The 59,039-nt window shown below is 37.8% G+C and overlaps 1 protein-coding gene across 5 annotated transcripts; it reads left to right on the forward strand.

The window, feature by feature from the left end:
• The first annotated feature begins 4,064 nt into the window (after window positions 1–4,064).
• Window positions 4,065–34,780, forward strand: LOC101700100 (zinc finger protein 670-like). 5 transcript variants are annotated; one of them, XM_087199603.1, is made up of 5 exons: window positions 4,066–4,233; window positions 12,879–13,005; window positions 13,386–13,446; window positions 14,939–15,138; window positions 30,579–34,245. In XM_087199603.1, exons 1-5 carry the CDS (start codon window positions 4,231–4,233, stop codon window positions 30,728–30,730), a joined length of 543 nt encoding a protein of 180 aa, XP_087055729.1. In that variant the 5' UTR covers window positions 4,066–4,230; the 3' UTR covers window positions 30,731–34,245. The 5 variants fall into 5 exon arrangements, with proteins under 5 accessions (XP_012924998.3, XP_087055729.1, XP_087055730.1 ...); XM_087199604.1 differs by lacking the exon at window positions 30,579–34,245 and adding an exon at window positions 34,268–34,780 and having other exon boundaries at window positions 4,067–4,233; XM_013069544.3 differs by lacking the exon at window positions 30,579–34,245 and having other exon boundaries at window positions 4,065–4,233; window positions 14,939–17,994.
• The last annotated feature ends 24,259 nt before the right edge of the window (window positions 34,781–59,039 follow it).

Consider the following 59,039-nt stretch of genomic DNA (forward strand, 5'->3'; position numbering starts at 1 on the left):
TGTCTGCCAATATTAGATTGTCTGGGGTCAGAAACAATACCGAAGTCCAGTACTATTGAACAGGGCACTAACCCAAACAGCCTGTGAGTTTTAGTCAGTAATAAATGGAAGAGGTAGGATATTGGGACAGACTAAAAAGGCTAAAGCCAGCTATGCTGAGAAGACATCTTTGAAAAGTAGTCACTAAATGAAGGGTTCTTGTTACTAGTAGTGAAACAACATATTCTAAGCAATTTACAAGACTCAATACAGAAAACAAATTTTAAAAAAAGAATAATGAGAAAACATGGAAGCAAAATACACCTGAAAATCCTAACTCCCCCAAAACAAATCCAGGGGTCATTAAGGTCAAGAAATCACAAGCTACCCAGCTGAAATTTCTGAAATGGTAGCACCAGAAGCAAAAAAGCAGATAAATATGTCTCTTGACAAAGTCAAACCAGAAATAATTACATAGGTAACTAACAACATGATGAAGAAAATGAATGGAATAATGAGTGAATCTAGATTAGAGAGAAATAATAAAAAACTTAGAGAAGCTTAGGAAAGACATGGAAACCATGAATGCCAAACAAAGAAATAGATTCCATAAAACAGAATCAAACAGAAATGCAAAAGATTTACAAATAGTATTGAACGTTCAGGCAGCAGATTCAGTCAATGTGAAGACAGATTATCAGATAGAATATCAGATCTCCAGACAGGGTTGTAACTGGCAATCACCAAATGAAAGATTTCTTAAAAGTAGCAAGGGACCACCAAAAACTAATCCAACAGCTGCTAGACAATATAAAGGAGACTAATATAAATTTAATTGGAATCAATGAAAAATCAGAACCTAACAAAAAGGGCAAAAAAATGTTTACAGAAGTAATAGCAGAAAACTTTCCCAGCATGAAAAAAGAATTTGACATAGAGATAAGTGAGATATATAGAACTCTGAATAGAAATGGTCAGAAAAAACTACACCAAGGTATATACTAGTCAAAATTCCAGAAATGTAACACAAGAACAGGATATTAGAAGGTGTTAAAGAAGAGGAACAAATCACTTATAAGTAACATTCATGAGAATCACAGAAGAACTCTCAACACAATCCCTAAAGTCAAGGAGAGGTTGTAGTGAACTATTTCAAGCCCTGAAAGAAAACAACTTCCATCCCAGATTGAAGCACACTACAAAATTTTCTCACAAAATTAATGGACTAGTACTGCCATGATAATAAACACCCGGAGAAATTTATAACCACAAACCCAGCATGCCAAAAAATTCTAAAGGATATTCTACAAAAACAACATGAAGACAACAATGCCTAGGATACCAATAGAATAAATTCACCAGGCCTAGAAACCAATTAAATTTGAAAAAAAGAAGAGAAACCAACAGGAAAATAATATAATGACAAGGCTAATACCTATCAGTTATAACTATCGATGGAAATGGTCTCAGTTCACCAAACAAAATAAACAAATAGAATGAATCAAGAAATAAGATCCAACACCATGCTGTCTAAATGAAACATAATTAAGTCAAAAAGAGATTCATAGTCTGACAGTCTATGGAAAACAATACTCCAGATAGCAGGAACCCAGAAAAAAAGCAGGAATAGTTATTCTAATTGCAGACAAAGTGGATTTCAAGACAAGACTTATCAGAAAGGACTGGGATTTAGCTCAGTGGTGCCTGCTTCAAAAGTGCAATGTCCTGAGATCCATACCTGGTACCAAAATAAATAAATACATAAATACATAAAAGCTTTTTTAAAATGAAGAGGCAAAGATGAACACTACCTACTTGCTAAAGAAACATCCAAAAAGAAATTATAACAATCATAATTATATAGGCACCAAATACCAATACACCCAACTGTGAAAAAACAAACACTAAAAATGTGAAAAATCAAGACAAGTACTAATAAAATAATGATGGGGGACCTCAACACCCCACTGTCACAAATAGATCAACTCAATATAAAATCAACAAAGAAATATCTGAGTTGAAGCAAACTTTTGAACAAATGGACTTAATAATGTTAGGTCTCCCACCAGGCAGAACAGTAAAAGCATCTCACAGCCACACCCCAAGCTATTCATAGCTACAAGAAATGTACAACAGGAAGCCAGAACACAAGTTCTAGGAAAATATGCCCATTACCCACAGCAACACCTATAAGCCCGGATGCCCACCATCCAAAAGAGACATCGTGTACTTCAACAGACTGGCCCCTTCTCAAATCTCAAAACTTTCCACTCTCCTCCAATGACCTCCTCTCTCCTACCCAAACTACCCTAAAAAAGTTTCCCCTCACCCTACACTCAAGGCCAACAGTCCTCTTGTCTTTGGCTCAATATAAACTACACGTGTTGCTTCAACTTTGCCTGACTCGGTGGGGTGGTATCGGTTGCCCTCAGTATACCCTCAAAAATACATATGTACAGAGTGTTCCACCCAACAGCAGAATACACATTCTTCTCAGAAGTACATGGGAGAGCCTCCAAAATAGACCAAGTACTAGCTCACAGAATATTTTTATGTAAATGCCAAGGAATTGAAATTGTAATATGCATATTATCAGATCAGAGTCCAATGAAATTGAAAATAAATGGCAAATGAAACAAAAAAATACATAAACACATGGAAATGAAAACAATACCCTCTTCAATGACCAATGGGTCATGGGAGAAATTAAAGAAGAAATTAGACAGTTTCCACTGAAATCTGTACAAACAAGAAATCGGTTTAGAATATTCATAGAAAAAACACATTTATATAGTTTTCTGAAGAAAGAATTGAGGTATTTGGAAGTTTAGTGAGAACAGAAACCTAACCTGAATGTGAAATGTACTTGGACTTTGTTGTTTATGTTATTACATGAAAAATACCTGACATACAGAACTTAAGAAGAAAAGTTGTATTTGTCTTATTATTTAAAAGACTTCAGTTTGGGTTTGATTGCTTCTAATGCAGAAAGATCATGGTATGTACAAATAAAGAAAAAGAGAAGGCAAGAAACAGAAAGAGAAAAGGGTGAGGGAAAGGGGCCAGGGGCCAAGTTTGGTCCCTGAGCTCACACTATCATGACTCAGCCAGGCTCACCTAGACGTGAGCTTTCCTAATACCCCACACAGCTCTCAAGCCAAACAAGTTATTACTAAGGATTTATCACCTGGCTCAATGCAACACATTTTTTTAGGAATATGAATGTTGAAAGGTGGGGATTTTCAACCTGTGATGGGCCACTGGGCATGGGGAGCTCACAGTCAAAAGTCCTTGTGAATCGCAGTCTCATCACCAGGAAGTGATCAAGTGTGGGGCTCTTTTTCAGCAATCTTTCGGGCCTTCATGCTTTTCTATATGTTTATCTTCAGGATTCAGGCATTTTTTATGACCCTGGATAAAATATGTAGTTTATCTGAGGAAGTCGGAATGTTTTTCTTTCATCTTTACTCTTCTGCAGAATACTGCTATCATACAACTCTAACTTCTTCATTTACCCAATTATTGTATTCCTCTTGGGGGCCATACATTCATTTTCTTGAGTGATAATGAGTAGACTGAGAGACTGTAAAAATCTTGGCAATGAATCCTACTGCCTCATTCCCAAAAGCATACCTCGCTCTATTCCATTCTTTTCCATGCTAGCCTGGATCTGTGATGTTTCCTGTATTGTTTTAATTTGGGGGGGACCAGGAATTGAACTCAGGCCCTTGTGCTTGTGAGGCAGGAGCGGCGCAAATGAGCTAAATCCCTGGCCCTGATGTTTTCTGGTATCAGGTGATTGATACTTTCATAGGACATTGACCCTGGAACCTTCTGAGGACACTTGTGATCCACTTTCAGGGAGAGTCCACTGAGTCCTTTAAGAAACCAGGGCAGCTCTCATGCGAGATGAGTCTGATATCGTGGGAGAGAAACTGGTTCAGAATTCCCCAGGTTATCATTTGATTATTATTTGAGCTCCACTCCAGCTGCTAGAGGATTGTTTCTCTCGTCACTCTCAGCTCTGGGGGCTGGCAATGGAGCAGGAGCCAATCAGCGATGAAGGCGCGGCTGTCCGAACTATCCAATCAGGTGGGCTGAGGGAGAGACTCGGCCTCTTCCTGTATCATGGCGCCAAAGTATATACCTTGAGAGAGTTGCTGAGACACCCCGGCCGACTAGACCACCTTTTTCTGTAATTACTGGCTGCGAGCTGCATTCACAGGATCGTGGGGAACCACAAGTCATGCAATGGTGATGTTGTGGAACAGAATCTGGGAATGGGATGAAATCGGGTGCGTTTTGAAAGAAAGTACCCAGAACCAGCCATGAGAATCTGCAGCCTCCCTGCTTAGCTTCAGACACCTAGGTCTTCCTAGTGTTTGTTTCTGCATCATCATCTGTCCCTTTCCCCTTTTATTCAGGGAGGGACAGTTTCAAGTCCCCAGCATACTGTAACTGTGACAATGCTAGCTCAGAATGATTTCTTGGGCAGCCCCAGGCAGAGCTGTCTCCACCTGTCTGAGGAGAGCAGGGGCTTTGGGGGAACCCGGGTTCTATACTCAGCAATGAAAAAAACTATTGCTTTAATTATTTGCGTGAGACCTCTGCTCACAATGATATTACTGCATGAACAGAGCTCGTGGTCTGCTCTCACACATAGAAGACAGAGGTTTTCAACCAAAAGAAAGATATCAGGAGAGATTTTACCTTAAATAAGAGTAGCTCCCTGATTTCCAGGAAGCGTTCCATTTTAGTCAAGTGGCCGCTCATTTGTGAGATAATCAGAGACAAGTGAGCACAGTAATAGCTGACGTATTTAGTGACCACGTAGTTGAATTGTTTAGTGGCCACCTATCACACATGGGTCCGTGGATTTAAACAGCCACTTTGAAGTCAGGCTGTAATCCATTTCCTCAGCACACAGGGTTTAAAGGAACCTGGGGTTTTAGACAAAAACTGGTTATTTTTTAAGTTCTTTGAATCTCAGGAGCTTAGTAGGAGTGGCTGCAACTCCTTTTAGTAGGGAGAGGGCTGCATTCCTTGTAATGCAGAAATTTCACCCTTGGTCCAAAATCCTAGGTAATAGTCTATTCTCATTTTATTTCCTTTTATATATGTATGTATGTTGTATGTAAGTTTTCTGAGACAAGGTCTCACTGTGTAGCCCAGGCTGGGCTTGAACCTATGGTAATCCTCCTGCCTCAGCCTCCCAAGTGATGTGATCACAGGTGTGCTCAAGTATGCCTGGCTTCTCATTTTAATTGTTATCAAATGGCTAATTACCTGACTATGTCTCACACCCTTTCACTAGCTAGGTGCCTTGTTTATTTTGTTTTGAGGTTTTTTTGGTACCAGGGATTGAACTCAGGTCCTTGTGCTTGCGCAGCAGATGACAAAACCGCTGAGCTAAATCCCCGGCCCAAGGTGCCTTATTTATGAGCTTACTAAGTGTAGTATTTTTTACCAGGAGACTTTCAATTAGGATTTCCAGAGAATGTAGAATGCTGAGAAAGTTGCAGGGGATGATAATGTATTACCAAGGGAGGGAAAAGTGTTCTTGCTAAGGACAACTTCATAAAGAGGCTGCACACTGAGCCCACACTAAGAAATGGATTGAACTGGGGGATCTACAGGGACATGCATGAGATCTAGGTATGATTGGATAGGGAAATGTGTGTCATCCTTGAAATAATTGCTGTAGTCTGGCCAGGGATTTAGCTCGGTGGTTCTGCCGCCTGCCTTGCAAGTGGAAGGACCTGAGTTTGATCCCCGGTACCAAAACAAAAAACAAAAAAACCCCACAAAAAATTGTAGTCTATGAACTGTTTCTAAACATTGTTTTAAAAATTAAAACACTGATTGAGATGGACTTTGTATAAAAAAGTACTGAAGTAGGGGTCAATTCCCATAATAAAGGTCTTTGAGCATAAGAATGAAGAATAAGAATAGAATAAAAGGGTTTTTTAAATAGGAAAGAGCAAAGGGGAGTAAAAAGGAAATGACAGAGCAGGGTATTTTGGAGGGAGGCAAAATTCAGCAACTGCAACAGGAAACTTCTGCAGAAGCCAGAGCGTGCTTAGTATGACCATAAAGGAAGGATTGTTTACAGGCTGGGTCTGAGAGTGTGAAAAGTCACTGGCATAAAGAAAGCAAGGGAACTTTGGAACAGGTAAATATTTCTTCTGTCACCACTGATCAGCTAACCTAGTCATTTTTGAGGGAAAATTAGAAATTAGGAATTGATCTTTTTCATTGCATAGGGACTGAACTTGGGAATTTTGCCACAAGGTTTTTTATTTTGGTTTTTTTTCGTTTGTTTGTTTGTTTTTTAAATTTTTGAGCCTAGGTCTTACTAAGTTTTCCAGGCTTGGGAGAAGTTCTGATACTATTTCCACCTCCTTGATTGTTGAAAGCACAGACAAGTGCCACCTTGCTAGTTAAAGATTGGGGTTCTAAATCACCATAATTTACCAAGATTTCAGTGCTTGGGTAAAATAAAATCACTGAGGCATTGTGTTGCACACCTCTAATTCCAGCCACTTAGTAGATAGGAAAACCTCTAAATCCAGCCTGAATAACTGAACAACATCCTTTTACAATGTGAAGTAAATATTGTGGGTATACATCCACTTCAAACTAACTGGTCTAAAGTGTGTGAGACCTCGAGTTTAGAACTGAAAAGGAAATTTTTTTTAGTACAGATCTTATATTTAATTTTAAATTTTACTCATTTTTCACACTAGTGTTCTATGGCACAATACAATATAATTCTTCCTCATTATGAATCGCAACAATGAGTCACTGCTTTCTGAGTAACAGACACTACAGCTGAACAGTCAGTGATTTACAATGAACTGTATTCAATAAGGTGCATGCTGTGTTTAGTGTTCTATTATAAATTTGGCTTTGTGTTCCATTAGATTTCCTAAACACAGCTCAAGTATGTGTGTTGAGTAAGTTAAAAGGATCCAGGGCTTAGCGATGATGTTGGCTTAACTGAGTAAGTTTTGTGCATTTTTACTACATTTTGTTTTCAATTACTTTTAGGTTGATCAAGATGTTTTCCTTTTCAAACTCAAGTAGAATCCATAGACTCATTCCTTCAGCTCTTCATGTACTTCTCCATAGAATATAACACTCACGAGATTGTTTCCTCTTTGGAATGCTGTATTAACCTCTTTCTCCTGAGCTATTGAATCAGGAGAGCAGTATAATACTGTTTGGAAAAGAGAATGATAATCTGTGTTTTTTTCTTTGTTTGCTTGAATTATTATTATCATTGTTATTATTGTTATTACTATTATTATTATTATTATTATAGAAGTGCCCTACTCTGATTATACTATTTGGCTTCTATCAGCAGGACAAGGGGATAGAATGGAAAACTTCAACTAGCAGACACAGGGCTGAGTAGTTAGCATTAGGGTTAGGGATAGGGTTAGCCCCACCTGCAGAGTTTGTCTGTAGTATACATCTAAAATGTTATTGTAGGTCCTATGAAACTGCTTAAATTTTATTATTTCAACTGAGTGGTGTGATTCAACCTCAGAATAAATTCAAACTTAGAGCAGTTACACTTTTTGAAAAGGAGAGGAACTTCTGAGGAGCTTAGGATTTATTATAGAACTGACTCCTTGCATTAGTTGTGTGGGTGTTCAGAAATAGTTTTAAAAATTGAATAGAATGTGTGAATCACTAGGAATGGAGCTGCTGGGGCCTATAATTAACTGGCGTGGTAAGGGAGGCAATGCACAGAAAAAAAATGGACAATTCATATTTGATGGTTTTGGATAAATTTTATCATGTAAAAGTAAGTTTTTGACGTCTTTGATTTATCATGATAAAAATTATTTACTGCTTTAAATCCTGGGTCAGCATGAAGTACTCTTGACTATGACAATCAGCAGTGTGTTGGAAAGCAGGTGTCTCACATACAGATTATTTTGTGGGTTTCTTCTGTCTGAGGATGTGAGTCTGATTGTCATAGGGCTCTTACTGGAAAATGTTTGCTTTGTCACCTGCAAAGATTTGATGGAATCAGAAAATAATTACTATGTATCTAGAATATCTGTGAAGGGCATGTTTAGCAAAAAAAAGACCTAGTGTTTTTGATGATTAATTGTGGTGTGAACCCTTGATGAGTAAGAAGCTCCTAGCCACTTGTGTTTCTCCGTGGAAAACTGGCTTGTAGAGCAAGAGGGATGGTTGACAATAATCAATAGGCTTGTACCCTAGATGGACTGAAAAGGAAGAAAATCTCTTATTTTTCTGTGGATGAGTTTTGGTATTTGCCTTTGCCTATGGATGCTGGTCTCAAGTTTCTTCAGGCTCCTACCATTGAGTCTTCAGTCTTCCAATGGGGAGTTTTCAGCAGAAAAAGAGGCTGAGAGCAACAGGCCATGCACCTGATGTAACTCATAGGTCCTACTTCCTTGCCTCGGTCAGACACTTTGAGACATGTCTTTACTAACAACCTAGGTATCTCCCCAACCAACCAATGTGACAGTCGAAGTCTAGTCATCAAGTGACATCAGGAGAGAATATTAATTTGGTGACATTAATATGCCAGAGGCGAGATACTTTCATCCTGTGAGGAGGAAAGAGCATATTTTGGAAAATTTACCACCTGAAGTTTTTACCTTTCTCTGCCTCATCACAGGGAAGCAATTGAGGGTGGGGCTACATTAGAGCTATCATTCTGGCCTCCCTGCAAGGATTAGTGTTCAGAATTCTGGGTTTTGTTGTGACTTAGTTTAAAGTAACTTGCCTGTCTGAGGCAATTGAAGATTTTATTTTCATCTTGATTCCTTTTTGTAATACTATGAACATATTATGCCAATTTGTTCATTCAGTAAATAATTATATTCCCTGTTGGCATGCTTTTGTTTTCTTTACTGAAGATGATTAGATTAAGAGCTGATGTGTGAGAAAGTCTGTGCCATGAAGCTGAATGTCTGCTTCAATTTTCTGCTCTCTGACTACCTTAGTACTTCTATTGCATTGTGTTCAACCTTTGCCTGGGCACAGATTCTTCTTTGGGTTTGGTGGTTTTCTCTAAATCTCATTGAACCTGGAAGTACAGTCATAGAGCTGTGATGCCAACATCTAGGACAAGAAATAAAAAGAGCCACCAGAGTACAGTAAGTACTTGTTAGCAGCTCTGCAAAGCTGGCAGCAGATCCTAATTCAAGTCTGATCCAACAGGATGTGTGAAGTCAGTGATCCAGGAGGAAACCTGGGTGGGCAAGGGTTTTGTATACAGTCTATCATTTCACCTCCAATTAAGCAGATAGTGTATTTTCTTTGTTTTCCCTTTGGGTCAGTCAGCAGAACATGGAGCAGCTTTGTATCATTGAAGAAGAGTTTGTGTAGTATGAGCTGTCAAATGAGACTTCCTGGCCAGAGAATAGAATCCTTTGTTAGGTACTTAAATCAGAATTTCCCAGTGTGTTGCTGAGAGACTCCCAAGCTAGGTCAGCCTGACTTGTTCTGTGGGTTCTGTGGACTGGTTGCGTGGGAAGGACCTGGGAGATCTCAATACCCAAGAAGGTGATTGCAGGACCAAATGACCAAAGACAGAAGTCAAATTTGTACTAAAGGCATAAGTTCTGGGTGGAGGTGGACAGATGCCCTTTTGGCAGGATGTGGGCTTCTCCACGTGAGTTGAGAAATATTGGTTTCTATATGTCAATTTTCACTGGTGCATACACATTTGGTCCTTTCTAATGCTGTATGTGGAGCTGAGACCTAAGCATCCTGTCCTATATAAGGATGGTAATTTTAATGTGGCCAGAACCCCAATGTTCTCAGGTCACTGCCTGCATCTCCACTACTCACCATGCTGTGCAGAAAGCAGGAGGATTGAGGGGAGACTCAGGACTTACATGAGGTTTCTGTGTGGGTGAGACTGGGCTCTGTTGCATGCCATGTTTTCTTTCTGCAGCACACCATATATTACTATAAAAGGTCCACTAAATTTTTCTTAAGAATGAAAGTTGGATTTTGTGGGCCCTGTACATCAGTAGACTTGTGCATTGATATTTTCAGTGTCTGAATGTGCTGTTAGGATGTGGAGTTTTCTGCAGATGGGTTACTAGGACCATGTCTGCAGCTACATCCACCTTTCCCTCCTCTCCGGCTGCCGTGGTTGGAACACATTTTTCACCTTCTTGGCACTTTCCCATCCAGCTTCTACCTTTGAACCAGGAGAACATGAACTAAAACTGAGTCAAGATAAAACCAACTCCTTTAAATTCAAGTTGTTGGATATTGTGTCCAAGTGACAGGAAAGTGGTTAAGACATCTAATTATCCTAAGTCTGTTATAAGCTGAAATAGGAGATCTCAAACACATAAGTTGCATCCTCCACTCTGGGCTTCTTTGTGAAGATGGTAAATTCCAAAATTAACAATCATTTCCCCACATTCTGAAGTCATTATAGGGTGTTTAGAAATCACTTAAAAATTGAAAAAATCCTTACAATTGCCTATGGTTAAAATCAGTGTTAGATCACTTGCCAAGCATGAGTATACCTCTATCTTATATTCAGAGCAGTGAAAGTAATGAATAAATCAATAAGTGAACTTTTATAATGTATCATACCAAAAAGTAGATGATACGTTACCATGCTAAATAAGAGAAGAAGAAATCCTGCTGTAAAGGACTACTCCAGAAAGGACTTCCTGTTAAACTCACACTTTTTTCTTGCAGTTAGTACTCACATGTACATGCCATTCCTGTAGAAGTATAAATGAAAAGTATCATTTCTCACATTATTGCTATAGGTCAGTGATAGTTTATCAACATTATTCAAGAGAAGACATGCTGAATGAGGTAGGACTTTGATTAAAAACAGTATTGAATCAGGTGATAAATACCCTACCTGCCACAAAATGTTCTTGCCTTATTGATGACCACTCTCCTCTTTTGGCAAATTTTCCAAAGTCTGCCATGTGTGATTTTCCTTGCATAGTGTTCTTTTAGCCTCCTTCCTTTAAATTTTCAATTTTCACTAATATTATGGATATTGCACAGGGAAACATGTTGTGAGATTTTTTTTGTATTTATTTGTTTATTTTTTGTCTCACTATTGTTCAAAAGAGCTGATATGTGAATGAAGGAAAAGTATTTTTCATCCATTCCATTGGTCATGAAGTTCCTGATTTTCCAATTTTATTTGAAAAGAATCTCATTTATTCCAAGGAATAATAGAATAAATTTTCTAGATATTGGAAAGAAACCACTGCCCTGTGGATTTTGGTAACTTCAGAGTAAAGGAGATGAATATAAAGTGTAGCAGCTGATTCTCCATTTTTGCATAAGCCTAATGATTGTCTCTTTCCACACTTCAGTTTTCTTCATTGATATTTTCAATAGTTGAATCTTGTTCTATATTCAGTGTTTTTCTTGAGTCAGATGAGTTGTAGTTACTTTTTAGATTAATCTTTATTCTCTATACAAAATGTTTATGTTGTGTACCCACCAAATATTTTCTTTTTTATCTCTTATGATTTTCATAGATTTCACTTTCTCCTACTTCTGATGTCTACCTGAATTTTTTTTGTGAGGAAACACTTTTTCTTCTTTGAGTGTGTTTTTCACTATAAATTCTTAAGGCATTCAAGTTTATCTTTCCCATTTCAATTATGTAACCTATGTACATAGAAGAGTATATAATCCAGATTTACAAGTACATACCTATTTCTCCTTGAACATAAATGAAACACATTTGATTTATTCCAGGGATGTCTAACACCAGCTCCATCATGAATCAGTATTGTATTTACCTGTGGATCCATTGAAGACTGTCTTCCTTTCTTGTGGTCCATTTCTCATTCTCTCTACTAATCCCACACTGACATGAAAGGTGGAATTTGAATAACTTTCATGTTTATTATGCAAGCTATCTCCTTGCTCACGAGGTGTTGAATGTTAGTCTTTTATTGTACTGGACAGCCATCATATTTTAACAAATCAAACATGTGAGTAGTGAGTGTCACAATAATTCTTTTTAGTGCTCCATTTTGAGAGGAATTTGAGGCAAGGTCTCATTTTGTAATCTTGACTGCCCTTGAACTTCCTACATAGCCCAGGCCGGACATGGAACTCATGGCAATTCTCCTGTATCAGCTTCCCAAGGGCAGGGATTATAGACACATTCCACCACACCTGGCTGAAGTTTTCCCTTTGTATTTAATGACAAATTACTTTGTGATATTTTCATTTTCATTGCCTTGAATATATTTCATTAACATTTATCCCCTCATTACCTTCCCATATACCATCCTTGTATTTCTTATATCTGAGTGCAAGCAGACCATTTGATGTTGCTGAGCTACAAGATAATGTGCCACCTTTCCCCTATTTCATTGTTCATATATAGACTTGCTCCAATACAACTGTGTTTCCTTTAGCATTTTCATTATTTGTAAACCTTGTTTAATATTCAATTAAGTTTCTTTCTATGAAACCAGATTCAAGTTTCAAAATTCTTCATGAGTGCAAGGAAAGATGGACTGAATGCTGCGAATAACTAGATTTGAAAAGAGATATTATCTATGGTATATCAGAATGATTCATTAGATATTTATGTGCCCGTGTTTTTTGGTTTGTGATTTGTGGGCTCCCTCTATGAGCTCTGGTTTAGAGACAGCACACAAATACAATGTGGGTGATCCTGAAGGAGAACTAGTGCTACTATTCCACTAAAACTTGAGCAATGTGTTGCAATTTAGTGTCAGAATTACTGTGTGCAAATATTTATATGTGCATGGCTTTGATGACCAAGACATGGAATTAATATTTGAAGGAATTATCTTCAGTTGACCTGTGTATCAGAGGAGTTCAGATATCTCAGGGTGTGTGTCTGAACCTTCATGAAACATGTCATTCTTTAGGAGACCGTGACCTTTGAGGATGTAGCTGTGAACTTTACCAAGGCAGAATGGGCTTTGCTGAATCCACCGCAAAAGAAGCTCTACAGAGATGTGATGTGGGAAATCTGTGTGCATATGACTGCTATAGGTAAGGATAACATCATTTTCTTACTTTGACGAGCTTGCTCAGTGATTTTTTTTCTTTCCCTTTTTAAAATTATTTATTTATTTGTTTGTTTGTTTGTTTATTCATGTTTTGAGACAATGTTTCACTATGTGAGGTTCAGGTTAGGCTCAAACTCACTAAGTAGACAAGACTGGCCTTCAACTCATGCTTCCTCAGCTGTCAGAGTGGTGGGATTCTAGATGTGCCACCCCACCCAGCTCAATGATGTAGGTTAAGTAGAATGTCATAACATTTGAAGAATGTCTCAGGCCTGGTTATTCTATACCATAAATCTAACTGGAAACTATTAATTTTTATATAATGATATAGTGACTTGTTATATTTCTATGTCTACAATTCAGGAAGAACCCAAGGTAACCAGCAAATGGAAGAACAGTACAAAACTTTTTCAAGAAATCTAAGGTAATTTTCATTCAAAAGAAAAAGGAATATTCTTCAAGAATCAATGTGAGAGCGGAAATATTATAGCCCAGGAAACCAAAAAAAGAGGCTGTGTTCCAATTTATTTAACCTCCCCCAAATTTCCAGAGATGCATATAGGTTCATTTTGTATAAAGTTACAATCGAATATGGAAATATTCCAATACAGAACACTAAAGTAGTACTGATATTGTGCACCAAGTGACAGTACCTACTCTATTTGTATAAAAAAATTCATAATCAACATCATAGAAACATGAGATTGCATTTCAGTATTGTGTATAGGCAAATATGAAATGAATAAATTGTGAACTTTCCCAGGAACTTATCTTTAAAATTTCCATGTATACATGTGTATATGATACATCTGTTATCTAGAAAATTGCTAACATGCAAGCAGTATTCAAAATGCAAATGAGTGCTATGGTTGTTGTAATAGATGTTTTCAAAACATTCTCCAAAATATAGAGGTCTCCATGTTTTAAAACTCTTAGAAATCAGCCTCCTATATTGCTGATGGGAATGTAAAATGGAACCATTATGATAATCAATATGCAGATGTCTCAAAATGTGATAATATAAGTTTTCATTTGATCCAACTGTACCTCACTGAGTATATTCTGAAATAAGTTAAAATCATCAAGTTTTAGTGATACATGCATTCCATTGTTCAAAGGAGGTCACCCATGGGTATTCATAATATCGAAGTCCTGGAATCAATTCAGAACAGCCAAGCTCTGGAAAGAGCCTAGATAGCCATCACCAGACACCTGGATGAGTAAAATGTGGAATTGGCTCAGCATGGTCGTGCATTCCTGTAATGCCTGCAGTCTGGGAAGCTGAGTCTGTAGGAGGACAAATTGAAGTTCAGCCCAAGCAAATTAATAACCAATAAGAATCTCTTTCAAAATAAAACAACAATGAAGCTGGAAATATAATTCCCCGCTAAGACCTGTGTTTAATTCTCACCCCTGAAAAAACTATGCTATATAATCAGCCAAAAAGAACAATTTCTATCATTTGCCAAAAATAAAATTAGATGGGACTCCATCTCATAATGTTAAGTGAAACATTTTAAATGAGAAACTAAAAAATATGTTTAGGAAATAAAATAAAGGAAAGATGATAGAAAACAGAAAGGCTGACTTTTGTGAGATGGGAAAGATGGTCAGGGTAAGGAGAGAAGGGGAGAGTGATGAGTGAAAAGATATAAAAATGATCAATATGACACAAATATGTACCCATCCCCTAAAATGAAACTTGATAGTATGTTTTGCAAACATTTGCCAAGTAATCTTCCCATGTGAAAACCATTCCCATGAGAATGGGGGTTTTGGAGGCATGGTCCAGGCCATTAGGTCAACTTATCATCAGAATTTCTTAGCAGGCATCAAATGAGAATTTGTCCTGATTGACTATTAATATGGAGACCTTTTTCATTGTTTTTAATATTTTTGTCCTTTTACCTTTACAGAAATGATGCAGACAAGTGTTTGAGATTGGAAAAGATGCTGTGTAAATGTAGTGAACATGGAAAAACCTGGAGTGATTTCCAGTCCTTTCAGAAACATGAAATGAGAAAGACTGGAGAGAAACAATGTCAGTCTGAGCAATGTGGGAAAGCCTACTCTGATCTTAGTGAACAAACTCATCCTGGGGAGAAAACATTTCTAGGTAAGAAAAATGTGAAAGCCTCCAGCAAACCCAGTCATGTTCCAATCCAGGAAAGAAAGCATGGTGTAGGAAGTCCATATGGGTACAAACAGTGTGAGAAACCTTTTATGTCTTCATATTATATTCAACCAAATGAAAGAATACATGCTGGAGAGAAGCCCTACGTAACTAAGGAATGTGTGAAAGCATTATCTCATAGTCATTCCTTTCACAAACCTAGCATAATTTGCACCGGGCAGAAACTTTATGTATGTAAGCAATGTGGAAAAGCATTCATGACCCAGGCTTCTTATGAAATACATGAAGAAAATCATGCTAGAGACAAAACTTATGCATGCAAACAATGTGGGAAAGCATTTGGCACAGAAAGACAGTGTCATCGTCATGAAATAACTCACACTGGGGAGAAACCCTATGTATGTAAGCAATGTGGGAAAGGATTTGGTTATAAGCAATCACTTGAAAGACATAGAGGATCTCACACTGGGGAGAAACCCTATGTATGTAAGCATTGTGGGAAATCTTTCACGCGAAAGTCTGATTGTCACATACATGAAAGAATTCACACTGGGGAGAAACCCTATGTATGTAAGCAATGTGGGAAAGCATTCAGCAAACACACTTCCTGTCAAATTCATGAAAGAATTCACACTGGGGAGAAACCCTATGTATGTAATCATTGTGGGAAATCTTTCAATGGAAAGAAAGAATGTTTAATACATGAAAGAATTCACACTGGGGAGAAACCCTGTGTATGTAAGCATTGTGGGAAGTCTTTCACCCAAAAGAGTGCTTGTCATACACATGAAAGAATTCATACTGGGGAAAAACCCTATGTATGTAACCATTGTGGGAAATCTTTCACCCAAAAGGGAGCTTGTATAATACATGAAAGAATTCACACTGGGGAGAAACCCTATGTATGTAAGCATTGTGGGAAGTCTTTCACCCGAAAGAATGCTTGTGATATACATGAAAGAATTCATACTGGGGAGAAACCCTATGTATGTAACCATTGCGGGAAATCTTTCACCCGAAAGGGAGTTTGTGTAATACATGAAAGAATTCACACTGGGGAGAAACCCTATGTGTGTAAACATTGTGGGAAATCTTTCAACCGAAAGAGAAATTGTCACATACATGAAAGAATTCACACTGGGGAGAAACCCTATGTATGTAATCATTGTGGGAAATCTTTCAGTGGAAAGAAAGGATGCCTAATACATGAAAGAATTCACACTGGGGAGAAACCCTATGTATGTAAGCATTGTGGGAAATCTTTCAACCGAAAGAGAAGTTGTCACATACATGAAAGAATTCACACTGGGGAGAAACCCTATGTATGTAATCATTGTGGGAAATCTTTCAGTGGAAAGAAAGAATGTCTAATACATGAAAGAATTCACACTGGGGAGAAACCCTATGTATGTAAGCATTGTGGGAAATCTTTCAACCGAAAGAGAAATTGTCACATACATGAAAGAATTCACACTGGGGAGAAACCCTATGTGTGTAAGCATTGTGGGAAATCTTTCAACAGAAAGGGAGGTTGTGTAGTACATGAAAGAATTCACACTGGGGAGAAGCCCTATGTGTGTAAGCATTGTGGGAAAGCATTCAGCACATTCAGTCACTGTCAAAGACATGAAAGCATTCACCCCATAGGTACCCTATGTATGTAAAGGATGTGGGAAAACATACCCTACACAAAAATATTTTCAAATACATGAATGAAGTCATGAAGATGAGAAACTCTATGTGTATCAGTAATGTGGTAAATCTTCAGCTAATGCAGTTCTGGTCAAACACATGAAGAAATTCACATGGAGGAGAAACCCTATGTATGTAAGTAATGTGGGAAAGCACTCAGTACAATAAAGTGCCATTAAATAGATGCAAGAAGGCACACTTTGGCAAACTGTATGTAGGTGGAGTGGGAAAAGATTTGAGGCCATCTCTTCATTTTGTAGACAAAAAATTCTCATGAGGAAGTAACTATGTAAGAAATGTGTAAAAATGTATCTGATCCAGTGCTAAGCACACGAACAAGGTGCCACTGGAGGAAAAGCCTATGTAAGCAAAGTAGGAAAGCATTTGGCTTATACAGGTATTATTAAATACATGAAAAAAGTCACATGGGGAGAAACCCTACATATGTACATATATATGAACCATATATATATGTTGAAAATTCTCTGAAAATTACACATGTAATGGAGACTTGTAGAAATAATATGAAAATTTTGCTATCAATATTTCTTCCTTGATTTTCTAGAAAATATACTCTCAGATGGAAATAACCTAAAACATATTTATTCTGTGTTTTACAGTAAATTACTTGTAAATATCTGATGTATATGTGGTCTTTAGTATGAAAAAAATTGAGTTGACATATATTTTTGTGTATGCCTATGTCTCTGACCTTAACATGCTGTCTCCTAATTAAAAATGTGAATTGAAGTGTACTTTTCACTTCCATGTAGGGTATTTGTGTAGTATTTTTTTATTTTGTTTTTACAATTTGGAGGAATAGACCATTATAAAGTAAAGTTTGGTAATTGCTTTTTATTGTTGGGATTTCCCACTAACTTTGATTTGAACTTTGTTGGTGTATATACTCCATATTCTGTGTAACAAGACAATTTTGTGTTTGATTTTGAATGTGTTTTTGAGACAGGTCAGTTGTTTTCACACAATGCATATATTAGCAATATTGGGTTTTTCATATTTTGACAAAACACCTGCATATATCCCAACATGATTGTATATTACATTAAGTACATAATTTTGGATAGTTGCTTTTTTGTTGGAGTTAATATTATGGCTTACATTAAAATTTTGTTTTCGTTCCATGAACATTTTACTATTCATGCCTATGTTATGATGACTTAGTTTTTTTGGTAATGTTTCCAACACCTTTATCTAAAAATAAACCGTACTGCTGTGAGTGTCTGATTGCCACAGGTCAGGAAGAACATAACTTGTCTGCAAATGTACCATGAATTGTAGTAATAAATCTCCCCAAATGGTATAAATGATGGAAAGATTTATCAGTAACATTATCAAAGGAATTTTTGTTCACAGTGAAGTTGTTTTAGGAAGAATAATTATTGACTGTGATGAGGCAAATGCCTTTATTCTAATCCTTGATGCTGAGATTGACATTCTCTTTCCTAATCAATATTGCTTTAACTAAGAAGATGAAATATGGCCATGAAGGAAAAGAAATGTTCAGTTTAATAAAAAGAGGAAATTTACAACTTTCTGATTCAGAGTGCGTTTTACAAATTTTAGAGATAAATGTTTGCAATGTCTTTATTATCTGTAAGGAACACTGTCTGATATTTGAGATATGTGCAAACATGTTAAAATACCTAGGCTTATGCAAACTATGACTGAGGCCCCATTGGTTGCCTTTTCTGGATTTTGCCTTTTTAATAATGATATATTTTTTTGAAATATTTCATAGAGTGCTTTTGAATACAAGTGTTGCTCAATTTCTGATGGGGTTCCATTGTGATAAATTTGTGGAAACATGAAAATATAATTGAGCAATGAATACCCATAGTGCTGTGAACATTATATAGATTGCTCTAGCCTTAATCATGCTTAGACACATAAATTACTTACCAGTTTAGTAGTATGTGAAATTATGTCTACTTTATATCTGAAATATCTGATGTAATTCATGGAATGTAATTCACTGCAGAATACAGTGTCAATTTTTTACCCCATGGAACGTGTGGCTGACTACCCTGTGGCTCACTTCCTCTTTTTAGCATCCAGTGTGTGTCACTATTCCAGCCAGTCATGGGATTTTCAGAATACAGGACATTTTACCCTGAGGATGTTTACTTTTCCATCTTTTAAATTCCTGGTGATGCAGGCCTGTAATCCCTCCAAGTCAGGAGGAAGACTTGGGAGGCAAATAAAAGGGAGGCAGCACCAGCAACTCAGTGAGACCCTGTCTCAATAGAGATGAAAGTTCTGGAGATCTGGTCACTGCTTTGGTTCTCCTAGGTTCACTCCACAGGATTAAATTTATTTTAATGTAAATCATTGCACGTAAGCCTTTGACTTTTAGTCACTTAACATATAAAAGTCTAAGCCAGATGTGATGGTGCATTCCTCCAGTCCCAGCATCAGGAGAAGCTAAGACAAGATGATCTTGGTTTTGAAGTCAGTGGGGGGCATCTTGGGTTGCTGTTTTAGCAAACTATGTAAGAGCTCTCTTTATATCTGCATGTTAAGTTTCAAGAAAGAAATAAGTTCAAGTTAAAACATAAACCTGTGTTAGGACATAAAAAATAGCAATGGCAAATCAGGCAATATTATTTTCATGGAACATATTTGTAGAGCAAACATAAACCTTCATCATAGATTTAAACATAAATAATGAAATATGAGTTAGTCAGGCATTCCATGTTCTAAACATAGAGACATGAACATTAGTTTGGTCAGTACTTGTACTGGGGAAAGAATTTCACCAGGTACTCTTCAGAAGACTAATACCTGGAATATATAAAGAACTCTAAAAATTATGCACCCCAAATAAAAGACCCAATTGAAAAACCTGGCAAAGGAAATGAGTACACATTTCTCAGAAAATTTTCAGTATTTGTGGCCATTAGAGAGATGCAAATTTAAATATCTTATCACAAAAACAACATCCATCATGGAGAACTCAAAAAAAGTCATGCAAGGAAAAAGGGAAACATTCAGCATCCTTGATGGGAATGTAAACTAGTTCAACCACTGTGGAAGTCAGTGTAGAGAGTACTCAAAAGACTGAAAAATTATAACCCTACTCAATGTAGCTGTTCATCTTGTGGTCATGTGAGTAAATTTCCCAGTGAGATAAAGACATCATAATTCAGTGATACATGCATATTCATTTTTATAGCAGAAATCCATACTCTTGTTTCTGGGTAGCAGGAGTGAGCCCTGCTCTGTCTGCAACAAAATGGCACACGTAACACCAAACATTCTGCTTAATGTAGTAATGCAGATTCCAGCACTCAGGAGACTGAGGCAATAAGATAGCCATGAATTCAAGACCAGCCCAAATTACTCACCGAATCTCTATCTCAATGCAGAAAACCTAAAACACCCTTAAGGCCTCTTCAGTGTATTCTCTTTGATATGTTAATAAATTATAGGTGATATTATATATTTTGTTATGAAACAGGTTCTATGCCAGATTATTTTTCTAGATTACTGGTTAACATAAAGATGATAAGCATGTTAGTGTAGCAAGGGCTTGCTATAATGATCAGTAGATTGGGTATATTTTTATATTTTTATATATTTTTATTTTGAGTATAAATAGTATTTTTATTGCATCCTTTTAGTTATACAATATGGTAACATTCATTATTGGGAATTTGTACCTTTACATGATATATCTTAGTTCTTTTTTTTTCCATTCACCTGCCTTCTGTTCAAACCATGGACCCCTCCCTATTTTTTTAAATTAATTTTATTGGTACATTTTATTGGTACACTTTAGGTATACAATTCGTTTACATTTATCATTGGGTGCTCATACCTGTACATGATGTATCTTGGTTCTTATTTTTTTTCCCCATTATCTGTGTGCCCTTCACCCCCTCTACCCTTCCCTATTTACATAAATTTCATTTCCATTTTTTTTTCTTTTCTCCTAGTTTTTCCTTTCCCTCTTTTCCTTTCCCCTTCCCCTCCCTTCACTTCTTCATCTTTGGACCTTTTTTCCTATTTCAAATTATCAGATATTCATTTTAATCATTTTAACTCTTGTTTACACTATCATTTCGACCCCTCCCTATTTACGAATACTTTGTTTCAATCTTTTCCTTTTCTCATATTTATTCCTTTCCTTTCTCTCCTTTGCCCTGCCCCTCCCACTTCCCCTTACCCTTTGAACCTTTTCTCCCTATTTTATATTATCCATTATATATTTTCATGCTTATTTACCCTTCAATTGCTCATACCAGAGAAACTAACCAGTATTTACACATGTCTATCCCATTTATTTCAATTAAGAGTATGGCTTCATTGTGTGCCCATTTAGCTATAAATGTCTCTAGTTTCTCATTCTTTATGGCTGAGTAGTACTCCATTTTATTTTAAAAGCCTACACATTTTCTTGATCCACTCTCCAGTTGATGGGCAATTAGGCTTTTTCCAAGTTATAGTTATTACACACTGTGATGGTATGAACATAGGTGCACCTATATTGCAGAAGTATATCTTTTAATTCTTTTGAGAAGATACCCACCAATGAACTACCTGGGTCCAATGGGACATCTAATCCTAGTTTTTTGAGGTATCTCCATAACTGTTTCCAAAGTAGTTGCATCAGTCTACCCTCCCACCAACAGTGGAGCAGTGTTCATTTTTCTCCACAGCCTCGCCAGCATTTGTTGTAGGTTGATTTCTTGATAGCAGCTATTCTTTCTTGGGTGAGGTGGAATCTCAGCACTCTTTTCCTTTGCATGTCTCGAATGACCAGTGATGTTGAGCATTTTTTCTTATGTTTATTTACTATTTCTACTTATTTGTTTGAGAAATGTCTATTCATTTCTGATGCCAATTTGTTTTAAAGTTCTTTATATATTCTAGGTAGTACACCTTTATCTAAGGAATAGTTGATGAAAATATTTTGCCACATTGTGAGTTGTCTCTTCATGCTGTTGTTGGTTTCTGTTACTGTGCAGAAGATTTATTATAAGAAGAATTCTGACATTCAGCATTAGGTTATTTGAGCTCACTTTGTTTTCCTCCTTTGACTCTTTGCTGCTATGAATTTCCCTTGTAAGACTGCTGTCATTGTGTCCCATACATTCCAATATGTTGTATTGTTATTGTCATTTAATTATAGAAAATGATTGATTTCTTCTTTTTTTAAATTCTTTTTTTGGTACATTTTAGGTATACAATACATTTACATTTCTCATTGGAAACTTGTACCTTTACATGATGCATCTTGGTTCTTATTTTTTCCCCAATCCCAACCCTCCCTTCACCCCCTCCACCCTTCAATATTTACAAAGACTTTGTTTCCATTTTTTCCATTTCTCATCATTTTTCCTTTCCCTTCTTTCCTTTCCCCTGCCCCTCCCACTTCCCCTACCCCTTTGGACCTTTTCTTCCTCTTTTGCATTATCAATTATCCATTCTAATCACTGGGACATTTTAGGTATACAATATAATGACATTCATCAATGGAAATTTGCAGCTTTACATAATCTCCCTTGGTTCTTATTTTCCCCCCTTCCCCTGCCCTCCCGTCAACCCCTCCTTCCCTCCCTCTTTACAAAGACTTTTTTTCCCGTTTTTCCATTTTCTCATATTAATTCCATTCCCTGCTTTCCTTTCCTCTTCCCCTTCCACTTTCCCTTTGGCCCTTTTCTTCCTATTTCATATTATCTATTATACCTTTTAGTCCTTATTTACACTTTCAGTTTCTCACACCAGAGAAACTATTCGGTATTTATACATGTGTGTCCTATTTATTTCACTTAAGAGTATCGCCTCAATGTGCATCCATTTAGCTTTAAATGTCTCTAGTTTCTCATTTTTTATGGCTGAGTAATGCTCCATTTTATAAAAAAAACACATTTTCTTTATCCAGTCTCCAGTTGATGGGCATTTGGGCTGCTTCCAATTTTAGCTATTACAAACTGTGCTGCTTTGAACATTGGTACACATATATGACTGTGGTATGATTCTTTTAGTTTTTGGGAGAAGATAGCCAGCAGGGGAATGACTGGGTCAAATGGAACTTCCAGTCCTAGTTCTTTGAGGTATCTCCATACTGATTTCCACAGTGGTTGCACCAGTCTACACTCCCACCAGCAGTGGAGCAGTGTTACTCTTTCCCCACAGCCCCACCAGCATTTGGTATTGGTTGATTTCATGATAGCAGCCATTCTTTCTGAAGTGAGGTGGAATCCCAGCTTTGTTTTCATTTGCATCTCTCGAATGACCGTTGATGTTGAACCTTTTTTTCATGTATTTATTTACTATTTTTACTTCTTTGTCTGAGAAATGTGTGTTCATTTCAGATGCCCAATTTTGGATTTTGTCTTTAAATTTGGGAGGTCTGATCATTTTAAGTTCTTTATAGATTTGAAATAATAGGCCTTTGTCTGAGGAAGATCAGGTGAAGATTTTTTCCCACATTGTGTGTTGTCTCTTCACACTGTTGGTGACTTCTCTTGCTGTGCAGAAGCTTTTTTTTTCCTTAAATTCTTTTTTTGGTACAATTTAGGTATACAATAGGTTTACATTTATCACTGGGTGCTTGGACCTGAACGTGATGTATCTTGGTTTTCATATTTTTCCCTCATTACCTGTGTGCCCCTCACCCCTTCCACCCTTCCCTACTTGGATAGACTTTGTTTCCATTGTTTTTCTTTTCTCATAATTTTCCTTTCCCTTCTTTCTTTTCCTCATTCCTTCCCACCACCCCTACCCCTCTGGACCTTTTCCTATTTCAAAGTATCTCTTACTCATTAGTAATCCTTTTCATCCTTATTTACCCTTTCAGTTTCTCACACTAGAGAATCTATTTGGTATTTTCAAATGTGTTTCCTACTTATTTCACTTAAGATTATTGCCTCAATATGCATCCATTTTGTTATAAATGACTCTAGTTTCTCAGTCTTTATGGCTGAGTAGTACTCCATTTTATAAAGTAAAACACATATTCTTTGTCCAGTTTCCAGTTGATGGGCACTTGGGCTGTTTCCAAGCTTTAGCTATTATGAACTGTGCCACTATAAACATGGATCCACATATATCACTGTGGTATGATTCTTTTAATTCTTTTGGGAAGATACCCAGCAGGGTTGTAAGTGGGTCAAATGGGGCTTCCAGCCCTAGTTCTTTGAGGAATTTCCACACTGATTTCCATAGTGGTTGCACCAGTCTGCTTTCCCACCAAAAATGGAAAAGGGTTCCTTTCTCTCCACACCTCTGCCAGCATTTGTTATTGGTTGATTTCTTGATAGCAGCCTCTCTTTCTGGGGTAAGGTGGAATCTCAGTGTTGTTTTCATCTGCATCTCTTGAATGACCAGTAATGTTGAACATGTCTTCATATGTTTATTTGTTGCTTTTAATTATTTGTCTGAGAAATGTCTGTTCTTTTCAGATTCCCATTTTTGAATTGTGTCTTTGAATTTGAGGGTTGTGATTATTTTCAGTTCTTTATATATTCTGGATAACAGTCCTTTTTCTCAGGTACAACTGCTAAAAATTTTTTCCCACATTGTCGGTTGTCTGTTAGCTCTGTTGGTGGTTTCTCTTGGAGTGGAGAAGCTTTCTACTAAGATGAAATCACAGCTGTTGATTCTTTCTGCCAGTTCCTGTGCTATTGAGGTTTGTTCATAAAGTCTTTTCCTATGTCAGCATCTTCAAGAGTTCTACCTAACCTATCTTCCAGCAAGTTTATTGTTTCTGTCTTAATATTCAGATCTGTAATCCACTTTGATCTTAGTTTAGTGCATGGTGATAGGTATGAGTCTAGTTTTAATCTTTGGCAGGTTGAAATCCAGTTTTTCCAACACCATTTGTCCCGTCCCGCGGGTAAGTCAACGGAGACCCTAGAGGGGGAGTGAGAATGACAAGGGACAAGAGACATGAGAGATGGAGACAAGACAGGTTTCTGATCAAGTCTCATTTATTGCGGAAGCTGCTACAGCATATATACCGTAGGGCTAGAGGGGAGGAGCAAGGGGAGGGTACTGGGGCTACTTCCTTGTTGCTGGGTAGACTTGCAGCAGGCCCAGACATGCCCGTAAAAGGCACTCAAGAGTTCTAGTGGGGGGGGGCAAGGCCCCCCACACCATTTATCAAATAGGCTATCTTTCCTCCAATGAGGGTAGTTGGCTCCTATGTCAAAGATGAGGTGGCTGAGTATGTCTGAAGTTGTTTCTGCATCTTCTAATCTATTCCACTGATCCTTGGGTCTGTTTCTTTGCCAGTACCATGCTGTTTTTATCACGGTTGCTTTGCAGTATAGTTTCAAGTTGGAGATTGTGATACCCCCAGCCATGTCTTTGTTCTCTAGAATTGCTTTTGCTATTCTAGGTCTCTTCTGGTTCCAGATGAACTTTTGGATTGTTTTCTCTAGTTCTGTGAAGTATATTGTTGGAATTTCAGTCAGCATTACATTGAATCTATCTACTAGTTTTGGAAGTATGGCCATTTTTACTATATTGGTTCTTCCTACCCAGGAACAAGGCATGTTTTTTAAATTTTCTTATATCCTCCTCGATCTCCTTTTTCAGGATGCTGTAGTTTCCAGTGTAGAGTTCTTTTCCTTTCTTTGTTAGATTGATTCCTAGATATTTCATTTTTTTGGATGCTTTTTTATAAGGAATGGTTTCCCTAATTTCTTTCTCAGTGAGTCTGCTATTTGTGAATAAGAAGGCTATTGTTTTTTCAGTGTTGACCTTGTATCCGGCTACGCTACTGAATCTGTCAATTAAGTCTAGAAGTCTTTTGGTGGAGTTTTTTGGGTCTTCTATGTAAAGTATCATATCATCAGCAAATACTGACAGTTTAACTCCTTCCCTTCCTATCTTTATTCCTTTTATTTCTTTCTCTTTTCTAATTGCTGTGGCTAATGTTTCCAGAACTATATTGAACAGGAGTGGTGATAGTGAGCATCCTTGTCTTGTTCCTTATTTTAGCGTGAAAGTGTTCTGTTTTTGACCATTTAGTATGATGTTGGCTGTTGGTTTTTCATAGATAGCCTTAATCAGGTTGAGATAAAGACCTTCCATGCCAAATTTCTGTAGCGTTTTTATCATGAGTGAGTGTTGGATTTTGTCAAATGCCTTTTCTGCATCTATTGAGATGATCGTATGGTTTTTGTCCTTGACTCTGTTAATATAGTATATTACATTTATTAATTTATGAATATTGAACCGTCCTTGCATCCCTGGGATAAATGGACTTGGTCAGGGTGTATGATCTTCTTGATGACCCTTTGTATTCTGTTTTCCAATATCTTGTTGAGAATTTTTGCATCTATGTTCATTAGGGAGAATGGCCTGTAGTTCTCTTTTGGGGCTGTGTCTTTCCCTTGTTTTGGAATCAAAGTAACACTTGCTTCCCAGAATGAAATTGGAAGTATTGCTTCCCTTTCAATTTTCTTTTTTTTTTGGTATCAGGGATCGAACTCGGGTCCTTGTGCTTTTGAGGGAGGCGCCAGAACCACTGAGCTAAATCCCCAGCCCCCTTTCAATTTTCTTGATGAACTTAAAGAGTAATGGCAATAGGTCTTCTTTAAATGTCCTGTAGAATTCAGCAGTGAAACCATTAAACCTGGGTTGTTTCCTTTGTTGGTAAGTTTTTTACTACATTTTCAATTTCCCTCATTGTAATTGGGGTGATTAGAATTTCTATATCTTCTTCATTTAACTCTGGCAATTCATATGTATCTAGGAATCTGCCCATTTCTTCTGTGTTTTCCATTTTATTAAAGTACAGGTTCTCAAAGTAGGTATTGATGATCCTCTGGATTTGTGCTGGATCTGTTTTGACTTCACCTTTTTCATTCTTAATTGCATGTATTTGTGCTTTTACTTTCTTGTTTTTGGTAAGGTTGGCTAAAGGTTTATCAATTTTATTTATTCTTTCAAAAAACCAGCACTTCGATTCATTGATTTTTTGTATTGTTCTTTTAGTCTCCATTGCATTGATTTCTGCTCTGATCTTTGTAATTTCCTCTCATGTATGAGCTTTTGGATTGTTATTCTCTTCTTTTTCTGGCAGCTTCAGGTCTACATTAGATTATTTATCTGAGTTTTCTCTGTTTTCCTCTTATGGCCATTCACTGCTATGAATTTCCCACGCAGAACTTCTTTCATCGTGTCCCATAGATTCCTGTATGTTGTACTGGCATTTTTATTTATTTGTAGAAATTGTTTAATTTCTTCTTAATTTCTTCTGTGACCCATTGGTTGTTCAAGAGGGTGTTATTCAGTTTCCATGTGTTTGTGGGGGTTTTCCCGTTTCTCATGTTATTGATCTCCAATTTTATTGCATTATGGTCTGATAAAATACAGGGGGTAAACTCAATTCTTTTACATTTACTTAGACATAACGTATGTGCTACCATGTGGTCTATTCTGGAGAATGACCTGTGTGCAGTGGAAAAGAATGTGTATTCCGATTTTCTGGGGTGGAACACTCTGTAAGCATCTATTAAGTCCAATTGTTCAATAGCTTGGTTCAGTTATAGAATTTCCTTGCTAACTTTTTGTCTAGATGATCTGTCTATTTGTGATAGTGGGGTATTGAGGTCCCCCACTACAATTGTGTTAGTGCTTATTTGGTTTCTCATGTCCATTAATATTTGTTTTGTATAGTTGGGGGCATTCGTATTTGGTGCATATATATTTAGGATTGTCATCTCTTCCTCTTGGATGGTTCCCTTCACAAGGGTGTAGTGACCATCTTTGTCTCTCTTAATTAGCTTTGGCTTGAAATCTACTTTTTCTGCAAATAAGATTGCTACCCCTGCTTTTTTCTGGGTTCCTGTGGTGTGGAGAACTGTTTTCTATCCTTTTACTTTTAGTCTATGGGTTTCTTTTTGACTTAGGTGTGTTTCTTGTATACAGCATAGTGTTGGATTTTGCTTCTTAATCCATTCTGCCAGTCTGTTTCTTTTGATTGGTGAATTGAGGCCATTAACATTGATGGTTATAAAAAAATGATAGTTATAATTGATAGATATTGATTCATCCTTGTCATGAGGTTTTGCTTTTGTTGGCTCTTTATTTCTCCCCCCTCCTCCCTTTTGCTTTAGTGTCTTACCTTGCCTGGTGGTTTTCCTCTGTTGGGCCTCATGAAGTTGTGACCTTCATTGTCTTTTTCTAGCATATTGTTTAGAATTGATTGTAGTGCTAGTTTGGTGTTCATGAAATTTCTCAGGTGTTCTGTGTCATGGAAGTGTCTAATTTCCCCATCAATTTTGAAAGATAATTTTGCAGGATACAACAGTCTGGGTTGGAAGTTATTTTCTTTTAGTGCTTTAAATACTTCACTCCAGGCTCTTCTTGGCTTGAGGGTTTGTGTTGAGAAGTCTGCTGTGATTCTGATGGGCTTTCCTTTGTAGGTGATTTGTTTCTTTTCTCTAACTGCTTGTAGGATTTTGTTCTTCTGTTGGGTTTCTGGGATCTTGACTATTATATGTCTAGATGCAGATTTTTTTTGATCATGGCTAGTTGGGGTTCTATATGCCTCACTTTTCTGTATGTGCAATTCTCTACCTCTGTCTGGGAAGTTTTCCAGTATTATTTCTGTCAATGGTTTTTTATGTCAATTGTACTTTCTCCTGTTTTTTCATGGACTCCTATCTGTCTTATGTTATTCTTCTTTGCATCATCTAGCAGCTGTTGGATTGATTTCTTGTGATCCCTTACTATTTTTAAGAAATTTCTGTTTTCATAGTCTTTCACTGCAATCCTGTCTTCTATATCTGATATCTGATATTCGATATTCTATCTTCAGATTCCCTTAATCTGCTGTGAATACTTTCAATGGAGTTTGTAATCTCCTGAATATCTGTTTGAATCTGTTTCATGGATTCCATTTCTTTCTTATGCTGGGTATTCATGGCTTCCAGCATGTTTCTGAGATCATCTATTTTTTTTTTTATCTGTTTCTGTTCTAGAGCTTCTAATCATGTCTTTCACTCTGCTCACCATCTCTGCAGATATCTGGGAGATTATTTCTGCTTTGAATTTTTCTAGAACCTCATTCATCTGTTTTGTTACTTCCTGTGCTCTCAGTTCAGGGTGACTATGTGATTGGTTATTGGACTTTTCCACCTCATTTCCCCCAGGGACCCTTGGTGGGGTGGAAGTCTGAGTTTGTGCCTTGCTTAAGTGTCTTCTCATATTTGTTTTTGCTACTGTCCTTGGTTTAAATCCTGGGTTGATACTTTGGAATTGCTTATTGTATTTTTGTTGCTTATAATTAGAACACTTATGGAATGATTACTTCTCAGAGGTGACTTCCAAATATAACTGTCCTTTAAGTTTTGAGTCTGTAATGATTCTGAAGCTATCTCATTTTCATTATACTAGGAAGAATCACTGACAAGATCAATAACAACACCTTACCCAAGTGATATAATGAGCAACACCATTGCATCAAATACATCTTAGAAAATGACATTTTGTAGTAGTTATTAATCTGTCACCTTTAACTTTGTGAATTAAATCAAGGTTGAGGACCAACCCAACATATGATTATAGTGAGTAAACTCTTCAATATGACACTTTACGCTTCGGGATGGGGATTTAGAAGCAGTTGAGGAGGGAGGGACAGGTAGTTAGAAGGATGGGGAAAGTTAATGGTGAGGCCAGAGGAAACAGGTGAGAAGGAAAAAGCAAATAAGGAAAAAATAAAGAACTCTGAATGAGGGCCAGAACAGGGACAAAAAGGGAAATGAACAATATCAGACAGCAAAAGAGTGAGTGTAAGAGAGAGAGAGTAATGAAAGAGAAAAGAAAGAAGAAAAAAAGAGAAAAACAAAAATTTGCAAAGAGTAGGAGAGAAAAAAATTAAAGATAAGAGGGAAGAAAAAGAAAAGAGGAAAAAGAAACCAATAATACTAATTTTAGAAATAAAAAATAGAAATAAAAATGTAGGGCCTCTTTCAGGGTTTGTCTCTGTTGTCACAATGGACAACGTGGTTAGCAGTGTGCAGATATGCCAATGAGTCTCAGCAAGTCAGTCTCAGACCCGTGAAATTCGAGCAGATTTCTGGCTGCAAGTCCCAAGCTGAGCTTCCTGATCTCCTGTAGGGTTGAACTCTGCAAGGTTGTACTGCAGGTTCTAGCTGCCCTTCCCCTGAAGATAGTCCTGATTCTGGTGGGAGGTGATGATCACTCCGACTTTCCCAGTACAGTGAACTGGTGGTCTGGTGTCCTCTGTGTTTTTGTAGCATGGAACCAGGTGTCAGTACAGCCAAGAGGCCAGAGGAGGCGGGGGTGGGGTGGGGGGCTGGCGGGCAGGATGGGCAAGTTGAGCATGGGCGGGCCGTATTCTCTTGAATGTATCTTTGTTACCCAATTTCCCCAGCACAGTCAAATCAGATGCAGACACTGCCCTCTCTGAGAGGTTCATTCCCAAAGCTCTTTCTAGATATCAAGAGGCTATGCATATAGGGCTGCCCTTTACTGATGAAAACCATTCCAGCCTGGACCCTGCAGCTCTGCAGAGGATCCCAGCCCTGGACACCCAGGTGTTCCCACTCAGTGAACAGGACTCGGCACAGATGGCTCACTACGGATTTTTGACTGAGTTGGGTTTTACTGTTGCAATTATGAAAGGCAAATTATTTGGAACAAATGGTATGGAATGGGGAAGTGGACGTGAGTGAGATAAACACGATATATGTGACAGCTTCCTGAGCAGGATGTCTCTATCTTTGCAGGTGTCGAGGGTGAAGTGCTGCTGATGGAGTCCAGGGAAGGCTTGCTGGAGCCTGAGGGATCCCTGAAACTCTCCTGTGCAGCCTCAGGATTCACTTTCAGTAGCTATGGCTTGCACTGGGTCCACCAGGCTCTAGGGAAGGGGCTGGAGTAGATCTCATTCAATAGCTATGATAGTAGTTAAATTAAGTATGCAGACTCCATGAAGGGTCAATTCACCATCTCAAGAGACAACACCAAGAACACACTGTATGTGCAAATGAATAGTCTGAGGGGGACAGGGCCGTGTATTATTGTGCAAGAGACACAGTGAAGGGACATCTGTGTGAGCCCAGACAAAACTCCTGGCTGAGGAACTCAGAACCAGCAGGTGGTGCTGTGTTCCATGGAGAAGCAGTTAGGGCCCCAGGAGCAGGTGCAGAAAAGGAAGCTGGCAAATGAGGGCTTCCTGTTGGCCTCTGGGGTTTTCTCTCTGTCTTAATATCATGTGACCTGTGGAGATCCCAAAATACAGAGCTGAATGGACACCTAGAAGGTGGGGTCTAGTTTGATGAAAAACAACATAACAATGATAAACTGGTTGAAAGACTGAAGGTTCACTGGGAATTAGTGTTTTAGTCATTATCATAAGGTTTCCTCTAGTACACGATTCTGCAGAGATTTAAATACTCTAAGCACCCTTTCATAGTAAGTGAATAGAATGCAGAATATGAGCTTTGTTTATTGTGGCATCCTGATTAAGACTTCGATAGACTTCAGAACATTTTGTAGAATATGTTAGGAAGTGTATTATCATTAGGAGCATCCTGAGAGAGAAGAACTGGAGTCAGTTCTGTAACTCTTAACACATCTCTCAGTTCTCTTCACTGAAGCATTTCTGTGAAATTCTACTCTCTTCTGCCTCTGTTTGGTTTTTCACAGGTTCATGTCCCATGACTCTTTAATCTCTCTTCTTAGGTCAGTTTTTCTCTCTGCCTCCATTAATTTCTCATAGGAAATAATTCAACATTTGATATTATTTTATCTAAAACCTATGCATACTTTTAACATGACTCCCAAAGTGAGTTGCTTTGGTCTATGTTCATCTGGCTTTGGATTGAAATATTACCTTATAATGAAAAGATTTGTCTCATTTCTAACATCCTTAAACGTATGCTGTGGTCTTAGCACAGGGAGTATTGTAGAATAAATGCTTGAGAGCTATATCAAATGTGATAGGATTAGACTAAACAGGGATAATTGTTTCATTTGACAAAGCAAAGATATGCTACATGATCTGTATACATATACCCTTGATGTGTTCATATCCTGAATATTTCACAATGCAAAAATGAGACACAGCAAAACATGTGTCCAAATGAACAAAGCTGTCTCCAAATTCATGCTGATGTCCGCAATTAAAGATCATGGTACCTACACAGCAAAAGACCACAATTTACTGCCACATCAGAGGTGCTGTCAATTGGGAAGCAAGAACTGCACTTTTCCATGAGAGCCCATATGTCAGATCATTTTCTCCTAATTCACCTCAGTTTTTCTTCCTGTTGGTTAAATGAGGTTGACCAAATTACTACTTTGAGGTATGAGATGACATTAGGTCTTTTTTGGGATTTGAATATTTACAAAGAACCAACTCCTGAGTTGGTGGAAAATGATATCATTTATCTCCACTGAGACATTGTCTTAGTTAATTTATTGTTGCTGGAACACAACAACTGAAACCCTCAACTGAAAGAAGGAAAGTTTTGCTTTGGCTCACAGTTTCTAGAAATTTCCATCCATTAGCTCAAAGCCAGGGTGGCCTAGCAAAGGATCATCACAAAGGACAAAGAGCTCATAGCATGGAAAGAAAGGAGCCAGAGGGGATCAAGCGAGGAGGAGAAGTTATAGCCTTTTGGGCCACACCCACAGTGACCCACTTCTCATGAGGCTTCACCCCCAAACATCATATCAGTGGTAAAACACATTGGTGGACTAATTCAGTGGTAAGTATCATCCACCTTTGATCCAGTTGCCTCCTGTCCTTTTCACCGAATAGAATGCCCAGGGAAAGTAACAGTAGTTTGATTTTAAAGATTGTGTACCAATTCTCTATCATTATCAAGTCATTCGATGTTATCCTGCATGAACAATAAGAATTAGGTGTTTTAGGAGCCTCCTTGGTGCTTTCTGTTTTGCACCTCACTCCATAGCTTAACCTGAGCCCTTGATGTTTATGCTGTCTGGCCTCTGTGTACCTGAATTATAAATAAAGGATACAGTAATAGGCAGTAATTTTTTTATTGATCAGAAACTTTCAGCTCTCTCAGGGCTTTTACAGATTTTTCCTGCTGTGAGAATATATACATGAAGTGTGTTCTGTTTCCCAAAAAATCCTTAGGCATGGCTGCATAGACCTATTGGAATCTTACAGTAATTGAAGAAAATACCCCTGTTATTCCATTTACAATCTGCTTTCACCCTGAAAGGTGCTGAAACAATTTCCTGGGCTTCTACAGGCACAAGAGGAATTATTTTCTCAGAGCCCTCATGTTCCATCATGATCTACAGTCAGAATATGTTTAATGATGTCCTCTCTCTGTAGTCAGCATATTCACATGCCTTTGGTTCAAGCTACCTTCTCTGCCATGTGTTCTTTTAACACTATGTGGCCAGTTTCTTTCTGCCCTTCAAACTACTCCAAGTAAAATGCCATCTTGTAAACTAAACCAGTGAGATTCACGCTACCTATGTTATGTTCTCACAAATCTTGTCCTTTTAAATTTTTTTCTCATATTGCCACCACTGTGAGCTTCATGCACATTTGATTTGGAAACATTATACATGCTGAGAGACAGGAATGACTATGAACAAAGTTCCTCTGTGCCATCAGCTTCTCGTGGTTCAAATTGAGAAATTCTCTTACACTAAGCATGACAGATTGAATAAAGTGTGAGTAGGTAAGCTAGGTGTCCATAGATATTTATTAATGTTAATTCCATGGCAGGGACTGAGAAGACATCTGGAAGTGGTGATATTTAAATAAGACCTGAAACAATTATATTTATAATTTGGGTAAAGTGCTGACATGGAGAATCAGTATTCAAATAGAAGAGAAAGCGTGTGCATTTCTGGGTATGTGCAGAGGGAAGTGTCATGTTGTTACACTGTGTCCACCTATTTGGGGTTATTATAGTGTATTCCCAGAAAGTGTTGCTGTATACAACTTCACATCATTGCTATCTATTCTCCACATCATGGCTATCTATTCTCCATGCTTTCTTCTAAGTTACCACCAAGAAGTGGAAATGGTAGTTAAGAAGGAAGCCTTCATCACTTTGCAAAATACTGTGCAACAGGATTTCAGGAGTCTGTAGCCATGTGCTTGTTTTCAGGATGAGTTCATGGCCAGATGTACTGGGTTATTTCTGCCTATATGGATTGTAGAGGGAAAATGTCATTCTGAAATGCAAAAAAAATGTTGGAGTCAGACTGAAGTATGTGCACATGAAGGAAATCTGTTTAGAATATTCACAGAGAAAAACTGTATAGTTTTATGAGGAAAGAACTGATATATTTTAAAGTTTATTGAGAACAGCTAGTAGGAATTTTATTAACTGTATTGTTGCTGTTGTTGTTCTTGTATCAGGGAAAAATACCTGATATATAAAGTATAAGAAGAAGGGATTTATTTGGTCTCATTATTTCACAGATTGCAACCTTAACTTGACTGCTTCTAATACAGAAATATCATGATAAATAGAAATAAAGACTGAGGATACCTACTTTTAGAGACCCAGGATCCAGAGAGAAGACAAAGAGGCTGAGTGAAAATGGCCAGAGCCCACATTTTGTCCCTTATGTCACACTATCATGACCTAACCAGACGCTCCAAGAAGTGTGCTTTACTAATAGTCTGTACATCTGTCTAACCAAAATGTTATTAGCATGAGTGAATGTATTACCTGACTCCATGTAATTATTTTCTAGGAATATTAAAGTTGAAAGTTGGAGAATTTCAGCCTGTGCTGAGACACAAGAGGGCATGGGAAGTCTAAAGTCCTTGTGTATTCCAGCCTCATCATGAGGAAGTGATCAGGTGGCTCAAATGTGGGGCTGTTTCTGGAATCTTTCTGGCCTTTGTGTTTGGAAAATGTGTATCTTGAGAATTCAAGTATTTTTATGATCATGGAAAAAGTATAAAGCTTGTCGGAGGGAGTTGGAATGCTTGCATTTCTTTCATCTTTACTGTTTTGCACAATATTGCTATCATGCAACTCTATTTTCTTCATTTACACAATAATTATATTCTTCTTAGGGGCCACATATTTATTTTCATGGATGAAAATGAGTAGATTGAGACACACTTTGAAAATCATGGCAATGAATCCTACTGCCTGATTCTCAACAATGGGCTCTCTCTTTATTCCATTTTGTCCACTGCTGGCCTGAGCTCATGATGTTTTCTGACATCAGAGGATCGACTCTTCCATAGGACACTGAATCTGGAACCTCCTGGGCACATTTGCCAGCCATCTGCAGGAAGAGTGCACTGAATCCATTAGGAAAACTATGGGAGCTTTGAAAAAATAAAGAAATAAGGATCCTCACACTCAAAATGAGCATATGCTGTGAGCATAAAATTTACAGGATTTTCCCGCAGACAATTAAATAATATGTGAAATTAAGGAAACAAGTAAAATAGAAGTAAATGAAAATCCACAACTGAATTTTATTTTCTATCAAAAATTTTCATCAAATCAGAAAATAGCTACCTTTGGTGAGCTCATGCTGCTAGTGGAAAATAGATGGTATTAATTAAGAAGTTTAGAGTGGATGCAGTGCCACACACCTGTGATCTAAGCTATTTGGGAGGTTGCAGCATGAGGATCACAAGTTGTAGGCCAGCCTGGGAAACAGTGACATGCTTTAGTGGCTAAGAAGTAGAGAGAGATCAAGGGAGGAGCCAGCAGAAGAGATAAACCCTTGCAAGCCATGTCTGTGGTTGGAGGAACTTCATTGGGGATATCTAGGTAGAAACCATAACATTTCATTCTTGACTGTCAGAAGACTCATGTCCATCCCTTTATGCAAAATTGGTTTAGTTTTTTTTTTTTGGAATTTGCTAAAGTCCTTTCATCTTCAACATTGCTAAAAAGTCCAAGTTCAAAGTCTCCATTGAAATTTAAGGCAAAATGTTATGTGTGACACATTGAAAAAATCAAAAAGAAAGTTAAACTCTAGAAATACAAAGGCATTTGGTAAACATTCCCAATCTAAATGGGAGGAAACATAGGATAGAAGTGAATTGAGTCAAAACAAGACCAAAACACAGCAGGACAAACATTAAATCCTGTGGCCCATTGTCAAGCACTTTTGCGAGATGGGAACTCCAAAGACCTTAGGCAGCCCTACCTAAGGTAGGGCTTAGGCACTGCTGGTGGTTGCAGCTCTGTTGACTTTTCTTTTGAGCTGTCTTTGATCACACTTTGCAGCTTTCCTTGGATCTTTCACATTACTGGGTTCTTCAAGTACTTGAGTACTCCAGTGTGCTTTTGACTTCAAACTCAGAGCTTCACATCCTGCCAGCTTGATGGCACACCACCTGACCTCCCAGGTCTTCTTCTGAAAGCTGAGAGAAAGCCTTCCTGAACCCAAAAGCTTGATAGTCTTCATCCCTGTACAACCAGAACCATGTGGATCTTACCAATAGTAGCTGTCTGATAGTGCAGTAGCAGGGTTCCTTCAATAGTTACTGAACCATTGTTTTAGTGCCCTTGGTTTCCATTCACCTTTGGGAGCAAGATTCTCTGAGATGCTCTTTTCACATAATACCCTTTCACTTCAGTAACTTTGAACCTGAGAAGGATCAGATCTTGCTAGTTGCTGAGGTGCCTTCAAGACATCTTTCCTATTATCCTGTTTTAAATTACTTGACTTCGTTTGACTTCTTTTGTTGTTTTTTGACACAGGATTTTGCTCTGTACTTCTGGCTGAGCTAGAAGTCACTATGTAGCCCAGGCTGGCCTCACACTCACAAACATCCTCCTGACTCAGCTTCTTGAGTGAGGAGATTATAGGCATACACCACTATACCTGTCATTTGGCCTCATTCTTATCTTAATCTCTTCAGCAACCAAATTGACTTCTACTCTTACTTTTTAAAAATTAATTGTATTGGTCCATTTTAGGTATACACTACAATGACATTCATCATTGGGGATTTGCACCTTTACATAATCCATCTTGGTTCTTATTTTTTTTCCCATTCCCCTGCCCTCCCTTCAACCCCTCCACCACTCTCTATCTACAAAGACTTTGTTTCCTTTTTTTATATTCTCATATTAGTTCCATTCCCTTGTTTCTTTCCCCCTACCTCTCCCATTTCCCTTCCCCTTTGCACCTTTACTCCCTATTTCACAAGATTTATTACACCTTTTAGTCCTTGTTTACACTTTCAGGTTCTCACATTAGAGAAACTATTCGGTATTTACCCATGTGTGTCCTATTGATTTCACTTGTGTCACCTCAATGTGCATCCATTTAGCTACAAATGTCTCTAGTTTCTCATTCTTTATGGCTGAGCAATACTCCATTTTATATAAAAAAAATTTTTTTCTTTATTCAGTCACCACCAGCATTTCTTATTGGTAGATTTCATGATGGAAGCCATTCTTTCTGGGGGGAGTAGGAATCTGAGTGTTGTTGTCATTTGCATCTCTTGAATGACTAATAATGCTGAACATTTTTTCATATGTTTATTTGCTGTTTCTACTTCTTTGTCTGAGAAATGTCTGTTCATTGCAGATGCCCATTGTTGCGTTGAATTTTGAAATTTGGGAGGTTTGATTTTTTTTAAGTTCTTTGTAGATACTAGATAGTACCTCTTTGTCTGAAGGACAGCTGGTGAAAAAATTTTCCCACATTGAGGGTTGTATCTTCACATTGTTGGTAATTTCTCCTGCTGTGCAGAAGCTTTTTACTAAGATGAGATCCCACTTCTTGATTGTGTATGTTAGTTCACAGGCAACTGAGGTTTTGTTCATAAAAATCTCTTCCTACACCAATGTCTTCCAGAGTTCTTCCCAACCTCTCTTCCAGCCAGTTTAGTGTTTCTGCTTTAATTCTTAGGTCTTCAAGGCATTTCAATTTTAGTTTAGTGCATGGTGAGAGATATAGGTCTAGTTTTAATGTTTGGCAAGTTGAAACCCAATTTTTCCAGCACCATTTATTAAAGAGGCTATATTTCCTCCAGTGAGGGTATTTGGCTCCTTTGTCAAAGATGAGGTGGCTGAGTGTGTCTGGAGTTGTTTCTGCATCTTCTAATCTGTTCCACTCATCCTCAGATCTGTTTCTTTGACAGTACCATGCTGTTTTTATCACAGTAGACTTGGAGTATAGTTTCAAGTTGGGGATAGTGATACCCCATACCTTGTATTTATTGCCTAGTGTTGCTTTTTTATTCTAGGTCTCTCTTTTTATTTTTTTTGCATTTCCTCCTGTTTCCAGGAAGGAACTTTTATTTCCCTCACCACAGAGGTGAGAAGTCCCACCCAGAGCAGGAGACATTCTGCTTTTCATTCCGTGACCTTATTTGTATTCTTCTGCAAGAGGAGGGCTAACTAACCCATTAGTCACACAGAATCCAGAACATTCATTGGGCTGAGATCTTATCAGACTCGTGGCCAAGTGCATGAGATGGGGCTAAGGTTAACTATGTCCTGATAAGTCAGGGTCTATTCTCAAACCTGGTGGAGAAATCTCACTTGAAGTCAGTATGAAGCCCCACTGTAAATCTATTTTTAGTTCTAAGGACAAGGACATTCAGAGTCAAACCCAAGGCAGACCCTACTTCACTAGTTACCTTAGGAAATGATATCAGTGAATTCTCCAGCCTGACTTCCAGAGGCATCCCAGTGCTCAGGAAAAGCCTGGTCTGTTTTGGTTTTACTCTGTGTTTTGTCATGATGTGGGGATCACACCCAGGACTTCATGCATGCTGGGCAAGCCTCAGGCCCACAGTCCTTCAGTCTTAATCAAAGACACTTGGTCTTAAATCAACACTACAGACATTTTTGTATTCTCATCTTATAATAGGGTCACGTGTCTCACTTTTCTAGTTCTCAAAGTATGTGGTTTCCTTTTTACATATATACACAAACACTTTTAGACATAAATACCAAAATCTCAGGAGAATCAGATGGGAAGACAAATTTAAACAGCTAAGAGCATGGAAGAAAAGGCCAGTCACCAGACTTTACAAATGGTCATCTGAACTTCTCTGGTCTCAACTTGACATAGCATTCAAAATGTCCTATGTACACGGTCCACAAGGTCTTCCTTTGGGAGTCTGAGGAAATCAATAGCCATACTTGTCATTCAGATGGGTTCTGCCATGTCCACTTTGATCTAGGTTTCTTTGCTCCAAATGAATTTTTGGATTGTTTTCACCACTTCTGTGAAGTATGCTACTTGAATTTCAATTGAGATTCCATTGAATCTATATGGCAGTTTTGGAAGTATGGCCATTTTCATCATGTTGATTCTTCCTACCCAGGAGCAAGGGATGTCTTGCCATTTTCTGAAATTCTCTTCAATCTCTTTTTTCAGAGTGCTATAATTTTCAGAATAGAGGTATTTGATTTATTTTCTTAGGTTCATTCCTAGGTATTTCAGTTTTTTTGGATGCTATTGTGGAACGAATTGATTGCCCCATTTCTCTCTCAGTGAGTCTGTTTTTTGTGTACAGAAAAGCTATTGGCTTTTCTGTGTTGAACTTGTATGGAGCTACTTTAAGGAATTTGGTTATTAAGTCTAGAAGACTTTTGGTGGCGTTCTTAGGGTCTTCGATATAGAGTATCAGGTCATCTGCAAATAATGACAATTTGACTTATTCATTTCCAATTTTTATTCCTTCTATTTCTTTCTCTTGTCTAATTGCTGTGGCTAATGTTTCCAAAACTATATTGAACAGGAGTGGTGATAGTGGACATCCTTGTCTTGTTCCTGATTTTAGTGTGAAGGATTTCAGTTTGTGACCATTTAGTATGATATTGGCTGTTGGTTTTTCATAGATGGCTTTTATCAGATTGAGGTAGAGTCCAACTATTCCAATTTTTTGTAAGGTTTTTTATATAAAATGCATGTTGGATATTATAAAATGCTTTTCTTGCATCTACTGAAATGATTGTATTGTTTTGTCCCTGGTTCTATTAATATAGTGTATTACATTTATTGATTTGTGTATGTTGAACCATCCCTGCGTCCCTGGGATAAATCCCACTTGGTCAGGGTGTATGATCTTCTTGATGATCTTCTGCATTCTATTTGCCATTATCTTATTAAGGATTTTTGCATCTATGTTCATTAGTGAGATTGGCCTATAGTTCTCTTTTTTGGTTGAGCCTTTCTCTGCTTTGGGGTTCAAGGTGATGCTTCCTTCCAGGAAGGAATATGGGAGAATTGCTTCCATTTCTATTTTATTGAAGAGTTTAAACAGTAGTGGCAGTAGCTCCTCTCTAAATGCCTTGTAGAATTCCATAGTGAAACCATCAGGACCCGGGCTTTTCTTAGTTGGTAAGTTTTTAATTACATTTTCCATTTTATTGATTGATAATGGATTGTTTCAAATTTTTACGTCTTCATTCAATTTTGGTGATTCATACGTATCTAGGAATCCATTTCTTCTGTGCTTTCCATCTTATTGGCATATAGGTTCTGGAAGTAGCTATTGATGATCCTCTGGATTTCTGCTGCGTCCATTGTAATTTCACTCTTTTCACTCCTAATTGCATGGATTTGAGCCTTTTCTTTCCTTTTTTTGATAAGTTTGAATAAGGGTGTGTCAATTTTGTTTATTCTTTCAAAGAACCAACTCTTGGCTTCATTGATTTTCTGTGTCATTCTCTTAAGTCTCCAATGCATTGATTTCTGCCCTGATCTTCGTAATTTCCTCCCTTCTATGAGTTTGGGTATGTCCTGCTCTTTTTTTTCTAGAAGTTTGAGGATTAGCATCCCATTGTGTAATTGAGCTCACTCTGTTTTCCTAGTAGGAGTATTCACTGCTATCAATTTTGCTTGCAAGATTACTTTCATTGTGTCCCATAGATTCAGATACGTTGTATTGTCATTGTCATTTAATGTAGGAACTGATTTCTTTTTTAATTTCCTCTTTGACCCCTTTGTTATTCAGAAGTGTGTTGTGCAGTTTCCATGTGTTTATGAAATTTTTGCGGTTTCTTTTGCTATTGACCTCCAATTTCCTTGCACTATGTTCTGACAATATACAGGGGATAACTTCAGTTCCTTTGCACTTACTTAAACATGTTCTATGACCAAGTATGTGGTCTATCTTAGAGAATGAGCCATGTGCAGCTGAAAAGAATGTGTATTCTGATTTTGTGGGGTGAAATACTCTGGAAACATCGTTAAGTTCATTAGTGCTTATAAGATTTTTTATGTCCGTTAGTATTTGTTTTATATAGTTGGGCAAACTATTGTTTGGTGCATATATATATTAATGATTGTCATCCCTTCCTCTTGGATTGTTCCCTTTACAAGGATGTAGTGTCCTTCTTTGTCTCTCTTAACCACTGTTTGTTTCAAATCCATTTGATATACAAAGAGGATAGCTACTCTTGCTTTTTATCAGGTTGCTGTCACGTGTAGTATTGTTTTCCACCCTTTAACTTTCAGTTTATGAGACTCTTTTTGAATTAAGTTTGTTTCCTGTATGGAACATATTGTTGGATCTTCCTTCTTGACCCATTCTGCCAGTCTATTTCTTTTGATTTGTGAATTGAGTCCATTAATCTTGATGGTTATAGCTGGTACAATTTGACTTATCATTGTCATGAATTTTTCTTTTTGTTGGATTCTGCCCTTTTGCATTTAATTTCATGTCATGCCTGATGGATTCATTTTGCTGGACTTCCTGTCAATGTGATCCTCATTGTCTTTTCCTAGGATATTGCCTAAAATTTTTTGGAGCGCTGCTTTGGTATTCATGAAGTTCCTAAGGTGCTCTTTGTCATGAAAGAATCTTATTTCTCTATCAATTTTGAAAGATATTTTTGCAGAGTATATCAATCTGGGTGTGAGACTGTTTTCCTTTAGCACTTCAGATAAGTCACTCCAGGCTCTTCTTGCCTTGAGGGTTTGTGTTGAGAAATCTGCTGTGATTCTGATGGGGCTTTCCTTTGTGTGTGATTTGTTTCTTTTCTCTAACTGCTTGTAGAATTTTGTTCTTTTGTTGGGTTTCTGGAATCTTAACTATTATATGCCTATGTGTAAATTTTTTCTGATCATGGCTAGTTGCAGTCCTATAGGCCTCAGTTATACTACGTCAAGTTCTTTCCCCCTATTTAGGAAGTTTTCTGCCATCACTTCTGTGAACAGTTCTTTTATGTCATCTGCACTCTCTCCTGTTTCTTCATTGACTCCAATCACTCTGATGTTATTCTTTTCATCATCTAGCAGCTTCTGGATTAATTTCTCATGGTCCCTTACTATTTTTAAGAAATTTTTCTTTTCCTGGTTACTAATCTCAATCCTACCTTCTATGTCTGATGTTCTATCCTCACATTCTGTTTTTCTGCTATGTACACATTCAGTGCAGTTTTAATTTCCTGGAAATCTGTTTCCATCTATTTTATGTGTTCCATTTGGTTCCTATGTTGGGATTCCATCATGTTCCTCAGCTCCACTACTTTTTTTAATCTGTGTCTGCTCTAGATTTATAAATCATGTCTTGTACTATGCACACAATCTCTACTTTTAGCTGAGAAATTATTTCTGATTTCATTCTTTCCAGGTCCTCTTTCATTGCCAGTTCAGGGAGTCCAGGTGTTTGAGTATCAGATTGTTCCATCTTGTTGCCATTTGGGGTTCCCTTAGGTGACCTGGAAGTCTGATTTTGGGACACATTTATGTGTCTTCTCATTTCAACAGATGCAAACTGCTGTGTCTTTTTTGAGGCAATTTTTTGCTCACCCAGTGGTCTTGAATTCTCAGCAAGCCACCAAGGACCCTTTCCTCTGCTGCCCACCAGTACACCAGTTCCAGGGTTCAGAGTCATGACCTTATAGGTCCCTGAGCTGACCTGTTGTCTCTGCAGTCTTCTCAATGGGGCCTGAGCACACTTGGGATGCTATCTAGGCTTGCCTCTCATTGGGGCTGGTATGTAGCTGTTGTCTGGGAGGGCCTTTGGTTGGGGGCTGTGTGCCCCAGTTTCTGTTGTCTGCACAGGCTTTGGCTAGGGTCTGCTTGCACTTATTAGTGGTATCCAGGTGAACTTCTGGATATTGCTTGTGAGCCCATACAGGTCTTCTCAGGAAGATCCCTGGCTGTGGCTAACGGTATGCCGAGCCTCTGGCTGAAACCCTTTTGCCTGTGTATCCCTATTTTAGGCAGACCTTTGGGATTGGTGGGTGTACCAAGCCTCTAGGGTTGGGGCAGAGCCCTGGCTTGGACCTGATCAAAACAGTGCTGTTCTGGGCCACACCTTTGCTCCCCGGGATCTGCCTGCACTTAGGGATGGAAAGGCAGGCCTCAGCTGGGAGCCCATGTGCCTATGCAGCTCCTCTCTGGGCAGGCTCCTGGCCTGGGGGTATGTCTGTTCTTGATTTTCAATGGAGAGCTGGCTAAAAGGCCCCAAGTATTCCATGCCACATGAAATTTCCTGAGCCTAATCTTTTCAATCTTCATTTCTATTAACATTCAGGTTTTCTGAGCTTTTACCAGAATCTCCCACAGGCTTTGTTTTTGCATTCTAAAACTGTTTCACCAGCTGAGTTCTTCAAACCTTCCCAAACAGCACCTTTCAAAGCCTTCTGATCCACAGGGTTAGGTATAATCACAAAAATTGCCACACTTTTCTGGTACTAAAATCTTGGTTAATTTTCTCTTGATTTAGACATAATACCAGATTCTTGCAATTTAAAGGAGAAGAGATTCATTTTGTCACACAGCTTGTAGAGCCTCAAGTCCATAGACTTTTGGCTCCAAGGCAGGACAACATGAGAGAGGGGCATGGCAGAAGAATCCATGCTCATGTTATGGTGGCCAAGGAGCAGAGACATCAAGGGAGGAGGAGAGTGGGAGATAAGATCATCCAAGCCACTCTTGTGAGTGCTAAAATTTTTTGGAGACATCTAGATATAGACATAAAAGTACCCATCCCAATTTCTCTGATATTTCAGTGGTCACATTTGTCCTCCTTCACATATTTGTCATTTCTTTAAATCTACTCCCTTAGATCTTTATGTACCCATTTCATTTCATTGCAAGCAATATTAATAATCATTCCAAGTTTGATGGTGCAAGTTTCATGGCTTGAAACACTACTCTAAGCCCATGTATACTTCTTCCTGGTACACATGGAATGTGGCAGCATCCATTCAGCATCAGGCACACTGCCTCCACAACATGGGTATCTCCACCCTGCATTCTGCCAGAGTCCTAGACACAGTTCCCACATAGCACAATAGGCCAGTCCTCTGCCCAGTAAAGGAGCAAAGGTCTGCCTGTTTTTCTCTGTACTCTGGATGCCCATGAGACACTAGCCAGAGTCCTGCAAACATAGGCCTGCATGAATTTTCCCGTGTTAAAATTGAGTACATCAGAACTCCTCTGGGGATTCTTAGTCAACATGAGCCTCTTCCTGGTATCAGGGGACTGTGGCATGGACACTGGCAAATCCATTCAGTAACTAACATTGGTCCCCAACCAGCATGAATCCACAACATGAGCCTCAGAACCAAGGCCTCACATATTCCCTAGCCCAGTACCCATCATGGACAGCTGTCAGAAATGGCATTGCAGAGAGAGGTCCGCTTGAACTGAGTAACCACCATACAAACTCATAGGCTATCAAGAGAAGCAAAGGGGAATGTGACTTGGAAGATTAAAGACTACTGGACCTCGAGGACAATACTCTTCTGGAAACACAGGAACTCTTTTCTCTTTCTTTTTTTTTCTTCCCCAATCAATTCACACACACCCTTTTTTCCTCCTCCATTGGTACATTTTTTATTTTTTACTATTTTTTTGGAGATTGGAGTTTTATCACCCTGACTTTTTCAAATATTAGTTTGTTTTATTTGATTTAATAGGCCCTTCTTTGCTCACCTTTTCTCTTTTAACTTGTCCCCCTAGTAGTTTTTCTTATTTTACTTTTATCTAGTTTATTCTCCACTCTCTTTTATTTAACATGTTCTTGGTTTCCCTTCTCTGTAACTTTCCCAGTTTGTCTTCTCTGTTACTACCAGTAATTTCCCTTTACTCTTTCACAGAACCTTCTACCAAAATCTTACCACATACTTCACATCTTCCTTGGTTTATTTTTCATAATTTATTTCTTTTCTCTTTTTTCTTCATTCTTGCCTCCTTGTACCATTTACCTTTACAAATCTGTAGGTAGTTGATTTTAGCTTACTATGGCTGAATACTGCTTAACAGTAAAATTGCTGTACTGAGCAGATATTTAGTGTACATAATTTTCTGGTTTGTTTTAGATCTTGATACATAACTATGAATTTCATGCCTATGGTTGAAGATGGCAGTATTGGTCATTATAGTGTGTCATTTTCCAGTTTGTGCTTGATGCTACTACTATTATTATTATTATTATTATTATTATTATTGATTGTATTAGTTTAGCTAAGGTGACATAGTTGTTGTCAATTGATCAATTGATCTTGCTTGTATGCCAATATCTAGATTGTCTGGGAGTCATAAAGAGTACTGAAGTCCAGTACTATTCAACTGAGTGCTAGGGCAAACAGGCTGCAAATTATAATCACTAATAAGTAGAGGAGGTAGGATCTTGTGACAGACTCAAAGGTCAAAAGCCTGCTATGCCTAGAAGACATCCCTGAAAAGAAGTCATTGCCTGAAGAGGTCTTGTTACTAGTAATGAAATCACATATCATAAGCAATTTACAAGACTTCATACAGAAAACAAATTTAAGAAAAAAAAATAAAACATGGGAGCAAAATTCACCTGAAAATCCTTACTCCCCCAAATCAAATCCAGGGGGAATTAAGGTAAAAAATCAAAAGGTACCCAGCTGAGTTTTCTGAAATGGTAGCAGCAGAAACAACAAATCAGATAAATACATCTCTTGACAAAGTCAAACCAGACATAACTACACAGGTAATTAAAGACATGATGAACAAAATGAATGAAATAATGAGTGAATCTAGAGTACAGACAGATAAAAAAACAGAAGTTTAGGAAAGACATGGAAACTATGAATGCCAAACCTAGAAAAAAATGTATTCCATAAAACAGAATCACATAAAAATTCAGGATATTTAAAAGTTCTATTGAATGTACATGCAGCAGATTCAATGAGAATCTGCTTCACAAGCAATGTGAAGATAGATTATCAGATAGAATATCACTTCTAGAAGACAAGGTTGTAACTGGTGATCATCAATGGAAATTTCTTAAAAATAACAAGGGATCATATAAAATTAGTCCAACATCTACTAGATTATGCAAAGAAGTTTAATATAAGTTTAATTGGAATCAATGAAAAATCAGAACCTAACAAAAAGGCCAAAATATAATGTTCACTGAAGTAATAGCAGAAAACTTTCCCAGCATGAAAAAAGAATTTGACATACAGATAAATGACACATACAGAACTCCAAATAGCAATGATCAGAAAAAACTACACCAAGGCATATAATGGTCAAAATTCCAGAAATTCAACACAAGAATGAAATATATTAGAAGCTGTTAGATAACAGGAATGAATCACGTATAAGAAAGATTCATCAGAATCATAACAGACTTGTCAACACAATCCCTAAAATCAAGGAGAGGTTGGAGTGAAGTATTGCAAGCCCTGAAAGAAAAGAACTTTCAACCCAGATTGATGCACCCTACAAAATTATCTTACAAAATTAATGGAGAAATACATATTTCCATGATAATGAACACCTGAAGAAGTTTGTCACCACAAAAGCAGCACTGCAAAAATTCTGAATGATATCAATGTGAATGGTCTCAATTTACCAATCAAAAAAATAGATTGGCAGTGGCCGGGGATTTAGCTCAGTGGTTCCGCTGCCTGCCTCGAAAGCACAAGGAGCCAAGTTCGGTCCCCATTACCAAAAAAACCCAAAAAAACAAATATGTTGGCAGAATAGTTTAAGAAATAAGATCCAACAATATGCTGTATACATAAAACTTCTTTAAGTCAAAAAGAAATTAATAGATTGCCATCCAAAGATGAAAAACAATACTCCAGATAACATAAACCCAGACACAAAGCAGGAGTAGCTATTCTAATTGCAGACAAAGTGGATTTCAAGACAAGACTGATCAGAAAGGGCTAGGGATTTAGCTCAGTGGTGTTGTCCCTGCCTCGCAAGTGCAAGGTCCTGAGTTTGATGCCCCCACCCCTGGTACCATAAAACAAAAAAAAAAAAAAAAAAGAAAAAGGAAAAAAGAAGAGACAAAGATGATCACTACATACTTGCTAAAAAGAAAGAATCCAAAATGATGAGAAAACAATCATAAATATATATGCACCAACTACCAATCCTCCCAATTATAAAAAACTAAAAGTATGAAAAATCAAGATAGGTACTAATACAATAATAAGGGAGGCCCTCAACACCCCACTGTCACAAATAGACAAATTAACTCAATATAAAATCAACAAAGAAATACCAGAGTTGAACCACACCTTTGAACAAATGGACTAAATAATGTCAAGCCTCCCACACATTAAGAACAGTAAAACCATCTCACAGGAGCTGTACCCTGAGCTCTTCATACTTTAAAGAAATGTACAACAACAGAAATCCAGAACATAAATTGAAGGAAAATATGCCCACCACACCCAGCAACACCTATAAGCATGGATGCCCAACCACCACAAGAGACATCCTGTACTCCAACAGACCTCCCCATCCTCAAGTCTCAAAAATTTCCACTCTCCCCTAATGACTTCCCCTCCCCTACCTAAACTACTTTATAAAATTTTTCTTCACCCCACACTTGAGGCCAAGATTTCTTTTCCTTTTGGCTCAAAATAAACTCCATTTCTTACTTCAACTTTGCCTGACTCTGTGGGGTTGTATTGGTCGTGACTCAGCTTACCCTAACAGATTCCTACAGAGTGTTCCACTCAACACCAGAATACACATTCTTCTCAGCACATGGGAGTTCCTCCAAAACAGACCAAGTACTAGCTCACAGAACATTCTTATGTAAATGCCAAGAAATTAAGATTATAATATGCATATTATCAGATCACAGTGCAATGAAATAGGAAATAAATGGCAAATGAAACCACAAAAACTACATAAACACATGGAAATTAAAAAATACCCTCTTCAAAGACCAAGGGGTCACAGCTGAAATTAAAGATATTAAACCATTTCAACTCAAATATATACATACAAAAAATATGTTTAAAGTATTCATGCATAAAAACTCATTTATATAGTTTTCTGAAGAAAGAATTGAGGTATTTGGAAGCTTAGTGAAAACAGATACCTAATGTGAATGTGAAGTGTAATGGTATTTTGTTGTTTTTGTTATTACAGGAAAAAATACCTAACATCTAGAGCTTAAGAAGAAAAATTTTCTATGTCTTATTATTTAAAAGATTTCAGTTTTGTCAGGGTTAAAGGCCAAAAACCAAGACCAGACCAGGCCACAACAAGCCTTTATTACTGGAACAGATCTGCCAGGATGTCTCTGAACAAAGGAGAGACAAAGGCAATTTGGCCACGGCAGGGAGTGCCTTTTATAGAGACTGGGGTGGGGTTTGTAGGAGCTGAGGCGGGGTTGAGTGAGGTAGTCGGTAGGGAATGGAGGAGCTGGTGACGTCACTAGTTGGTAGGAGGTAGGCAACTATTACGTTACTCTCTAGGCGGGAACAGGGGCATGCTGGGAAGAAAGGTTTGTTCTTTGGTGGGTGTGATGTCACACAGGGGAAGGGGCAAGGCACCATAGGAAGAGGGCAGCTACTTTACATAATAGCCACTGAGGTAGTGGGAGATCTATCAAGTTCCATTTGTTTACTTCTAATGCAGAAACATCATGGTATACAAATGAAGAAAAAAACTATTTTATGAGAGCCAGGAACCAAAGTAAAGGAAAGAGGGCCAGAGGAAGGGGCCAGGGGCCAGGTTTTGTCCTTCAAGTCACACTATCATGACTCAACCGTGCACACCTAGAAGTGTGCTTTATTAATATCTCACACAGTTCTCAAGCCAAACAAGCTAATAATAAGGGTGTTTGACCTACTCAATGCAATATTTTTCTTTTAGGAGTATACATGTTGAAAGGTGGAGAATTTCAAACAGTGATGGGCCATTACAGGGCATGGGGACCTTATAGTCTAAAGTCTTTTTTTATCCCAGCCTCATCACCAGGAACTGATCAGGTCGATGAAGTGCAGGGCTCTTTTTCAGCATTCTTTCTGGCCCTCATGCTTTTCTATATGTTTATCTTCTGGATTCAAGCATTTTTTATGGCCCTAGATAAAATATGAAGTTTTTCTGAGGGAGTTGGAATGTTTTTCTTTAATCTTTAGTTTTCTGCAGAATACTGCTATCATACAACTCTTATTTCTTCATTTACTCAATTACTGTATTCCTCTTGGGGGCCATACAATCATTTTTTGGATGAAAATGAGCAGACAGAGAGAGAGATTGAAAATCTTGGCAATGAATCCTACTGCCTCATTCCCAATAGCAGCCCTCACTCTATTCCATTTATTACCGGTCCAGCCTGGACTGTGATGTTTTCTTATATCAGGGGATTGATATTTTCATAGGAAATTGACCCTGGAACCTTCAGAGGACACTTGTGATCCACTTTGAGGCAGAGTCCAGTGAGTCTATTAAGAAACCAGTGCATGGGACCGGGGATTTAGCTCAGGGGTTTGGCCGCCTGCTGGTCAAGTGCAAGGACCTGAGTTCGATCCCTGGTACAAAAAAAAAAAAAAAAAAAGTAGAAATCAGGGCAGCTCTCAAAAGCGAGGAGTAAAGGCCTTCAATGAAAGTATTCCTCGTGAGAGGTGAGTTTGATATCGCAGGAGAGAGAGGGGTTCATAATTTCCTGGGTTACCATTTGACTACTAGTTGAGCTCCACTCCTGCTGGTAGAGGATTGTTTCTCTTGCCACTCTCAGCTCAGGGGGCTGGCAATGGAAAAGCAGCCATTCAGCGATGAAGGCCGGGCTGTGCGAACTACCCAATCAGGTGGGCTGAGGGAGGGAGGAGGGCACTTCCTGTATCATGGCGGCCAAGTGTACCCAGTGAGAGGGTTGCAGAGACTCCGCAGCTAACTAGACCACCTTCCTCTGTAATTTCTACTGGCTGAGAGCTGAATTCAAAGGATCCTGGGGAACCTACAAGCCATGCAATGGTGATGTTGTGAGGAAGAAGCTGGGAATGGGATGCATTAGCGTGTGTTTTTAAAGGAAGTACCGAGAACTAGCTTTGAATCTGCAGCCTCCCTCCTTAGCTTCAGACACGGAGTTCTTCCTGGTGTTTGTTTCTGCATCATCATCTGTCCGTTTTCCCTTTTATTCGGGCAGGGCGAGTTTCAATTCCCCAGCATCCTGTAACTGTGACACTGCCAGCCCAGAATGCTTTATTGGGCAGCGGCAGGCAGATCTGTTTCTCCACCAGTCTGAGGAGAGCAGGAGCTTTGGTGAAAAGGAAAAACTACTCTGGGTTTTTTTCCGTTTTTGCTTTAGTAATAATAATAATCAGAGTAGTACACTTTAGTAATAATAATCAGATTAGGAGACTTAACAATCATAATAATGATAATATATAATTATAATAAACAATTATATAATTATAATAAATATATTTATATAATGTGTGTAATTTATATAACATTAGCATAATTATAATAATATAATATTATAATAATATAATAGTGATTTGACTTACATCAGCAGGGCAAGGGGGATACAATGGAAATCTTCAATTAGCAGACACAGGGCTGAGTAGTTAGCATTAGGGTTAAAGTTAGGCTTAGCCCCACCAAGTTTGTAGTATACATCTGAAATGTCATCAAAGGTCCTGTGAAACAGCTTCATATTTATGATTTCAATTGAGTGGTGTGATTCAGCCTCAGAAGAATTCAAACTTAGAGCAGTTATACTTTTTGAAAGGAAGAGAAACTTCTGAGTTGCTTAGGATTTATTATAGAGCTGACTCCATCTGTTAGTTGTGTGGGTGTACAGAAATAGTTTTTAAAAGATGAATAGAATGTGTGAATTACTAGGAATGGAGCTGCTGCAGCCTATACTAAATTGGATTGATAAGGGAGGCAATGCACAGAAAAAAAGTAGACAATTCACATTTGATATTTTTGGATAAATTTTGTCATTCAAACATAAGTTTTTTGACATCTTTGATTTATCATGATAAAAATAATTTAATGCTTTAAATCCTGGATCAGCATGAAGTACTCTTGACTATGACAAGCTGTAGAGTGTTGGAAAGCAGGAGTCTCACATACAGATTATTTTGTGGGTTTCTTCTATCTGAGGATGTGAGTCTCATTGCCATAGGGCTCCTAATGGAAAGTGTTTGCCTTGTCACCAGCAAAGATTTGATGGAATCAGAAAACAGTTACTATATATGAAGAATATCTGTGAAGGGCATGTTTAGCAAAAAAAAAAAAAAAAAAAAAAGACTGTTTTGTGATGATTAACTGTGGTATGAATCTTTGATCAGTGAAAACCTCCTAGCCAATTGTAAAGTTCTGTGATTCTCTGTGAAAGACTGGCTTGTATACCAAGAGGGATGGCTCACCCTGTATGTGGTTGACAATAACCAATAGGCTTGTACCCAAGATGGAATAAAAAGGAAAAAAAAGTCTTATTTTTCTGTGGATGAGCTCAAGTATTTGCCATTGCCTTTGGATGCTGGTCTCATGTTTCTTCAGGCTCCTACCATTAAGTCTTCAGACTTCCAATGGAGAGTCTTCAGCAGAAAAAGAGGCTGAGAGGAACAGGCCATGCATCTGATGTAATCTCATAGGTCATGCTTCCTTGACACTTTCAGACATGTCTTTACTAACAACTTAGGTTTCTCTCCAACAAACCAATGTGACAATGAAGTCTAAACATGAGTTAACATCAGGTGAGAATATTTCTTTAGTGAAATTAATATGCCAAAGGAGAGATACTTTCATCCTGTGAGGAGGGAAGAGCATATTTTGAAAAATTATTGCATTAAGTTTTTACCTTTCTCTGCCTCATCATAGGGAAGTGATTGAGGGTGGGGCTACATTGCAGCTATCATTCTGGCCTACCTGCCATGATTGGTGTTTAGAATTCTGGATTTCCCTATGACTTTAGTTAAAGTAACTTGCCAGTCTGTGGCACTTGAAAATTTTAATTCCATCTTGATTCCTTTGTGTAATACTACTAACATATTATGCCAATTTGTTCATTCAGTAAATAATTATATTCCCTGTTGGCATTGCTTTTGTTTTTCTTTACTGAAGATGATTAGATTAAAAGACTGTGTGAGAAAGTCTGTCCCATGAAGCTGAATGTCTCATTCAGTTTTCTGCCCTCTGACTACCTTAGTACTTCTGTTGCATTGTGTTCAACATTTGCCTGGGCACAGATTCTTCTTTGGGTTTGGTGTTTTTCTCTAAATGTCATTGAATGTGGAAGTACAGTCACAGAGCTGTGATGCCAACATCTAGGACAAGAAATAGAAAGAGCCACCAGAGTACAGTAAGTAGATAGATGTTAGCAGCTCGGCAAAGCTAGGAGCAAATCCTAATTCAAGTCACTGATCCAACAGGCTGGGTGAACTCAGTGATCTAGGTGGAAGCCTGGAAAGGTTTTGTTTAGTCTGTCATTTGGACTGCATTAAGCAGATAGTGTATTATCTTTTTTTTCCCTTTGGCTCAGTCAGCAGAACATGGTGCAGCCTTGTATCAGTGAAGAACAGTTTGGGTTGTATGAGCTGTCAAGAGAGACTGGTTGGCCAGAGAATAGAATTCTCCTTTGTCAGTCTCATAAGTCCTAGTGTGTTGCTGAGAGACTCCCAGGCTGGGTCAGCCTGTTTTGGTCTGTGGGTTCTATGGACTGGTTGCATGGGAAGGATCTGGGAGACCTCATTCCCCAAGAAGGTGATTGCAGGACCAAATACCCAAAGACAGAAGTAGAATTTGTATTAGAGGCATAAGTTCTGGGTGGAAGTAGACAGAACCAGTTTTGGCAGGATGTGGGCCTCTCCACATGAGTTGAGAAATCTTTGTTTCTGTATGCTAATTTTCACTGGTACATACACATTTAGTCCTTTCTAGCCTTGTGGGTGGGGCTGAGACCTAAGCATCCAGTCCTATATAAAGGATGGCAGTTTTAATGTGGCCAGTACCCCGATCTTCTCAGCTCAGTGCATGCAGCTCCACTACTCACCATGCTGTGCAGTGAGCAGGAGGAATAAGAGGAGATTTGGGACTTAATGAGGTTTCTGTGTGGGTGAGACTGGGCTTTGTTGTTTGCCATGTTTTCTTTCAGCAGCACACCATATATTATACTACGGTGTCCATTAAATTTGTCTTAAGTATGAAAGTTGGTTTTTTGTGGGCCCTGTACATCAGTAGATTTGTGCATTGATATTTTCAATATCTCAATGTGCTGCTAGGAGGTGGCATTTGCTGCAGATGCTTTACTAGGGCCATGTCTGTAGCTACATCCACCTTTCCCTCCTCTCTGGCCACCATGCTTTGAATGTATTTTCCTCCATCTTGGCACTTTCCCATCCAATTTATACCTTGGAACCAGGAGAACATGAACCAAAACTGAGTCAACATAAAACCTACTCCTTTAAGTTGAGGTTGTTGGATATTTTGTCCCAAGATAGGAACATGGTTAAGATATCTAATTATGCTGTCTGTTATAAGCTTAAATAGGCGATCTCAAATACACAAATTGCATCCTCCACTCTGGGCTTCACTGTGATGATGGTAAGTTCCAAAATTGACAAACAGTTCCCCATGGGCCCAAAGTCATTATAGGGTGTTTAAAAATTATTTAAAAATTAACATTATCTATGATTAAATTCAGTGTTAGATCACTTCCCAAGCATCCATTTACCTCTTATATTCAGAGAAGTAAAAATAAATGAATAAATTAGTCAATAAATGGAGTTTTAAAGTGTATCATATGAAAATTAGATATGTTACCATTTTAAATAAGAGAAGAAGAAATTCTGCTGTAAAGGACAACTACAAGAAAGGATTTCCTGTTAAACTCACATTTTTTCTTGAAGTAAGTACTCACATGCAGTTCCTGCAGGAGTGCAAATGAAAAGCAGGATTACTCACATTATTGCTATGGTTCATTGGTAGTTTGTAGACATTATTCAAGATAAGACATGCCAAATGAGGTAGGACTTTGATTAAAAACTGTATTACATCAGGTGATAACTACTCTACCTGTCACAAACTATTCTAGCCTTATTGATGACCACTCTCCTCCTCTGGCAACTTTTCCAAAGTTTGCCAAGTGTGATTTTCTATGAGTAGTGCTCTTTTGGCTTCCTTCCTTTCAATTTTCAATACTATCATGGATATTGCATTGGGAAATATTTTGTGAGAGTTTTTTGTATTTATTAGTTTAAATTTCTGGCTCGCTATTGTTCACAAGTGCTGATATGTGAATAAAAGGAAAAGTATTTCTCATCCATTTCATTGGTCATGAAGTTCCTGATTTTTCAATTTTACTTGAAAACAACCACATTTATTCCCAGGAATAATAGCACGATGTATTTCCTGGATATTGGAAAGAAGTTAATGGCCTGTGGATTTTGGTAACTCCAAAGTAAAGGTGATGGGTATGAAATGTAGAAGCTGATTCTCCATTTTTTGATAAGTCTACTGATTGTGTTGTTCCACACTTCAGTTTTCTTTAGTGATATTCTCAAGAGTTGAATCTTGTTTTATATTCAGTGTTTCTCTTGAGGCAGATGTGTTATAGTTACTTTTTAGATTAATCTTTATTCTCTATACAAAATCTTTATGTTGTGTACCCAGCATATATTTCCTTGTTGATCTCTTATGATTTCCATAGATTTCAGTTTCTCCTTCTACTTCTGATGTCTACCTGATTTTTTTTCCCTGTTAACTTTATTGATACATTTTAGGTATAAAATACAGTTACATACATCATTGGGCTCTTGTACCTTTATATGAGTATCTTGGTTCTTTTTTTTCCCCCTTCCCTTGCCCTCTCTTCACCCCCTCCACTGTTCCCTATTTGTAAAGATTTTGTTTCCATTTTTTTTCCTTTTCTCATATATTTTCTTTTCGCTTTTTTCCTTTTCCCTACCCCTCCAACTTCCCCTGCACCTTTAGACCTTTTCTTCCTGTTACACAATATCAATTATACATTTTTAAAATTATAATATCAAGATCTAGGAGACATTAACACAGATTTTATAGAATTTAAAAGGATATAGAAAGCATATTTCACAAATCTGTTTTGAAATAATTTTGACAATTTCTAAGAATTACCTTGGAAGACAAATTAATGAAACTAACTCTGGAGGAAATATAAAATTTGAGTAGCACCTATTAAAGAAAGCATATTCCTAGCTTGAAAACCTACCTATATGACAACAGCAGGCTCATATACATTTTAACTGATGAATTATATCAAACAGTTAAAGCAGAAAAAAGAAGGAAGACTTCTCCTCTCATTTTAGGAAATCAACATTGTGCTAATCCTAAAACTGGATAAAGATAATAGAAGAAAAAAGGATGAACATAGATAGAAATTTGTTTAACAAAGCAAAGTATTAGAAGTCAGATCTGGCAGTATGTAGAAAGTGGTTTTGTTATAGGGATGGCCGTGTTGGTTCAGCATTGGAAGATCCACCCCCAAAAGTCATCATTTTAACAGAGGAAAGGAAAAAGCCATATGACCCTGTCACTAGTTGGAGAAAAAGTATTGGACTAAATTCTACAGCTGTTCATGGTAAAAGCTATCAGGAGACTAGAAGCAGGACAGAACCTTCTCAACAGGTTAAAGACATGTACTCCATACTTCCAGTGAGAACACCTTATATGAATGGAGAAGATACAATGCATTCTCCTTAAGGTGGGGAACAAGGGCAGACATGCTTACTCTTTATCTGTCCATTAAACTTTGAAACGTAGGCCCAACCAAAATAGTCTGGCAATAAAATGACACAATTAGGATAGGATTGGCAAGGAAGAAGCAAAATCTTTATATGTAGATGAAATGATCATCTACAGAGAAAATACTAAGAAATCTCTAGGAGCCCCTAGAACTTGTACTTGAATTTAGCAGGATTAGAAAACAAGCTATATATAAAAATTCAGGTCTGTGCATACTTGCTATAAATGAAGAATTGGATATTGAAATTTAAAAGTTATGTAGGAGTACAAAGAAGCTAGAAAAGTTAAAAAAAAACTGTTGGAAAACCTTTAGTACCTAATTTTAAGACTTCTTCTAAAGCTACAGCAATCAAGGCAGTGTTGGTGTAAGGAAAGACATATAGATCATTGGAATAAAACAGAGAATCTAGAAATAGAACCACACATATGTGGTACACTGAGTTTTGAAAGATTATTTAACATTAGCATTTTATAGAATATAAACTCAATTCAAAAGCTGAGGAAGAGAGAGTATTTTCAGCAAACAGCACTAGAACACCTGGTATCCATATACAAAAAATTAACCTCAACCCTTTATTTCCATACATAAAAATAACTTGAAGGGATCTATGAACCTAAATATGAAAGCCTAAAAGTATAAAACTTTAAGAAACAATTATAAGCGAAAATGTTTATGAATTCAGGGTAGGCAAGAACTACCTAGGATACAAAAGACATGATGTATAAAAGAAAAAAATTGATAAATGCGATTCCATCAAAATTTAGAACTTTAAATGACATCATTAAAATGAAAAGTAGTCCTTAATCAGACCATATTTACAAAGCATATAACCTATGACCAGAATATGTGAAGAATTCTTAGAGCTCTTTAGTGGACAACCCAATTAAAAACTAGACATAAGAAGATGATAAATAGCCAGTAAAGCACAAGGAAAGGTGTGCAACTCTAGAATCAGAAAAATACTAATCAGTACAATAACAAGATTGAATTATACACTTATTAGGGAGATGAAGTTAAAAGTTTTAAAAGCCTTGTCATGACTTTTTCTTTTTGTTGGATTCTCTCTTTGCGTTTAATTTGTCACGCCCAATGGATTCCATTCTGCTGGGCTTCCTGGGGTTGTGATCCTCATTGTCTTTTCCTAGGGTATTGTCTAAAATTTTTTGGGTGTGCCAGTTTGATATTCATGAAGTTCCTGAGGTGCTCTTTGTCATGAAAGTATCTTATTTCTCCATCAATTTTGAAAGATAGTTTTTGCAGGGTACATCAATCTGGGTTGAAGGCTGTTTTCCTTTAGGGCTTGAAATACATCACTCCAAGCTCTTCTTGCCTTGAAGATTTGCACTGAGAAGTCTGCTGTGATTCTGATGGGCTTTCCTTTGTATGTGATTTGTTTCTTTTCTCTAACTGCTTGTAGAATTTTGTTCTTCTGTTGGATTTCTGGAATCCTAAATATTATATGCCTATGTGTAGATTTTTTTTTGATCAAGGCTAACTAGGGTCCTATATGCCTCACTTATCTATATGTCAAGTTCTTTTCCCTTCCTTGGGAAGTTTTTCTGCCATCAGTTCTTCTGATGAACAGTTTTTTTATGTCATCTGCACTCTCTCCTGTTTCTTCATTGACTCCAATCAGTCTTATGTTATTCTTCTTTGGATTGTCTAGCAGCTGCTGAATTGATTTCTTGTGTTGCTTTTCAGTTTTAAAGCAGTTTTTCTTCGGTCACTAAGTGCAATCTTTTCTTCTATATCTGAAATTCTATCCTCACATTGGTTCATTCTGCCATACAGACTTTCGATGGAGTTTTTAATCTCCTGGAAATCTGTTTGCATCTGTTTTATGGATTCCATTTGTTTCCTATGTTGAGATTCCATCATGTTCCTCAGATCCTCTATTTTTTTTTAATCTGTGTCCTCTCTAGATTTATTAATCATGTCTTGCACCATGAGCACAATCTTTGCTGTTATCTGAGTAATTATTTCTGATTTCATTTTTCCCAGATCCTCTTTTGTTGCCAGTTCAGAGAGTCCAGGTGGTTGAGTATCAGATTGTTTCATCCCATTTCCCTTTGGGGTTGCTGTAGGTGATCCAGAAGTCTGTTTTTGAGACTTGTTTACATGTCTTCTCATTTCCTCGACGGGGTGGGGGATGCTTCTGGCGCCCACGCGGCTCACCTTCTCTGCCCTAGGAGCTTGGGATGGCAGTGGGGTGCTTCTTTCTGGGTGTTTGGACCAGCTCAGCTTCTCTGCCCTAGGAGCTTGGGATGGCAGTGGGGTGCTTCTTTCCGGGTGTTTGGACCAGCTCAGCTTTCTTCCCTAGGAGTTTGGGATCGCGGCAGGGGAGCTTCCTTCCAAGTTCTCTACCTGATTTTTTTGATGAGAAAACACTGTTTCTTTTCTGAATGTTTTTTCACTATAAATTCTTCAAGGCATTCATGTTTATCTTTCCCATTTTGATATGTAACCTATGTACATAGAAGAGTATATGATCCAGATTTCCAAGTATATACCTATTTTTCCTTGAACATAAGTGAAACACAATGTGATTTCCTCCAGGGATGTGTTACACCAGCTCCATCATGAATCAATATTCTATTACCTGTGGCTCCATTGCACACTGTCTTCCTTTCCTGAGGTGCATTTCTCATTCTCTCTACTAATCATACACTGATATGAAAGGTGGAATTTGAATGTCTTTCATGTGTATTATGCAAGCTTTCACTTTGCTGACATGGTGTTGAATGTTAGTCTTTTATTGTAGTGTACAGCCATAATTTCTTTGTAATGATGATCGAACTCAGGACCTTGTGCTTGCAAGGCAGACGTGGTACCACTGAGCTAAATCACTGGCCCACAGCCATAATGTTTTAACAAATCAATGATGTGTGTAGTGAAGGACACAGTAAGTTTTTTTAGTGCTCCATTTTAGGGAGGAATTGGAGGAAGAGCCTCACTTTGCAGTCTTGACTGCCCTTGAACTGTCTACATAGCCCAGGCTGGACCTTGAACACTGGCAATCTTCAAATTCATGGCAATCATCCTATAGCAGCCTCCCAAGTGCAGGGATTACAGGCACATTCCACCGCACATGGTTAAAGTTTTCCTTTTGTATTTAATGATGAATTACTTTGTGATATTTTGGTTTTCATTACATTTAATGTATTTCATTAATATTCATCCCCTCATTACCTTCCCTTATACCATCCTTGTATTTCTTATATATGAGTGAAAGGTGACCATTTGGTGTCACTGAGCTATAAACAATATGCCACCTTTTCCCTATTTCATTGATCTTACATAGACTTGCTCCAAGAAAACTGTTTCCTTTAGC

The sequence above is a fragment of the Heterocephalus glaber genome, unplaced genomic scaffold (genome assembly GCF_053883595.1).
Source record: "Heterocephalus glaber isolate CG9 unplaced genomic scaffold, H.glaber_assembly_v1.0 deba00001724, whole genome shotgun sequence".
Lineage (NCBI taxonomy): Eukaryota > Metazoa > Chordata > Mammalia > Rodentia > Bathyergidae > Heterocephalus > Heterocephalus glaber.

What these genes read in the sequence shown, in the direction of transcription:
- LOC101700100 (XM_013069544.3), top strand. An exon ending in TGTGCATATGACTGCTATAG is followed by an intron (nt 13,006 to 13,385) that starts GTAAGGATAACA and finishes TCTACAATTCAG; the next exon opens with GAAGAACCCAAGGTAACCAG. An exon ending in ACTTTTTCAAGAAATCTAAG is followed by an intron (nt 13,447 to 14,938) that starts GTAATTTTCATT and finishes TTACCTTTACAG; the next exon opens with AAATGATGCAGACAAGTGTT.